Genomic DNA, 50542 nt, shown 5'->3' on the forward strand with positions numbered 1-50542 from the left:
GAGGTCTCCGTTGGGAACTGGAAGGGCTCTCCATTGGCACTGGGGGGGGGTCTCCATTGGCATTGGGGAGAGGGTCTCCATTGTGAACTGGGAGGGGTCTCCATTGGCATTGGGCAGGGGGTCTCTATTGGCATTGGGGGGGGTCTCCATTGTGAACTGGGAGGGGTCTCATTGGCATTGGGGGGGTCTCCATTCGCATTGGGGGGATCTCTAGTGGGAACTGGGAGGGGTTTCCATTGGGAACTGGAAGGGCTCTCCATTGGCACTGGGGGGGGGGTGTCTTCGTTGGCATTGAGGAGCGGTCTCTAGTGGGAACTGGGAGGGGTCTCCATTGGCACTGGGTGAGGGTCTCCATTGGCATTGAGGGGGGGTCTCCATTGGGAACTGGGAGGGGTCTCCATTGGCATTGAGGGGGGGTCTCCATTGGGAACTGGGAGGGGTCTCCATTGGCATTGTGAGGAGGGGTCTCCATTGGGAACTGGGAGGGGTCTCCATTGGCACTGGGTGAGGGTCTCCATTGGGAACTGGGAGGGGTCTCCATTGGCATTGGGGGGGTGTCTCCATTGGCACTGGGTGGGGGTCTCCCTCCATTGGCACTGGGTGAGGGTCTCCATTGGCATTGGGGGGGGTCTCCATTGGGAACTGGGAGGGGTCTCCATTGGCACTGGGGGGGTGTCTCCATTGGGAACTGGGAGGGGTCTCCATTGGCATTGGGGGGGTGTCTCCATTGGCACTGGGTGGGGGTCTCCCTCCATTGGCATTGAGGGGAGGGGTCTCCATTGGCATTGTGGGGGGTGTCTCCATTGGCACTGGGGAGGGGTCTCTATTGACACTGGGGAGGGGTCTCCATTGGTACTGGGACGGGTTTCCATTGGGAACTGGGAAGGGCTCTCCATTGGGAAATGGGTGGGGCCTCCATTGGCATTGAGGAGGGGTCTGCATTGGGAACTGGGGGGGTCTCCATTAGCACTGGTGGGGGGTCTCCATTGGGAAACTGGGAGGGGTCTCCATTGGCATTGGGAGAGGGGTCTCTATGGCATTGGGGGGGGGTCTCATTTGGCATTGGGGGGTGGTTTGTGTGTCTCCATCACCATTGTGGGGGTCTCCACCTGGTAGACCTGAGCCTCCCCCGCCCCATAACCCTCTCCCCCAACTCCTACCCCCCTCCCCCAACTCCTACCCCCCTCCCCCAACTCCTACCCCCTCCCCCCAACTCCTACCCCCCTCCCCCACCCCATAACCCCCTCCCCCAACTCCTAACCTGTCCCCTCTCCTCCCCCACCTCCTAACCCCCTCCCCCACCCCATAACCCCCTCCCCCAACTCCTAACCTGTCCCCTCTCCTCCCCCAACTCCTAACCCGTCCCCCTGCCCTCCCGCAGGTCCCGGTGCCCCCGCCAGCATGAGGGTCCCTCCGGCGGTGCTGCTGTCGCTGTCCCTGTCGCTGTCCCTGTCGCTGTCGCTGTCCCCGCCGGGCGCCGGGGCCAAGCCCACCGAGAGGAAGGAGCGGGTGCACCAGGACCCCAGCTCAGCGACAAGCTGCACGACGACGCCCGCGGCTTCGACTACGACCACGACGCCTTCCTGGGCGCCGACGAGGCCAAGACCTTCGACCAGCTCACCCCGGAGGAGAGCAAGGACAGGCTGGGGTAAGGGCGCCTGAAACTGGGGGGGAACCTGATCTGGGGGAGGGGGAACAGCCCCCAGGACCCCAAATCCTGAATCTGGGGTCTCTAAACACCCAAGACCTTCGACCAGCTCACCCCAGAGGAGAGCAAGGACAGGCTGGGGTAAGGGCGCCTGAAACTGGGGGGGAACCTGCTCTGGGGGAGGGGAAACAGCCCCCAGAACCCCAAATCCTGAATGTGGTGACTAAACATCCCCCTTGGTGTCCACACAACCCCCAAATCCCAAATCTGGGGTCTCTAAACACCCAAGACCTTCGACCAGCTCACCCCGGAGGAGAGCAAGGACAGGCTGGGGTAAGGGCGCTCCAGACTGGGGGGGAACCTGCTCTGGGGGGGAAAACAGCCCCCAGAACCCCAAATCCTAAATCTGGGGCCTCTAAACATCCCCCCACCAGTGTCCCCAGAACCCCCAGTGCCTCAAATCTACAGTCTATAAATGTCCCTCCCGGTGTCCTCACAACCCCCAGTCCCCAAATCCCAAATCTGGGTCTCTAAACATCCCCCCCAGTGTCCCCAGTCCCGCAAATCCCAAATCTGGGGCCTCTAAACACCCAAGACCTTCGACCAGCTCACCCCGGAGGAGAGCAAGGACAGGCTGGGGTAAGGGCGCCTGAAATTGGGGAGGGGAACCTGATCTGGGGGAGGGGAAACAGCCCCCAGAACCCCAAATCTGGGGTCTCTAAACACCCAAGACCTTCGACCAGCTCACCCCGGAGGAGAACAAGGACAGGCTGGGGTAAGGGCGCCTGAAACTGGGGAGGGGAACCTGATCTGGGGGGGGAAACAGCCCCCAGAACCCCAAATCCCAAATCTGGCGACTCTAAACATCCCCCCTGGTGACCCCAGAACCCCCAGTGCCCCAAATCCACAGTCTGTAAATGTCCCCCACTGGTGACCCCACAACCCCCAGTCCCCCAAATCCCAAATCTGGGGCCTCTAAATGTGCCCCCTGGGGGAAAACCAACCCCCAGAACCCCAAATCCCGAATCTGGGGCCTCTAAACACCCAAGACCTTCGACCAGCTCACCCCGGAGGAGAGCAAGGACAGGCTGGGGTAAGGGCACCCGAAACTGGGGAGGGGAACCTGCTCTGTTGGGGGGGGGGGGGGCGGGAAACAGCCCCCAGGACCCCAAATCCCAAATCTGGGGTCTCTAAACACCCAAGACCTTTGACCAGCTCAACCCCGGAGGAGAGCAGGGACAGGCTGGGGTAAGGGCGCCTGAAATTGGGGGGGAACCTGATCTGGGGGGGAAAACAGCCCCCAGGACCCCAAATCCTGAATCTGGGGTCTCTAAACACCCAAGACCTTCGACCAGCTCACCCCGGAGGAGAGCAAGGACAGGCTGGGGTAAGGGCGCCTGAAACTGGGGGGGAACCTGATCTGGGGGAGGGGAAACAGCCCCCAGGACCCCAAATCTGGGGCCTCTAAACACCCAAGACCTTCGACCAGCTCACCCCGGAGGAGAGCAAGGACAGGCTGGGGTAAGGGCACCCCGAGACTGGGGAGGGGGAACCTGCTCTGGGGGGGAAACAGCCCCCAGGACCCCAAATCCCGAATCTGGTGTCTCTAAAACATCCCCCCTGGTATCCCCACAACCCTGAAATCCCGAATCTGGGGCCTTTAAACATCCCCCTGGTGACCCCAGTCCCCCAAATCCCAAACCTGGGGCCTCTAAACGTCCCCCCCCCCCCAGTGTCCCCAGAACCCCAAATCCCAAATCTGGGGCCTCTAAACATCCCCCTGGTGACCCCAGTCCCCCAAATCCCAAACCTGGGCCTCTAAACGTCCCCCCCCCAGTGTCCCCAGAACCCCAAATCTGGTGTCTATAAACATCCCCCCCAGTGTCCCCAGAAAGCCCAGTGCCCCAAATCCACAGTCTGTAAATGTCCCCCCCGGTGTCCTCACAAACCCCAGTCCCCCAAATTCCAAACCTGGGGCCTCTAAACATCCCCCACTCGTGTCCCCACAAACCCCAGTCCCCAAATCCTGAATCTGGGCCTCTAAACACCCAAGACCTTCGACCAGCTCACCCCAGAGGAGAGCAAGGACAGGCTGGGGTAAGGGCATCCCAAATCTGGAGGGGGGAACCTGCTCTGGGGGGAGGAAAACAGCCCCCAGAACCCCAAATCCTGAATCTGGGGCCTCTAAACATACCCCTGGTGTCCCCAGAACCCCAAATCTGGGGCCTCTAAACATCCCCCTGGTGACCCCACAACCCCCATTCCCCCAAAACCCAAATCTGAGGCCTCTAAACATCCCCCTGGTGTCCCCAGAACCCCAAATCCCAAATCTGGGGCCTCTAAACGTCCCCACTGGTGTCCCCACAACCCCCAATCTCCCAAATCTGTTGCCTCTAAACGTCCCCCTGGTCATCCCAGTCCCCCAAATCTGGGGCCTCTAAATGTCCCCCTGGTGTCCCCACACACCCCTAATCCCCCAAATCCTGAATCTGGGGCCTCTAAACATCCCCCTGGTGTCCCCAGACCCCCAAATCTGGGTCTCTTAAAAATCCCCCTGGTGGCCCCAGAACCCCAAATCCCAAACCTGGGGCCTCTAAACATCCCCCTGGTGTCCCCACAACCCCAAATCTGGGGTCTCTTAACTGTCCCCCTGGTGACCCCAGAACCCCAAATCCCAAATCTGGGGGCCTCTAAATGTCCCCCCTGGTGTCCCCACAACCCCCAAATCCCAAATCTGGGGTCTCTAAACATCCCCCCTGGTGTCCCCAGAACCCCAAATCCCAAATCTGGGGCCTCCTAAACGTCCTCCTGGTGTCCCCAACCCCCCAAATCCCAAATCTGGGGCCTCTAAACATCCCCCTGGTGACCCCACAACCCAAATCCCAAATCTGGGTCCTCTAAACGTCCCCCTGGTGTCCCCACACCCCCCAACCCCCCAAATCCCGAATCTGGGGCCTCTAAACATCCCCCTGGTGTCCCCAACCCCCCAAATCCCGAATCTGGGGCCTCTAAACGCCCCCCCCCGGTGACCCCAGTCCCCCTAATGACCCAAATCCCAAATCTGGTGTCTCTAAACTTCCCCCCCCAGTGTCCCCAGTCCCACAAATCCCAAATCTGGGGCCTCTAAACATCCCCCCTGGGGGGAAAACAGCCCCCAGAACCCCAAATCCTGAATCTGGGGCCTCTAAATGTCAACACAACACCCAATCCCCCAAATCCCACAGCCTATAAACGCCCCCCCTGGTGTCCCCAGAACCCCAAATCCCAAATCTGGGGTCTCTAAACATCCCCCCAGTGTCCCCAGAGCCCCAAATCCCAAATATGGGGCCTCTAAACATCCCCCCTGGTGTCCCCACACCCCCCCGACCCCCCAATCTGGGGTCTCTAATCATCCCCCTGGTGTCCCCACAACCCCAAATCCCAAATCTGGTGCCTCCTAAACGTCCCCCTGGTGTGCCCCGAACCCCAAATCCCAAATCTGGGGTCTCTAAACATCCCCCTGGTGTCCCCACACCCCCCAACCCCCCAAATCCCAAATCTGGGGCCTCTAAACACCCCCCTGGTGTCCCCACACCCCCAACCCCCCAAATCCCAAATCTGGGGCCTCTAAACACCCCCCTGGTGTCCCCACACCCCCAACCCCCCAAATCCCAAATCTGGGGCCTCTAAACACCCCCCTGGTGTCCCCACACCCCCCAACCCCCCAAATCCCAAATCTGGGGCCTCTAAACACCCCCCTGGTGTCCCCACACCCCCAACCCCCCAAATCCCAAATCTGGGGCCTCTAAACACCCCCCTGGTGTCCCCACACCCCCCAACCCCCCAAATCCCAAATCTGGGGCCTCTAAACACCCCCCTGGTGTCCCCACACCCCCAACCCCCTAAATCCCAAATCTGGGGCCTCTAAACATCCCCCCTGGTGTCCCCACACCCCCCCCGACCCCCCAATCTGGGGTCTCTAATCATCCCCCTGGTGTCCCCACAACCCCAAATCCAAAATCTGGGGTCTCTAAACACCCCCCTGGTGTTCCCAACCCCAAATCCCAAATCTGGGGCCTCTAAACATCCCCCTGGTGTCCCCAACCCCAAATCCCGAATCTGGGGCCTCTTAACACCCCCCTGGTGTCCCCCACACCCCCCAACCCCCCAAATCCCCCCCCTTTGTGGGGGCTGGGGGGGTTATTTACCCTCCCCTTCCCCGGGCAGCAGCTGCTGGCTGCCTGGAGCCACAAACCCAGCGTCCCCCACACACCCCACCCCCAAAACAGCTTCTCCTCCATCCCTCCCCCCCCCAGCCCCCCTCACAGGTGTCAGGGGGGTGTGTGGGGGGGTGTTTTTTGGGGTGGGGGGCCCATCCCTGGCCCCACAGCGGGTCCCTTTGTACGCCGGGCAGCAGCTGCTGGGTGCAGTTGTTGGCATCAGGTTTAGGAGAGCTTAAAGCTTGGGCGAGCTGGGGTTTGGGGTGGGGGTGGGTATTTTTGGGGTGGGGGTGGGTATTTTTGGGGTAGGGGGGGTATTTTTGGGTTGGGGGTTGGGGTGGGGAGGTTCTGGAAGGTCGGGATCCCACCTGGCACCGAGCTCAGCCTTGTCATCCTGGAGCTGTTCCTCAGGGGGTTGGGCCAAAGGGCTCCACTCCCTGCTCTGAATTCCTCATTAACTCTTTGTTTGGGGGTTGATTTTAATTAAGGGGGGGGGGGGGTAGGATTTAGGGAGGGGGGGCAAATTGAGCTCCTGGATGAGAAGGAAAAGCTCAACCCCCAAAGTCAGGGATGTGACCCAGCTTCACACCCCAAACCCACCCGGCAAATCGCCACCCCCCCCCCCTCAAAACCCCCTCAAACCCCCCCCAACCCCCTTCAAACCCTTATCAGCTGCCCCCCATCCTCCCCCCTCCCTCCCTTCCCCCCTCCCCGGGCTGTTTTGGGGGGGGGTTGTCACGGCTGGGCGCTGGGAATCGCATTGTTCCGCTGAGTTTATCTGGCAGCGGAACCGGGGCCGCCTAAGAGTTTCCACTGGGATCTCTGACCGTTACCAACCTGACAGAAACCAGCCCCTCCTTGCCAAATTCATCACCCCCCTTCCCTCCCTCCCTCCCTCCCTGGGCCTGGATCGCCTGGATTAACTCCTTAAGGATACCCAGGTCCAGACACCAGCGCTGGGATGGGGTTTATTCCCTGGCTGATGGGGGTTTTCCTGCTGAAGGATCCAGGGATTTGGGGGGTTGGTTTGGTTGTTTGAGGGGAGAAAGCTCCATGGAGCTCAGCTTCTCCCAGCCCAGCTTCTCCCTGCCTCAGTTTCTCCTGGCTCCCAGCTTCTCCCTGTTGAAGGATCCAGGGATCTGGGGGGTTGGTTGGGTTATTTGAGGGGAGAAAGCTCCACAGAGCTCAGCTTCTCCCAGCCCTGGCTTCTCCCTGCCTCAGTTTCCCCCAGCTTCTCCCCCAGCCTGGCTTCTTCCCTACCCCCCTGGCCCTGGCTTCTCCTGGCCCCTGGCTTCTCCCCGTTAAAGGATCCAGGGATTTGGGGGTTGGTTATTTGAGGAGAGAAAGCTCCACGGAGCTCAGCTTCTCCCAGTCCCAGCTTCTCCAGCTGCCGGCTTCTCCCTGCCTCAGTTTCTCCCAGAACCGGCTTCTCCCCCCCCCGGCTTCCCCCCAGCCCCAGCTGCCCCAGCTTCTCCCTGCGTCCTGGCTTCTCCCTGTTAAAGGATCCAGGGATTTGGGGGGCTGGTTTGGTTCTTTGAGGGGAGAAAGCTCCACGGAGTCTGACTTCTCCCCCTCTGGGGCCCCAGGTTCTCCTGCCCTCCCCAGCCCCAGCTTCTCCCCCCGGACCCCAGCTTCTCCCCCCCGGCTTCTCCCTGAGCTTCTCCCCGGCTTCTCCCGGATCCAGGGATTTGGGGGGCTGGTTTGGTTATTTGAGGGGAGAAAGCTCCATGGAGCTCAGCTTCTCCCCCCCCCGGAGCCCCAACTTCTCCAGGCTCCGGGTTCTCCTGCCCTCCCCAGCCCCAGCTTCTCCCCCCGGCTTCTCCCCCTGGTACCCCGGCTTCTCCCCCTGGCTTCTCCCCCTGGTACCCCGGCTTCTCCCCCTGGCTTCTCCCCCTGGTACCCCGGCTTCTCTCCCCAGCTTCTCCCCCCGGTACCCCAGCTTCTCCCCCCAGTACCCCAGCTTCTCCCCCCAGTACCCCAGCTTCTTCCCCAGCTTCTCCCCCTGGTACCCCAGCTTCTCACCCCGGCTTCTCCCCCTGGTACCCCAGTTTCTCACCCCGGCTTCTGCCCCTGGTACCCCAGCTTCTCCCCCAGCTTCTCACCCCGGCTTCTCCCCCTGGTACCCCAGTTTCTCACCCCGGCTTCTGCCCCTGGTACCCCAGCTTCTCCCCCCAGCTTCTCACCCCGGCTTCTCCCCCTGGTACCCCGGCTTCTCCCCCTGGTACCCCAGCTTCTCCCCCCAGTACCCCGGCTTCTCCCCCAGCTTCTCCCCCCAGTACCCCGGCTTCTCCCCCAGTACCCCGGCTTCTCACCCCAGCTTCTCCCCCGGTACCCCAGCTTCTCCCCCTGGCTTCTCCCCCTGGTACCCCGGCTTCTTCCCCCCAGTACCCCAGCTTCTCACCCTGGCTTCTCCCCTCGGTACCCTGGCTTCTCACCCCAGCTTCTCCCCCCCCAGGACCCGGCTTCTCCCCCCAGCTTCTCCCTGGCTTCCCAGCTTCTCCCCCAGCTTCTCCCTGGCTTCTCCTCGTTAAAGGATCCAGGGATGGGGGGGGTTGGTTTGTTTGTTTGAAGGGAGAAAGCTCCATGGAGCTCAGCTTCTCCAGGCACCGGCTTCTCCCCCACCCCCGGCTTCTCCCTGCCCTCAGCTTTCCCCTCCCGAATCTTCACCTCATCCCGTTTCATTCTGTTTGGGATTTTAATTTCCCTTTTCAAACCTGCTGAATTAAGGGAATTTCCTGGCACGAGGGGGATTCCCTCACTTCCCCAGGATACAGACACAGGGAAAGCAAAGCCAAGCCCCCCCCCTCCCCTCCCTCTCAATCCCAGCTGCCACCCACCACCCCCCCCTGCTTCCCCACACCGCTCTGGTCCCGGATAAACCCGCCTGGTTTGGAGAATTCCCATTTTTGAGGAGTTTTAATTAAATCCGATCAGGTTTTTGTGGTTCCTACCCTGGGAACACCAGCCTGGGAACATCTGGGTCTGGCACCGAGCCGCTGAGCCGGCTGCAAGAGGAGCTTTAGGAGCTGCCCCAACGTCTCCCTGAGCTCTTTTTTTTTAGGGTGAAAAACCAGCTTTTCCTCTAATTAAACTTCTGACCTTTTCCCTGCCCCACCTCAAAACCTCTCCTGGAACCACCCCCCCACCCCCCCCCCTTGGGATGAGCTCTGCTTCTCCATCCCAGTTTGGGGTTGGGTTCCTCCCAGTTTGGGGTTGGGTTCCTCCCAGTGAATGCAGCCGCCTTCCCATCGCCCTTGCCTGGAAGGACAACCAGAGAATTTAGTGGGAAGTGATTTACTCTCCTTTATTTCTTTGAATTTCTTTATTTCTTCTTAATTTCTTCATTTTCATACCCCCCTCACCCCAAAATCCAGGGGTGGAGTGGAGATTTTGGGGTGGGGGGGGTGGGTGTAAATCCCACATCAGAATATTTTCCCTTATTATCCATCCAGCTTCTAATTTTTAGGAGCCACAAGAGTTTAAAAAAAAAACCAAAAAACCCAAATCCTGGGAATAAAATGTGGCTTTTTTTTGCCTTGATAAAGCCACTTTTGGGGACACCCAAACCTGAGGCGCCGGGTCGGACCGGGCTGGGCTGTTCCCTTGATGTTTCTCCTCCTGGGAATTAATAACCAGGCGGTGATTAATTAATTATCTGCCCTTTTATCACCCTGCTTCCTCTTAAAAAGAGGGAAACCCCCCCCAAAACCCACCCCTTGACCCCCAAAACTAAACATTTTGAGCTGTTACCCCCGGATTTAAGCACCTACCAGCCCTCTCCCCCCCGCCCCCCAGCCTGTGCGGCCAGCGCTCCGCTTACTCCTGGGAGTAAAGCGTTAGGAAGGGGTGAGATTGAGAGATCCCAGCTCTCCCCTTTCCCTCCCCCTCTCTCCCTCCCTGCATTCCTCCCGCCGGCTTCTCCCTCACAGCTGCCTCTAAAAATAAAGGCGGCAGCAGGAGGCACGCGGCCTGGGCTCTGCTAACCCCCCGGCTCCGGTTTCGGCCTCGCTCAATGGGTGGGATCCCGACCTCCTCGAGGGGGGTCCAGCATCCTCGGGTGGGATCTGAGCTCCTGGAGTGGGATTTGAGGTCCTCGGGGGGGATCCCGACCTCCTCGGGTGGGATCTGAGGTCCTCGGGGGGGATCCCGACCTCCTGGAGTGGGATTTGAGGTCCTCAGCGGGGATCTGAGGTACCTCGGGTGGGATCTGAGGTCCTTGAGTGGGATCCGACCTCCTCGGGTGGGATCTGAGGTCCCCGAGTGGGGTCCGATCTCCTCGGGTGGGATCTGAGGTCCTCGAGTGGGATCCGACCTCCTCGGGTGGGATCTGAGGTCCCCGAGTGGGATCCGACCTCCTCGGGTGGGATCTGAGGTCCCCGAGTGGGATCCGACCTCCTCGGGTGGAATCTGAGGTCCCCGAGTGGGGTCTGACCCCCTCAGGTGCGATCTGAGGTCCTCGAGTGGGATCTGAAGTCCTCGGGTGGGATCTGAGGTCCTCAGGTGTGATCCGACCCCCTTGGGTGGGATCTGAGGTCCTTGAGTGGGATCCGACCTCCTCTGGAGTGGGATTTGAGGTGCTTGGGTGGGATCCGACCTCCTCGGGTGGGATCGGAGGTTTTTGAGTGGGATCCGACCCCCTTGGGTGGGATCTGGACCTCCTTGGGTGGGATCTGAGGTCCTTGGGGTGGGATCCCCCTGACCTCCTCGGGCTGGGATCCCAAACTCCTTGGGTGGGATCTGAGGTCCTTGGGGTGGGATCCCAACCTCCTCAGGTGGGATCTGAACCTCCCCGTGGTGGGACCATCCTGACTTCCTCGAGGGGGATCCCCCCGACCTCCTTGGGGTGGGATCCAACAGCGCCGCCGCCTCCCCCTCCAGTGGGGGTTTGTTTCCTCCCCCCTCCCCATTTTCACAGCCAGACCGGTGTGTTTCCTCTTCCCCTCCCACATCCTCACAGCAAAACACGTTCACCCTGCAGAGGAGCACAGCCAAACAGCCCTGTGAGGGGGTGAACCAGGGTTCCTACACCTAAACCCTGCCTGAACCCCACCACTGGCCTTAGAGAGCTCAACTCACCAGCATCCCAGCAATAAAACACAACCAAACAGCCCTGTGAGGGGGTAAACCAGGGTTTCTATGGCTAAACCCTGCCTAAACCCTGCCTAAACCCCACCATTGGCCTTCGTGATCTCAAATCACTGTATCACTCAAAACCCAGCTATAAAACACAACCAAACAGCCTCATGAGTGATCAACCCGGGGTTCCTACGCCTAAACCCTGCCTAAACCCCAAAACTGGCCTTAGTGAGCTCAACTCACCATCCTCCCAGCAATAAAACACAACCAAACAGCTCCATGAGCAAGCAACACAGGGTTTCTATGGCTAAACCCCACCTAAGCCCTGCCTAAACCTCACCTAAACCCCACCACTGGCCTAAGTGAGCTCAGATCACTATATCACTCAAACCCCAGCTAAAAAACACAACCAAACAGCCTCATGAGTGATCAACCCGGGGTTTCTATGGCCAAAACCCTGCCTAAACCCCACCTAAACCCCACCATTGGCCTTAGTGAGCTCAAATCACTGTATCACTCAAATCCCAGCAATGAAACACAACCAAACAGCCCTGTGAGAGAGTAAACCAGGGTTCCTACACCTAAACCCTGCCTAAACCCCACTGCTGGCCTTAGTGAGCTCAACTCACCATCCTCCCAGCAATAAAACACAACCAAACAGCTCCATGAGCAAGCAACACAGGGTTTCTATGGCTAAACCCCACCTAAGCCCTGCCTAAACCTCACCTAAACCCCACCACTGGCCTAAGTGAGCTCAGATCACTGTATCACTCAAACCCCAGCTAAAAAACACAACCAAACAGCCTCATGAGTGATCAACCCGGGGTTTCTATGGCCAAAACCCTGCCTAAACCCCACCTAAACCCCACCATTGGCCTTAGTGAGCTCAAATCACTGTATCACTCAAACCCCAGCAATGAAACACAACCAAACAGCCCTGTGAGAGAGTAAACCAGGGTTCTGATGCCAAAACCCTGCCTAAACCCCACCATTACCCTTAGTCAGCTCAACTCACTGTATCACTCAAACCCCAGCAATAAAACACAACCAAACAGCCCCCAGAGAAAGTAAACCAGGGTTCCTACACCTAAACCCTGCCTAAACCCCACTTAAACCCCACCATTGGCCTTAGTGAGCTCAACTCACCATCCTCCCAGCAATAAAACACAACCAAACAGCCCTGTGAGAGAGTAAACCAGGGTTTCTATGCCTAAACCTTGCCTAAACCCCACCACTGGCCTTAGTGAGCTCAAATCACTGTATCACTCAAACCCCAGCAATAAAACACAACCAAACAGCCTCATGAGTGATCAACCTGGGGTTTCTATGGCCAAAACCCTGCCTAATCCCCACCACTGGCTTTAGTAAGCTCAAATCACTGTGTCGCTCAAATCACTGTATCACTCAAATCTCAGCAATGAAACACAACCAAACAGCCCTGTGAGCAAGCAACCCGGGGTTTCTATGGCTAAACCCTGCCTAAACCCCACCATTGGCCTTAGTGAGCTCAACTCACCATCCTCTCAGCAATAAACCACAACCAAACAGCCCCATGAGCAAGCAACCCGGGGTTTCTATGGCTAAACCCCACCTAAACCCTGCCTAAACCTCACCTAAACCCCACCATTGGCCTTAGTGAGCTCAACTCACCATCCTCTCAGCAATAAACCACAACCAAACAGCCCCATGAGCAAGCAACCCGGGGTTTCTATGGCTAAACCCCACCTAAACCCTGCCTAAACCTCACCTAAACCCCACCATTGGCCTTAGTGAACTCAAATCACTATATCACTCAAATCTCTGCAATGAAACTCAACCAAACAGCCCTGTGAGAGAGTAAACCAGGGTTCTGATGCCAAAACCCTGCCTAAACCTCACCTAAACCCCACCATTGGCCTTAGTGAGCTCAAATCACTGTATCACTCAAACCCCAGCAATAAAACACAACCAAACAGCCCCCAGAGAGAGTAAACCATGGTTCCTACACCTAAACCCTGCCTAAACCCCACTTAAACCCCACCATTGGCCTTAGTGAGCTCAACTCACCATCCTCCCAGCAATAAAACACAACCAAACAGCCCTGTGAGAGAGTAAACCAGGGTTTCTATGCCTAAACCTTGCCTAAACCCCACCACTGGCCTTAGTGAGCTCAAATCACTGTATCACTCAAACCCCAGCAATAAAACACAACCAAACAGCCTCATGAGTGATCAACCTGGGGTTTCTATGGCCAAAACCCTGCCTAATCCCCACCACTGGCTTTAGTAAGCTCAAATCACTGTGTCGCTCAAATCACTGTATCACTCAAATCTCAGCAATGAAACACAACCAAACAGCCCTGTGAGCAAGCAACCCGGGGTTTCTATGGCTAAACCCTGCCTAAACCCCACCATTGGCCTTAGTGAGCTCAACTCACCATCCTCTCAGCAATAAACCACAACCAAACAGCCCCATGAGCAAGCAACCCGGGGTTTCTATGGCTAAACCCCACCTAAACCCTGCCTAAACCTCACCTAAACCCCACCATTGGCCTTAGTGAGCTCAACTCACCATCCTCTCAGCAATAAACCACAACCAAACAGCCCCATGAGCAAGCAACCCGGGGTTTCTATGGCTAAACCCCACCTAAACCCTGCCTAAACCTCACCTAAACCCCACCATTGGCCTTAGTGAACTCAAATCACTATATCACTCAAATCTCTGCAATGAAACTCAACCAAACAGCCCCCTGAGAGAGTAAACCAGGGTTCTGATGCCAAAACCCTGCCTAAACCTCACCTAAACCCCACCATTGGCCTTAGTGAGCTCAAATCACTGTATCACTCAAACCCCAGCAATAAAACACAACCAAACAGCCCCCAGAGAGAGTAAACCATGGTTCCTACACCTAAACCCTGCCTAAACCCCACTTAAACCCCACCATTGGCCTTAGTGAGCTCAACTCACTATATCACTCAAACCCCAGCAATAAAACACAACCAAACAGCCTCATGAGTGATCAAACCAGGGTTTCTATGGCCAAAACCCTGCCTAATCCCCACCACTGGCTTTAGTAAGCTCAAATCACTGTGTCGCTCAAATCACTGTATCACTCAAATCTCAGCAATGAAACACAACCAAACAGCCCTGTGAGCAAGCAACCTGGGGTTTCTATGGCTAAACCCTGCCTAAACCCCACCATTGGCCTTAGTGAGCTCAACTCACCATCCTCTCAGCAATAAACCACAACCAAACAGCTCCATGAGCAAGCAACCTGGGGTTTCTGTGGCTAAACCCCACCTAAACCCTGCCTAAACCTTACCTAAACCCCACCAGTGGCCTTAGTGAGCTCAAATCACTGTATCACTCAAACCCCAGCAATAAAACACAACCAAACAGCCTCATGAGTGATCAGCCTGGGGTTTCTATGGCCAAAACCCTGCCTAAACCCCACCTAAACCCCACTGCTGGCCTTAGTGAGCTCAACTCCCCCCCACACCCCACCAACCAACCCCTGGACCTCCCCCCCTCCCCTTTCCCCTCTTAACTCCTCTTGGCTTTTCCTCTACAGCAAGATTGTAACTAAGATAGACGAAGACCAGGACGGGCTGGTAACGGTGGAAGAGCTTAAAGCCTGGATTAAATTTGCCCAAAAACGTTGGATTTACGAGGACGTAGAGCGGCAGTGGAAAGGGCACGACCTCAATGAGGACGGCCTCATTTCCTGGGAGGAGTATAAAAATGCCACCTATGGTTACATCTTAGGTAGGTTTCCACCTCAGAAACGTGGAATCTTCCAGAACTTGAGGCTTGAAACTTGCTGTTTTGTTTTTGTAGAGTGATTGTAGATAAGATAGACACGGATAAGGATGGGTTTGTGACCGAGGGGGAGCTGAAAGCCTGGATTAAGAAGGCCCAGAAGAAATACGTGTATGAGAGTGTGGAACGGCAATGGCAGGAGTTTGATATGAACCAAGATGGATTTATCTCCTGGGATGAGTACAGGAACGTGACATATGGCACTTACCTGGGTAAGGGGCAAGGTGTCCGCTCCGGGGGTGGTCTTCTCTTAAGTAGGAAAGTAGGAGGATGGTGGAGGAGAGGTGCTTGGCTCGCTTCCCTCCCTTGCCACAAGGCTTAAAAACAAGCCCTGGCTTCTCAAATCTCAGCCCAACCCTCTCAAATCGCAGCCCAACCTTCTCAAATCTCAGCCCAACCCTCTCAAATCTTACCCCAAACTCTCAAATCTCAGCCCAGACCTCTCAAATCTCAGCCCAGACCTCTCCAATCTCACCCCAGACCTCTTCAATCTCACCCCAACCTCTCCAAATCTCACCCCAACCCTCTCAAATCTCACCCCAACCCTCTCAAATCTCACCCCAACCTGTCCAATCTCACCCCAAACTCTCAAATCTCACCCCAGCCCTCTCAAATCTCACCCCAGACCTCTCAAATCTCACCCCAGCCCTCTCCAATCTTACCCCAACCTCTCCAAATCTCACCCCAAACTCTCAAATCTCACCCCAGCCCTCTCAAATCTCACCCCAGACCTCTCCAATCTCACCCCAACCTCTCCAATCTCACCCCAACCTCTCCAAATCTCAGCCCAACCCTCTCAAATCTCAGCCCAACCCTCTCAAATCTCACCCCAACCCTCTCCAATCTCACCCCAACCTCTCCAATCTCACCCAGACCTCTCCAAATCTCACCCAGACCTCTGCAGATCTCACCCCATCATCTCCAATTTCACCCCAGACTTCTTCAAATCTCCTTCAGACCTCTCAAATCTTCCACAGACCTCTCCAATCTCCCCTAAACCTCTCCAGATCTTTCCCCAGACTTCTCCAATCTCACCCCAACCCTCTCAAATTTCAGCCCAGCCTCTCCAAATCTCACCCTGACCTTCCCAATCTCACTCCATCATCTCCAAATCTCAGCCAGACCTCTCAAATCTCACTCCAGACTTCTCCACATCTCCCTCAGACACCTCAAATCTTCCACAGACCTCTCCAATCTCACCCCAACCCTCTCCAATCTCACCCCAACCCTCTCTCAAATCTCACCCCAACCTCTCAAATCTCACTCCAACCCTCTCAAATCTTACCCCAGACTCTCCAAATCTCACCCCAACCTCTCCAATCTCACCCCAACCCTCTCAAATCTCACCCCAACCTCTCCAGATCTTCCCCCAGACCTCTCCAATCTCCCCATGACCTCTCAAATCTCACCCCAACTTCTCAAATCTCACCCCAGACCTCTCCAGTCTCACCCCAACCTCTCCAGTCTCACCTCAGACCTCTTCAATCTCACCCCAGACCTCTCCAATCTCACCCCAACCTCTCCAAATCTTGCCCCACACCTCTCCAATCTTCCCTGAACCTCTCCAGATCTCACCCTGGACCTTTCAAATGTCCCCTTGACCTCTCCAAATCTCCCCCCAGACCTCTCCAAATCTCACCCCAACTTCTCCAGCCTCACCCCAGACCTCTCCAATCTCCCTTGGACCCCTCCAAACCTCACCCAGACCTCTCTAACCCCCCTGCAACTCTCTTGTCTCCCCCAAATTTACCTTCCCTGGGCACTACTGAAGACCAAGCTAAGGGGAAAACCCCCAAATACCCCTTTTTCTCCCCCAAAACACGGGGTGCAACCCCCAAAGGTGCCACCTGCACCCACCACAACAGCTTCATCAGTGCCCTTCCCATGCAGATGGGCTCAAGCATGAGCAGCAGCCAGACCACCACCACCTTCTTCCCCCCCTCCTTCAGAAGGGGCCCCCCACTTCCCACCTCCCCTGTACCCCACATCCTTCCCAACCCCCTGAGCTCCATCAGCAAAGAGTCTGTCAATCCCCTCCCAAAATCCCACTCCCTCATCCCTCCCTCCCTGTTTGTCCCAGTTAAACCTTCCCTTTCCCCTCCAGCTCCTCAATTTAGGGCTCACTCTTTAATTTAATGGGTCTGGGGGACTTGAACCCCCCCTCCAGACCCCTCCCCCAGGAGTGAGGGGAGAAGGAGCTGCTCTTGAGGGGTTAAGGAGACAGAAATCCCCCTGTTCCCCTTGCCAGTGGTTCCCCTTGCCAGTGGTTCCCACCTCCCAGAGGAGGGGACCTTCAGAAGGGGCCCCCCACTTCCCACCCCCCCTGTACCCCTCATCCTTCCCAACCCCCTGAGCTCCATCAGCAAAGAGTCTTTCAATCCCCTCCCCAAATCCAGCTCCCTCATCCCTCCCTCTCCCCCTCCAGCTCCTCAATTCAGGGCTCATTCTTTAATTTAATGGGTCTGGGGGGCTTGTACCCCCCCTCCAGCCCCCTCCCCCAGGAGTGAGGGGAGAAGGAGCAGCTCTTGAGGGGTTAAGGAGACAGAAATCCCCCTGTTCCCCTTGCCAGTGGTTCCCTCCTCCTGGAGCCTGGACATATATGGTAGGATGAGCTCCAGAGGGAAAGCACCCAAAATCCAGTTGTAATCCAGTAAATATTCCCAAAGATAGACAAAGGCTCTGCAGGACAGATGGACAGAGCCTCATCCCACCCCATCCCACTTCATCCCACCCCATCCCACCTTATCTCACCCTCGTCCCACCCCATCCCGCCTTATCCCACCGCATCCCACCCCATCCCACCTCATCCCACCCCATCCCACTTCATCCCACCTCATCCCATCCCACGTCATCCCACCTTATCTCCACCTCATCCCACCCCATCCTGCCCCATCCCGCCTCATCCTGCCTCATCCCACCTTATCCCACCCTCATCCCACCCCATCCCACCTCATCCCACCTTATCCCCCCCATCCCACCTTATCCCCCCCATCCCACCTCATCCCCTCCCATCCCATCTCATCCCACCTCATCCCACCCTTATCCCACCCCATCCCACTTCATCCCACCTCATCCCATCCCACCCCATCCCACCCCATCCCACCGCTCCTTCCCTGCTCTCCCAGGCTCAGGAGTTGGATAAATCCCCCCTCCCTCTCCTAAATCCCCCTCAGGTCTTGGGACAGGTCTAATTAACATCTCATTAAGCTCTTGATTTCTTAATCACTCATTTAATTCTTGAGATATGGGGGAGGAGAGATGATTTGGGGGGTGTGTGTGTGTGTGTGTGTTTCCAACCTGTGGGGTTTATAGTAATTAAAATATTAATTAAAATATTAATTTAACTATTAATTGACCCATTAATTGAAATATTACTTAAAATATGGATAAACACCCCCCCCCCAAAAAAAATTCCCCATGGAAAAAATACAACCCCCACACCCAGCCCTTGAACCCATCCCTGCATTTCACCCGTCCCCCTAAGCCCAGCCTAAGCCCTGCTCCCGCTGAGCCCAGCCTAACTGCTCCCACTAAGCCCAGCCTAACTGCTCCCACCTCCTTATATCCTTCTGGAATGATGGGAGGATCCCGCTGACCCCTGGAAATGCCTCTGGAGAGCTGGACCTGCAGCCTCTAAGCCCAGCCCAGCCCTTAATCCCCCCCCTCTCCCCCCTCTGTGTGTGGGAGCTGAGGCACCACCCTCCCTCCCCTGCTCTGCCCGGGCTTTAGAACCGGTTTTGTCATCAGAATGAAATGCTGGGGGGGTGTGGAGGGGGGTGTTGGTTAATTTTGGTGCCCCCTCAGCGCTGTGTTAGTCACTGGGGCTGGAGCCCAGCGGGAGGATGGGGATGGGGATGGGGATGGGGGTGGGGATCCCGCTCTCCCCTGGAGTGGTGAAAAGTCAGAGTTTCACCTTCAAAAGCCCCGATTTCCTCTCAAAAAGGGGCAGAGGGCAGGGGGGAGGCTCCGTTTCCCACCTGCCCTGTGGTCCCCTCGGCCTCACGGCTGAGCTGGCCAACTCCAGGTGGTCCCAGTTCTCCCAGTTAAAAGCTGGAGCTTGTGGCTTCACTGATGGTGGCTCCCGACCCCCCCTTCCCAAACCCCCCCTTCCCAATTCCTCCCTTCCCAAACTTCCTTCCCAATCCCACCTTTCCAATCCCCCCTTCCCAATCCCCCCTTCCCAATCCCCCCTTCCCAATCCCCCCTTTCCAATTCCCCTTTCCAATCCCCCCTTTCCAACCCCCCCTTCCCAACCCCCCCTTCCCAACCCCCCTTTCCCAACCCCCCTTTCCCCACCCCCCTTCCCCATCCCCCTTCCCAACCCCCCTTTCCCAACCCCCCCCCTCCCCAACCCCCCATTCCAACCCCCCTTCCCTAATTCCCCCTTCCCCACCCCCCCTTCCCCATCCCCCCTTCCCCACCCCCCTTCCCCAACCCCCTCCCCAACCTCCCCATTCCAAACCCCCTTCCCAATCCCCCCTTCCTCAAGCCACCCTTCCTCAAGCCTCCTTCCCAAACCCACCCTTCCCCACCCCCCTCCCCAAACCCTATCCTCCCCAAACTCCCACCCCAATCCCCCCCTCCCCAACCCCCCTTCCCCAACCCCTCCTCCCCACCCCCCCTCCCCAACCCCCCTTTCCAACCCCCCCCTCCCCAACCCCCTGCCCCAGACCCCCTTCCCTCGTGCCACCGAGCCGCTAAACCCCAGCCTGGTCCTTGCAGTGGGTTTAACCCTCATTAAACCCCCCCCACTCTCCATCCAAGCTCGTTAAGGCCTAATTACCTCTACTAAAACCCAAGCCCTCCCAGCCCAGCGCTGCTCCCCTGGCCCTGATCCCAAACCTCTTCCCTTAGAGCCACTTAATCCCCCCCCTCCCTCCTTTTGTCCTGGGTGTAAACTGAGAAGAGACCCAGCCTATTTTTAGACCGGGCTTGGCTCTGGCTTAACTTCACCCGGCTGAGGATTCAGCTCCATCCTCCCCTGTTGATTTTTGGGGGGGGGGAGTGTGGGGGGTGTGTGTTTTAATCTGGAGTGGGTTAATTTCTTCTCTGGTAGCTGAGGAAACAGCCCCAGGTTGGTCTTGTAGCTCTCAACCTGCCCCGGCGCTGGCGGGTAGCTCGTGGGCTTTGAAGCCGCCCCGGCAGCGGGGAACTGAGATCCCCTTACACATTCTCCTCCAAAAATAGCATGGGCTGAGCCAGCCAACACCCCCCCCTCTTCCCCTCAGCCCTTGTCTCCTGAGTGTTGGTATCCAGAGGGTGCTGGCAGCTCCTCCTCCTCCTCCTCTTCTTCCTCGCTGCTGGAGGAGGAGGAGCGGGAGAGACGCGGCGGCTGCCCCCTGGATGGGCAGTTTAGGCTGCCCAGGCAAAGCAGTGGGGGGTGGGTTGAGGTTGAACTGGGGTTGAGGTTGAGTTGGGGCTGGGTTGGGGTTGAGGTTGAACTGGGGTTGGTGTTGAGTTGGGGCTGGGTTGGGGTTGAGGTTGAGTTGGGGTTGGGTTGAGGTTGGGATGGGGTTGAGGTTGAGTTGGGGCCGATGTTGAACTGGGGTTGGGTTGAGGTTGAGTTGTGGAGTTGAGGTTGAGATGAGGTTGAGTTGTGGAGTTGGGGTTGAGGTTGAGTTGGGGCTGATGTTGAATTGGGATTGGGTTGAGGTTGAGTTGTGGAGTTGAGGTTGAGTTGGGACCGATGTTGAATTGGGGTTGGGTTGAAGTTGAGTTGAGGTTGAGTTGGGGTTGAGGTTGAGTTGAGGTTGAATTGGGGTTGAGTTGAGGTTGAGTTGTGGAGTTTAGGTTGAGATGAGGTTGAGTTGTGGAGTTGGGGTTGAGGTTGAGTTGTGGAGTTGGGGTTGGGTTGAGGTTGAGTTGAGGTTGAGTTGGAGTTGGATTGGGGTTGGGTTGAGGTTGAGTTGTGGAGTTGAGGTTGCGTTGAGGTTGAGTTGGGGCTGATGTTGAATTGGGGTTGGGTTGATGTTGAGTTAGGATTGGGTTGAGGTTGAATTGGGGCTGATGTTGAATTTGGGTTGGGTTGAGGTTGAGTTGTTGGGTTGGGGTTGGTTTGAGGTTGAGTTGTTGAGCTGACGTTAAGTTAGGGTTGGGTTGAGGTTGAGATGTTGAGCTGGGGTTGGGTTGAGGTTGAGTTGGGGCTGATGTTGAATTGGGGTTGGGTTGAGGTTGAGTTGTTGAGCTGGGGTTGGGTTGAGGTTGAGTTGGGGTTGGGTTGAGATGTTGGGTTGGGGTTGGTTTGAGGTTGCGGGGGGGTTGATGTTGAGCTGGGGTTGGGTTGAGGTTGAGTTGGGGCTGATGTTGAATTGGGGTTGGGTTGGGGTTGAGTTGTTGAGTGTAGGGTTGGGTTGAGGTTGAGTTGGGGTTGGGTTGAGGTTGAAGGACGGTTGATGTTGAATTGGGGTTGGGTTGGGGTTGAGTTGGAGTTGAGGGTGAGTTGGGGCTGATGTTGAACTGGGGTTGGGTTGGGGTTGAATTGTTGAGCTGATGTTAAATTGGGGTGGGGTTGAGGTAGAGTTGGGGTTGGGTTGAGGTTGAGTTGCTGAGTGTAGAGTTGGGTTGAGGTTGAGATGTTGAGCTGGGGTTGAGTTGAGGTTGAGCTGGGGTTGGGTTGAGGTTGAGTTGGGGTTGGGTTGAGGTTGAGCTGGGGCTGATGTTGAGCTGGGGTTGGGTTGAGGTTGGAGTTGGGGTTGGGTTGAGGTTGAGCTGGGGTTGGGTTGAGGTTGAAGGGGGGTTGATGTTGAATTGGGGTTGGGTTGAGGTTGAGCTGGGGTTGGGTTGAGGTTGAGTTGAGGCTGATGTTGAGCTGGGGTTGGGTTGAGGTTGGGGGGGGTTGATGTTGAGTTGGGGTTGGGTTGAGGTTGAGTTGAGGCTGATGTTGAGCTGGGGTTGGGTTGAGGTTGAAGGGGGGTTGATGTTGAATTGGGGTTGGGTTGAGGTTGAGCTGGGGTTGGGTTGAGGTTGAGTTGAGGCTGATGTTGAGCTGGGGTTGGGTTGAGGTTGAGGGGGGGTTGATGTTGAGTTGGGGTTGGGTTGAGCTCGAGTTGGGGTTGGGCTGCGGTTGGGCTGAGTCAGGGTCTCCTTTCCTGGAGCTGAGCCTGGCCCACCTCCCCCCTCCCCACGCTGACCCGGGGCGCCGCCTCTTCTCTCCCCCTCCCCAGACGACCCCGACCCCGACGACGGGTTTAATTACAAGCAGATGATGGTGCGGGACGAGCGGCGCTTCAAGATGGCCGACAAGGACGGGGACCTGGCGGCCACCAAGGAGGAGTTCACGGCCTTCCTGCACCCCGAGGAGTACGACTACATGAAGGACATCGTCGTGCAGGTGGGGCTGCCAGCCCCCCGCGCGCCTGGGGGGGCAGGGGTGGGCTGAGGGGCGCGGGAGGACCATCTCTGAGCCTGGTTTAACCTCTGAGCCTGGTTTAACCAAGCCTGGTTTAACCTCGGAGCCTGGTTTAACCTCTGAGCCTGGTTTAACCTCTGAGCCTGGTTTAACCAAGCCTGGTTTAACCTCTGAGCCTGGTTTAACCAAGCCTGGTTTAACCTCCAGGCCTGGTTTAACCAAGCCTGGTTTACCCTCCGAGCCCAGTTTAACCTCCAAGCCTGGTTTAACCTCTGATCCTGGTTTAACCTCTGAGCCTGGTTTAAGCTCCAAGCCTGGTTTAACCTCCAAGCCTGGTTAAGCTCCAATCCCAGTTTTACCAAGCCTGGTTTAACATCCAAGCCTGGTTTAATCTTTGAGCCCGGTTTAACCAAGCCTGGTTTAACCTCCGAGCCCAGTTTAACCTCCGAGCCTGGTTTAACCAAGCCTGGTTTAACCTCCGAGCCTGGTTTAACCTCCAGGCCTGGTTTAACCTCTGAGCCTGGTTTAACCTCTGAGCCTGGTTTAACCTCCAAGCCTGGTTTAACCTCCGAGCCTGGTTTAACCAAGCCTGGTTTAACCTCTGAGCCTGGTTTAAACTCCAATCCCAGTTTTGTCAAGCCTGGTTTAACCTCCGAGCCTGGTTTAATCTTTGAGCCCGGTTTAACCTCCAAGCCTGGTTTAACCTCTGAGCCTGGTTTAACCTCCGAGCCCTGTTTAACCTCCAAGCCTGGTTTAACCTCCAAGCCTGGTTTAACCTCTGAGCCTGGTTTAACCTCCGAGCCCTGTTTAACCTCCAAGCCTGGTTTAACCTCCAAGCCTGGTTTAACCTCTGAGCCTGGTTTAACCAAGCCTGGTTTAAGCTCCAATCCCAGTTTTACCAAGCCTGGTTTAACATCCGAGCCTGGTTTAATCTTTGAGCCCGGTTTAACCAAGCCTGGTTTAAGCTCCAAGCCTGGTTTAACCAAGCCTGGTTTGACCTCCAAGCCTGGTTTACCAAGCCCGGTTTGACCAAACCTGGTTTGACCAAGCCTGATTTGACCTCCGAGCCTGGTTTAACCAAGCCTGGTTTAACCTCTGAGCCTGGTTTAACCAAGCCTGGTTTAACCTCTGAGCCTGGTTTAACCAAGCCTGGTTTAACCTCCGAGCCTGGTTTAACCAAGCCTGGTTTAACCTCCGAGCCTGGTTTAAGCTCCAAGCATGGTTTAACCTCTGAGCCTGGTTTAAGCTCCAAGCCTCGTTTAACCAAGCCTGGCTTGACCTCCAAGCCTGGTTTACCAAGCCCGGTTTAACCAAACCTGGTTTAACCTTCGAGCCCAGTTTAACCTCCAAGCCTGGTTTAACCTTGGAGCCCCGTTTAACCAAGCCTGGTTTAACCTCCCAGCCCAGTTTAGCCTCCAAGCCTGGTTTATCCTAGCCTGGTTTAACCTAGCCTGGTTTAACCTCTGAGCCCGATTTAACCAAGCCTGGTTTAACCTCCCAAGCCCGGTTTAACCAAGTCTGGTTTAACCAAGCCTGGTTTGACCTCCAAGCCCGGCTTAACCAAGCCTGGCTTAACCAAGCCTGGTTTAACCTCCCATCTCCTCCCTTCAGGAAACCATGGAGGACATCGACAAGAACGGGGACGGCTTCATCGACCTGGAGGAGTACATAGGTGAGACCCCCCCTGCCACCTCCTCCTCCTCTTCCTCCTCCTCCTCCTCCTCCTCCCCCTCCTCCTCCTCCTCCCCCTCCCCCTCCTCCTCCTCCCCCTCCTCCTCCTCCCCCTCCTCCTCTTCCTCCCCCTCCCCCTCCCCGTCCTCCTCCCCCTCCCCCTCCTCCTCTTCCTCCCCCTCCTCCCCCTCCCCCTCCTCCTCTTCCTCCCCCTCCTCCTCCTCCCCCTCCTCCTCCTCCTCCTCCCCCTCCTCCCCCTCCTCCTCCTCCTCCTCCTCCTCCTCCTCCTCCTCCTCCTCCTCCTCCTCCTCCTCCTCCTCCTCCTCCTCCTCCTCCTCCTCCTCCTCCTCCTCCTCTTCCTCCTCCTCCTCCTCCTCCTCCTCCTCCTCCTCCTCCTCCTCCCCCTCCTCCTCCTCCTCCTCCTCCTCCTCCTCCTCCTCCTCCCTCCCCAGCTGCTCACCCAGCTGCCCCCGGTGCCTTCCAGGTGACATGTACAGCCACGACGGTGACGCCGACGAGCCCGAGTGGGTGAAGACGGAGAGGGAACAGTTTGTGGAATTCCGGGATAAGAACAGGGATGGGAAGATGGACAAGGAAGAGACCAAGGACTGGATCCTCCCCTCCGACTACGACCACGCCGAGGCCGAAGCGCGGCACCTCGTCTACGAGTCCGACCAGAACAAGGTGGGGATGGGGTGTGGGTGTCACCCCGACGCTTGGGATCTGCTCTGCCCAGGGGGAAAACCTTCCTTAGGCTGAGCTGGGGCTGCCCTGGGATCCCTGGCAGGGTGCAAGGCTGGGTTGGATGGGGCTGGGGGCACCCTGGGCTGGGAGGGGTGTCCTTACTTTGGGGGGGTGGGGACACTGGGGTCCCTTCACCCCACACTGCTCTGCAGAATGTCAGAGCATCACAGAGTGTTGGGAGCTGGGAGGGATCTCTGGAGATCCCATCCTGAGCTGCCCCAGCCCCCTGAGCACCTCATCTCCCCTCTGTTCAACACCCCCAGGGCTGGGGACTCAGCCCCCTCCCTGGGCAGCCTGTGCCACAGCCCCACAACTCTGCCAGGGAAGAACTTTGCCCTCCCAGCTGAGCTGACCCTGCCCTGGGGCAGCTTGAGCCCATTGCCCCTCGGCCCAGCTCCTGGCCCCTGGCTGCAGAGACCATCGCCCACCTCTCTGCACCCTCCTGGCAGGGCAGGGGAGGTGGGGAGAAGGGCTCCCCTCAGCCTCCTCTTCTCCAGGCTCAACACCCCCAGCTCCCTCAGCTGCTCCTCAGAGGATTTGCCCTCCAGCCCCTTCCCCAGCCTGGTTGCCCTTCTCTGCACTCGCTCCAGGACCCCCATGTCCTTCTGGTGCTGAGGAGCCCAGAACTGGACCCAGCACTCCAGCTGCAGCCTCCCCAGTGCCCAGCCCAGGGGCACAATCCCCTCCCCAGCCCTCCTGGCCACGCTGGCTCTGACACAAGCCAGGCTGCCCTTGGCCTTCCTGGCCCCCCGGGCACACTGCTGGCTCCTGGGCAGGCTGAGCTCACCCCACACCCCCAGCTCCTTCTCCCAGCAGCTCTCCAGCCGCTCAGCCTGGAGCTCTGTGGGGGTTGTTGTGTCCCATGGGACTGGTTGAACCTCATCCTGTTGTTCTCCAGCCTGGCCAGACCCCTCTGAGGAACCTCAACGCTCCTCCTTGGACAGGTCCAGAGGGAATTGTTTGGGGAGGGGGTAGAAGATGAGAGGTAATTTAGGAAAAGATGGGCAGTGTGGACTCGTTAGCCTGGCTAATGAGGGGTGATGAATGTCTCCTGCAGGATGGCAAGCTGACCAAGGAGGAGATCGTGGAGAAGTACGACCTGTTCGTGGGCAGCCAGGCCACAGACTTCGGGGAGGCCCTGGTGCGACACGATGAGTTTTAGGGGCTCCACAACCCCCCTTTTTCTTCAGTAATTTATTTTTTACACCTCCTGGGATCAGTTTTTTTGGGGGGAGGGGGGGAGGAGGTGGGGTGGGGGTTTGTTTTTGGGGGGTTGTCTGAGACTTCACAAGTCCAGGATGACTAAATCCCCACCCCACCCCCAACCCAAACCTGCCCCTTTCCCACCCCGATCCTCCTGTTTGGACTTGTGGTTCCACACACCCCTCACGTGTGGTGGGGAAGGGGGCTCGTTACTGGTGGGTTTCTTCTTCATCCCCTCCCAGATCCGTGCCTCAGTTTACCCCCGTTAACGAGATCCTTTAATTAGAAGGGGGGGAGGAGGGGGGTGTTGCTATTCATTCGGCTCCCCCAGGAAGCAACGTGGCCACGAGCCAGGGGGCAGAGCGATGTCGACCGTGTGTCCCCCCTTCCCTCTTCCCTTCCCTCCCCCCTTCCCCTCCTTCCTCGTTAGTCTCACTAACGAGATTGAGTTTTAATTGCTTTTAGTATCAAATAATCACCCAAAATCAAAGGGGGGGGGGGGGGAAGAAAACCCCACCCCAACCCCCCCAGAGAACACTAAAGGCCTGAAGGAAATGAGACTAGAGCCAGAGGTTGAGCTGGGCTTGGGTTAAGCCGGGTTTAGGTTAAGCCAGGCTCAGGTTAAGCCGGGTTTAGGTTAAGCCAGGCTCAGGTTAGGCCAGGTTTAGGTTAAGCCAGGCTTGGGTTAAGCCGGGTTTAGGTTAAGCCAGGCTCGGGTTAAGCCGGGTTTAGGTTAAGCCAGGCTTGGGTTAAGCCGGGTTTAGGTTAAACCAGGCTCAGGTTAGGCCGGGTTTAGGTTAAGCCAGGCTCAGGTTAAGCCCAGCTTTGTAAATCCCTTCCTTTGAGCGCTCAAAAAGTGCCTTTAACCCCCACCAAACCCCCTGAGAACCGCTGCAGAGTCGGGCCGGAGCCGCCGGTGGGAGCCGTGCCGGGAGCTGTGGTGGGAATTCGCTCTTTGGGATCTTTGTGGCGGGAGGATTTGGGTTCATTTGCTTTAAATCTGGGGGGATTTGGGGCTTTTGAAGCGTGGTCCAAGCTGAGCCCAGCGACCCAGGCTGTGCTGACCCCCCCCCCAACCCCGTCCCTCCCCGCGGCCACGTGGGTTCTCTGACGGCGTCACGCAGAGGCGGGGCTGCCGTACGGGTTGGTCATGGCTGGATAACCCACGGCTCCTATCGCAGGATAACCCATGGCTGCTGTGGTGGTTATGGTGGGATAACCCATCCCCATGGTGGTTATGGCCAGATAACCCATCCCCATATTGGTTATGGTGGGATAACCCATCCCCATGGTGGTTATGGTGGGATAACCCATCCCCATGGTGGCTAAGGCAGGATAACCCATGGCCATGGTGGTTATGGTGGGATGATAACCCATCCCCATGTTGGTTATGGCTGAATAACCCACATCTCCATTGGCTATCGCAGAATAATCCCCATCTGGGTGGGTTACCTCAGAATAACCCATGGCTGCCATATTGGTTATGGCAGGATGATAACCCATCCCCATGTAGGTTATCACACAATAACCCTCCTCTCCATTGGCTATCGCAGGATAACCCATGGCTGCCATCTTGGTTATGGCCAGATAACCCATCCCCATGGTGGTTATCACACAATAACCCACATCTCCATTGGCTATTGCACAATAACCCACAGCTGCCATGTTGGTTATGGCTGGATAACCCATCCCCATGGTGGTTATGGCAGGATAACCCACCCCCATGGTGGTTATGGCAGGATAACCCATCCCCATGTTGGTTATCACACAATGACCCTCCTCTCCATTGGCTATTGCACAATAACCCACAGCTGCCATGTTGGTTATGGCTGGATAACCCATCCCCATGGTGGTTATGGCAGGATAACCCATCCCCATGGTGGTTATGGCAGGATAACCCACCCCCATGGTGGTTATGGCAGGATAACCCATCCCCATGTTGGTTATGGCCAGATAACCCATCCCCGTGTTGGTTATCACACAATAACCCATCCCCATGGTGGTTATCACTCAATAACCCTCCTCTCCATTGGTTATCACACAATAACCCCATCCCCATGATGGTTATGGCCAGATAACCCATCCCCATGGTGGTTATGGCTGGATAACCCATCCCCATGTTGGTTATCACACAGTAACCCATCCCCATGGTGGTTATCACACAATAACCCATCCCCATGGTGGTTATGGCTGGATAACCCATCCCCGTGTTGGTTATCACACAGTAACCCATCCCCATGGTGGTTATCACACAATAACCCTCCTCTCCATTGGTTATCACACAATAACCCATCCCCACGGTGGTTATGGCCAGATAACCCATCCCCATGTTGGTTATCACACAATAACCCATCCCCATGTTGGTTATGGCCAGATAACCCATCCCCATGGTGGTTATCACACAATAACCCATCCCCATGTTGGTTATGGCCAGATAACCCATCCCCATGTTGGTTATCACACAGTAACCCATCCCCATGGTGGTTATCACACAATAACCCTCCTCTCCATTGGTTATCACACAATAACCCATCCCCACGGTGGTTATGGCCGGATAACCCGCAGCCACGACTGTTACCGCAGAACAACCCACAGCCATGTGGGTTATCACAGACCCCCCACCCCCCAATTTCCACCCCCCACCCCCCCTTTTCCCCCCTCCCCACCCTTAAATCGATCTCCACGGGCCGGGCGTCCCCGTCCCGTCCCGTATGTATCTCTCTATATACCGCTCGTTATCTCATGTACCTCGTTAACGCTTCGGGTGGGGCTGGGGGGGAGTAGGGGGGTGGGGAGGAACCCCCCCCCGCCCCATGCCCAAACCTCCCCCCCCGTGCCCCAGCGGCGGGACCCATTTCTGACACTAATTTGGGGGGTTTGGCTTCACCGTGGTCCCGTCCTCGTGTCCGTCCCGGGTTTGTACGTCCATCCCCCCACCCCCCCCCTACACCCCAAACTCTGCCTCAGTTTCCCTCCCTCCTGGCGGGGTGATGATCCCAGTTCTCCTCTGGCGGGCGGGTTCGGAGCTGGAGGCCGTGCTGGTCAATAAAGCCCGTTGACGTTCACCCCGGGAGCTCGGGAGGGGTCTGGTGGCTCAATTCCTCTTGTTTCACCCCAAAAATGGGGTGGGGATGGGGTTGGGGGGTGAGTCTGGGGGTTGGGGGCGTTTGGGGGGGGTGAGTCTGGGGGTTGGGGGGTGGTGAGGCTACATGTGTGTGTGTGTGTGTCCAGGGTGGCTCGCTCAGGGATGGGGGGTAATGGGAGTAGGAGGTGGTGGGGTGGTCTGGGGAGGGGGATGTGGGGCTGGGAGGGAGATGTGGGGCTGGGGAGGGGGATGTGGGGCTGGGGAGGAGGGATGTGGGGCTGGGGAGGGGGATGTGGGGCTGGGGAGGAGGGATGTGGAGCTGGGGAGGGGATGTGGGGCTGGGGAGGGGGATGTGGGGCTGGGGGGGAGATGTGGGGCTGGGGAGGGGGATGTGGGGCTGGGGGGGAGATGTGGGGCTGGAGAGGGGGATGTGGGGCTGGGGATATGGGGCTGGGAGGGAGATGTGGGGCTGGGGGGGGGATGTGGGGCTGGGGAGGAGGATGTGGGGCTGGGGGGGGATCTCAGTGTGGGGAGGGGGATGTGGGGCTGGGAGGGAGATGTGGGGCTGGGGGGGAGATGTGGGGCTGGGGAGGGGGATGTGGGGCTGGGGAGGGGATGTGGGGCTGGGGAGGAGGATGTGGGGCTGGGGAGGGGGATGTGGGGCTGGGGGGGAGATGTGGGGCTGGGGAGAGGGATGTGGGGCTGGGGGGGAGATGTGGGGCTGGGGAGGGGGATGTGGGGCTGGGGGGGGATCTCAGTGTGGGGAGGGGGATGTGGGTCTAGGAGGGAGATGTGGGTCCGGGGGGGGGGATCTCAGTGTGGGGAGGGGGATGTGGGTCCGGTGCATCCCAGTGCCCCCCAGTCCAGCACAGGCACCCTGGCTGCTGAGGGGGGGAACACAAGGCCGGGGGGGCTGCTCAGCACCACCCCAGCCCCACACACAGGGGCTCAGCCCCACAGAAGCCCCCCAGATGGGGCTCAGCACCACCCCAGCCGCACAGATTGGAGGCTCAGGACCACCCTGACCCCACGGATGGGGGGCTCAGCCCCACAGAAGCCCCACAGATGGGGGGGCTCAGCATCCCACCTCCCCATGGATGGCACCCAGCCTCACCTCAGCCCCACAGGTGGGGGGCTCAGCCCCACAAAAACCCCACAGATTGGAGGCTCAGGACCATCCTGACCCCATGGATGGGGCAGCTCAGCCCCACAGAAGCCCCATGGATGGGGAGCTCAGCACCCCACCTCACCATGGTTGGGGGGCTCAGCCCCACAGAAGCCCCACAGATGGGGGGCTCAGTACCCCTCTAGCCCCACAGATGGGGCTCAGCCCCACAGAAGCCCCACAGATTGGAGGCTCAGGACCATCCTGACCCCATGGATGAGGGGGCTCAGCCCCACAGAAGCCCCATGGATGGGGAGCTCAGCACCCCACCAGCCCATGGCTGGGGGGCTCAGCCCCACAGAAGCCCCACAGATGGGGGGCTCAGCACCCCTCTAGCCCCACAGATGGGGCTCAGCACCACCCCAGCCCCAAAGATTGGAGGCTTGGGACCACCCTGACCCCATGGATGAGGGGGCTCAGCCCCACAGAAGCCCCACAGATGGGGGGGGCTCAGCACCCCTCTAGCCCCACAGATGGGGGGCTCAGCACCATCCTGACACCATGGATGGGGGGCTCAGCCCCACAGATGGGGGGCTCAGCACCCCTCCTCCCCAGCAGGGGTTGAGCAGGGCCCGGCGTTGCACTCAGACCGTGGTTTATTGTCCTACATCCTAGACTGGCCAAGGGGGGGACCCCAGCCCCCCAGGGTGGCTCCAGCCCCCCAGCGGGGGCCACCGAGGGGGTGTTGGGGGGCGCTGGGGCTGGGGGGGGTGCCGGGGGGTCCTCAGCTGGGGCTGACCTGGCTGGAGGAGACGGATGAGACCTCCGTGCGCTGGGCAGAGCTGGAGATGTCCGAGTCGTCCGACATGGGCCGTCCGCACACCATCTCCAGGATGCAGGCGCGGAACTGGGGGGACAGGAGGGTGATGGGGACACGGGGGGAACATGGGGGGACATGGGGACATGGGTGATGGGGACGGGGGGGTGATGTGGACATGGGGGGACATGGGGGGATGGGGGGGACATGGGGGGTGGTGGGGACATGGGGGGGACATGGGGGGGGTGATGGGGACATGGTGGGACATGGGGACAGGGGGGTGATTGAGACATGGGGGGGACATGGGGACGGGGGGGTGATGGGGACATGGGGGGATGGGGGGGACATGGAGGCCATGGGGGGACATGGGGGGTGATGGGGACACGGGGGGACACAGGGACGGGGGGGGACATGGGGGGTGATGGGGACATGGGGGGATGGGGGGACATGGGCGGACATGGGGGGACAGAGGGGTGATGGGGATGGGGGGGACGTGGGGCAGGGGGGGACATGGGGGGACATAGGGGGACATGGGAGGTGATGGGGACATGGGGGGGACATGGGGGTGATGGGGACATGGGGGGACAGGGGGGGACATGGGGGGATATGGGAGGTGATGGGGACACGGGGGGACATGGGGACGGGGGGGACATGGTGGGGACATGGGGGGTGATGGGGACACGGGGGGGCCTCTGTCTTCTCGCCCCTCAGGTGACACTGGTCCCACCTCCTGTCCCTGGGGACACACGTGGTGGCCCCAGCGCCAGAGGTGGCTCCAGGCATGGCCAGGGGTCCCCAGACCTCCCGGGGTTCCCTGCGGGTCCCCCTGTCCCCAGGTGTCCCCAAACCTCCTGGGGTTCCCTGTGTGTCCCTCAACGCCCCGTGTGTCCCTGTCCCCAGGTGTCCCCCCGTCCCCAAGTGTCCCCTCCCCATCCCCAGGTGTCCCCCCATCCCCAAGTGTCCCCAGACCTCCCAGGTTCCCTGCGTGTCCCCCTGTCCCCAGGTGTCCCCTGTCCCCAGGTGTCCCCATCCCCAGCTGTCCCCCCATCCCCAGGTGTCCCCATCCCCAGCTGTCCCCCTGTCCCCAGGTGTCCCCTCCCCATCCCCAGGTGTCCCCCCATCCCCAGGTGTCCCCATCCCCAGCTGTCCCCCTGTCCCCAGCTGTCCCCCTGTCCCCAGGTGTCCCTGGTCCCCATCTGTCCCCAGCTGTCCCCGATCACCCCGGGGTGTCCCTGGCACCCGGGTGCCCCTCGGTGTCCTCAGTCCCCCGTCCCCTCTCCCCACGTGTCCCCGTGTCCCCACCCTTGGTGCCAGTCCCTGGCCACCCCCAACGGACCCTGGTCCCCAGGTGTCCCTCGTCCTTGGTCCCCAGGTGGCCTTGGGCACCCCTGGACGTCCCTGTCACACGGGTGTCCCCAGGATGTCCCTGTCATGGGGGTGTCCTGGTGTGTCCCCAGGATGTCCCCACGACCCGGGTGTCCCCGGGTGTCCCCGGGTGTCCCTGTCACCCAGGTGTCCCTGGATCTGTGTGTCCCCATTGTCCAGGTGTCCCAGGATGTCCTGGTGTGTCCCCATCACCCTGGTGTCCCTGGATGTCCCCATGGCCCAGGTGTCCCTATAGCCCCAGTGTCCCCAGATGTGCCCATGCCACGTGTGTCCCTGGATGTCCCCATCACTCTGGTGTTCCTGGATGTCCCAATGGCCCTGGTGTCCCCAGGTGTCCCCATGTCCTGGGTGTCCCCAGATGTCCCCATGGCCCAGGTGTCCCTGGATGTCCCCATAGCCCCAGTGACCCCATATGTCACCATGCCACGTGTGTCCCTTGGATGTCCCCATCACCCTGGCGTCCCTGGATGTCCCAGTGCCCCAGGTGTCCCCAGGTGTCCCCATGTCCTGGGTGTCCCCAGATGTCCCCATGGCCCAGGTGTCCCCATGTCCTCAATGTCCCCAGATGTCCCCATGGCCCCAGGTGTCCCCAGATGTCCTCATGTCCCCCCGCACCCAGATGTCCCAATGGCCTGGATGTGCCCAGATGTCCCCATGGCCCAGATGTCCCCATGTCCTCAATGTCCCCAGATATCCCCATGGCCCCAGACGTCCCCATGTCCCCAGTGTCCCCATGGCCCCAGATGTCCCCATGTCCTCAATGTCCCCAGATATCCCCATGGCCCCAGACGTCCCCATGGCCCCAGTGTCCCCATGGCCCCAGATGTCCCCATGTCCTCAATGTCCCCAGATATCCCCATGGCCCCAGACGTCCCCATGTCCTCAATGTCCTCAGATGTCCCCATGGCCCCAGATGTCCCCATGTCCTCAATGTCCCCAGATGTCCCCATGGCCCCAGTGTACCTGGGTGTCCCCATGGTCCCAGTGTCCCCAGATGTCCCCGTGGCCCCAGATGTCCCCATGTCCTCAATGTCCCCAGCTGTCCCCATGGCCCCAGTGTACCTGGGTGTCCCCATGGTCCCAGTGTCCCCAGATGTCCCCATGGCCCAGGTGTCCAGATAGCCCCAATGTCCCCAGGTGTCCCCATGTCCCCATCCGTCCCCATGTCCCCATCCATCCCCATGCCCCCAGTGCCCCCGGGCGGGCACCTGCTTGTTCATGAAGCAGTAGATGATGGGGTTGTAGACACAGGCGCTCTTGGAGAAGAAGGCAGGGATGGTGACCAGGCGCAGGTCCAGCCCGTGCGCGCGGTTGTTCACCATGTACATGGCCAGGGCGGCGTAGGGCACGTAGCAGAGGCAGAAGGACCCCACCATCACCACCACCATGCGCGACACCTCCCGCTCCGCCTTCTGCGTCGTGGCCGATTCCTGCTGCTGGGCGGCCACCTGCGCCCGGGGACACGGTCAGGGGGGCGTGGGGGGGACACGGGGGGGATGTGAGGGGTGTGGGGGGGATGTGGGCTGGGCTTGGACTGTGGGCAGCAATGGGGGGCTGTGGGCTGACAGATGAGTGGCACTTGTGTCATCCATCCCTCCCTCCCTCCCTCCATCCATCCCCCCTCCATCCATCCATCCATCCATCCCTCCATCCATCCATCCATCCATCCATCCATCCCTCCCTCCCTCCCTCCCTCCCTCCCTCCATCCATCCATCCATCCATCCATCCATCCATCCATCCATCCATCCATCCATCCCTCCATCCATCCATCCCTCCCTCCCTCCCTCCATCCCTCCCTCCCTCCCTCCATCCCTCCCTCCCTCCCTCCCTCCCTCCATCCATCCATCCATCCATCCCTCCCTCCCTCCATCCATCCCTCCCTCCCTCCATCCATCCATCCATCCATCCATCCATCCATCCATCCATCCCTCCATCCATCCATCCCTCCATTCATCCCTCCCTCCCTCCCTCCCTCCCTCCATCCCTCCATCCATCCATCCATCCATCCATCCATCCATCCCTCCATCCATCCATCCATCCATCCCTCCATCCATCCATCCCTCCATCCTCCCATCCCTCCCTCCATCCATCCCTCCATCCATCCCTCCATCCCTCCCTCCCTCCATCCATCCCTCCCTCCATCCCTCCCTCCCTCCCTCCCTCCCTCCATCCCTCCCTCCATCCATCCATCCCTCCCTCCCTCCCTCCCTCCCTCCCTCCCTCCCTCCCTCCATCCATCCATCCCTCCCTCCCTCCCTCCCTCCCTCCATCCCTCCCTCCATCCATCCATCCCTCCCTCCCTCCCTCCCTCCCTCCCTCCATCCATCCATCCCTCCATCCCTCCCTCCCTCCCTCCATCCATCCCTCCATCCATCCCTCCATCCATCCATCCCTCCATCCCTCCATCCATCCCCCCACCCCTCCCTCCCTTCCCCCGCCCCCCACCCCTCTCCCTGCCCCTCACTCACGGCCCGCAGGGCGCTGAGCAGCTGGGAGTAGGAGAAGATGATGAGGGAGAGGGGCACGATGAAGCAGAAGATGAAGAGGAACCAGGTGTAGTACTCGCTCTTGTACTTGGTGCCCACCGTGTACCAGTCGGGGCCGCAGGAGCACTGCAGCCCCTCGGGCACGTACCTGGGGTGGGGGGCACACACCGCTCAGTCCCCTCCCCACAGCACCCCCACGGGGCCCTGGGGGACCCTGGGGCACCCTGATGGCATCCCCACGGCACCCTGGGACACCCCATGGGATCCCAAAGCCACCCTGGGACACCCCAATGACATCCCACAGCCACCCTGGGACACCCCATGGGATCCCAAAGCCACCCTGGGGCACCCCAATGGCATCCCCACGGCACCCTGGGACACCCCTGGGACACCCCTATGGCACCCAATGGCATCCCCACGGCACCCCAGTGGCATCCCAAAGCCACCCTGGGACACCCCTGGGACACCCCTATGGCACCCAATGGCATCCCCACGGCACCCCAGTGGCATCCCAAAGCCACCCTGGGACACCCCATGACACCCTGTGGTACCCTGGGGCACCCAATGGCATCCCCATGGCACCCTAGGACACCCCATGGCATTCCAAAGCCACCCTGGGACACCCCATGACATCCCCACGGCACCCTGGGACACCCCATGGGATCCCAAAGCCACCCTGGGACACCCCAATGACATCCCACAGCCACCCTGGGACACCCCAATGGCATCCCCACGGCACCCTGGGACACCCCTATGGCACCCAATGGCATCCCCACGGCACCCCAGTGGCATCCCAAAGCCACCCTGGGACACCCCATGACACCCTGTGGTACCCTGGGGCATCCCATGGCATCCCCACAGCACCCTGGGACACCCAGTGGTATCCCAAAGCCACCCTGGGACACCCCAATGGCATCCCCATGGCACCCTGGGACACCCCATGGCATCCCAAAGCCACCCTGGGGCACCCCAATGGCATCCCCATGGCACCCTGGGACACCCCATGGGATCCCAAAGCCACCCTGGGACACCCCCAGGACACCCCAAAGCCACCCTGGGACACCCTAAAGCCCCTGGGACACCCCCAGGACACCCCTGGGACACCCCAAGGACACCCCAAAGCCACCCTGGGACACCCCAAAGCCACCCTAAAGCCCCTGGGACACCCCAAAGCCACTCTAAAATCCCTGTGACACCCCAAAGCCACCCTGGGACACCCCCAGGACACCCCAAAGCCACCCTGAGACACCCCAAAGCCACCCTAAAGCCCCTGGGACACTCCAACGCCACCCTGGGACACCCCCAGGACACCCCAAAGCCACCCTGGGACACCCCCAGGACACCCCAAAGCCACCCTGAGACACCCCAAAGCCACCCTAAAGCCCCTGGGACACTCCAACGCCACCCTGGGACACCCCCAGGACACCCCAAAGCCACCCTGGGACACCCTAAAGCCCCCCCAGGCCACCCCCGTGGGACCCCCACCTGCTCCATCCGAAGAAGGGGGGCACGGCCACCCCCACGCCGATGACCCAGGTGGCCGCCACCACCATGAGCGCGTGGCGGGCGCTGAAGCGGAAGTTACCGAAGGGCTTGCAGATGACGATGTAGCGCTCGAAGGCCAGGAAGGCCAAGGACCACCCGGTCACCAGCCCTGGGGACACCAACAGGCCTCAGCCACGGCCACGGGACACGGGACACAGGACACGGGGTCACCACAGCCCCTGCGGGCCCAACAGGCCTCAGCCACGGCCATGGGACATGGGACAGTGGGACACGGGGTCACCACAGCCCCCACGGGCCCAACAGGCCTCAGCCACGGCCATGGGGCAGCGGGGCAGCGGGACACGGGGTCACCACAGCCCCCACGGGCCCACCAGGCCTCAGCCACGGCCATGGGGCAGCGGGGCAGCGGGACACGGGGTCACCACAGCTCCCACGGGCCCAACAGGCCTCAACCACGGCCATGGGACACGGGGCAGCGGGACACGGGGTCACCACAGCCCCCACAGGCCCAACAGGCCTCAGCCACGGCCACGGGACACGGGGCAGCGGGACACGGGGTCACCACAGCCCCCGCGGGCCCAACAGGCCTCAGCCACGGCCACGGGACACGGGACAGCGGGACATGGGGTCACCACAGCCCCCACGGGCCTCAGCCACCGCCATGGGACATGGGGCAGCGGGACACGGGGTCACCACAGCTCCCACGGGCCCAACAGGCCTCAACCACGGCCATGGGACACGGGGCAGCGGGACACGGGGTCACCACAGCCCCCACGGGCCTCAGCCACCGCCATGGGACATGGGGCAGCGGGACACGGGGTCACCACAGCTCCCACGGGCCCAACAGGCCTCAACCACGGCCATGGGACACGGGGCAGCGGGACACGGGGTCACCACAGCCCCCATGGGCCTCAGCCACGGCCATGGGACAGCGGGACAGCAGGACATGGGGTCACCACAGCCCCCATGGGCCTCAGCCACGGCCATGGGACAGTGAGACACGGGGTCTCCACAGCCTCTGCAGGCCCACCAGGCCACGGCCACGGGACACGGGACAGCAGGACACAGGGTCACCACAGCTCCCGCGGGCCCACTGGGCCGTGGGGGTCACCCCAAGGTCTCACAGACCCGCCAAACCATGGTCACCCCATCTCCTGCAGCCCCACAGTCCTACAGCCCCCCAGATCATGGGGGTCACCCCAAAGTCCTACAGCCCCCCCAGAGCATGGGGGTCACCCCAAGGTCCTACAGCCCCACCAGGCCATCATGGCCACTGGGCCACGGGGCCCCCAAGGCTCCCGCAGACCCACTGGGCCATGGGGGTCACCCCAACTCCTACAGCCCCCCCACCAGAGCATGGGGGTCAGCCCAAAGTCCCACAGACCCACCCAGCCATCATGGCCACCGTGCCACGGGGTCACCACAGCCTCTGTGGGCCCAGCGGGCTGTGGGGGTCACCCCAAAGTCCTCCAGCCCCACCAGACCATGGGGGTCACCCCAAAGTCCCACAGACCCGCCAGGCCATCATGGTCACCTCAAAATCCCACAGACCCACCAGACCATCTCCTCCAGCCCCACCAGGCTGTGTGAGTCACCCCAAAGTCCCACAGACCCACTAAACCATAGGGTCACCCCGAAGTCCTCCAGCTCCACCAGGCCATCATGGTCACCCCACCTCCTGTGGCCCCACCAAACCATAGGGGTCAACACTACCCAGAGCCCCCCCCAGAGCGTGATGGTCGCCCCATCTCCTCCAACCCAACCAGACCATGGGGATCACCCCAACTCTTCCAACCCCCCAGAGCATGGGGGTGACCTCCTCCTCCAGCTCTACCAAACCACGGGGGTCACCCCATCTCCTCCATCCCCACCACGCCACAGCGATCACCCCACCATCTACAGCTCCACAAGACCATGGGGGTCACCCCATCACCTCCACCCCCCCAGAGCATGGGGGGTCACCTCATCACCTCCATCCCCCCAGATCATGGTGGGGGTCACCCCATCACCTCCATCCCCACCACCCCACAGCGATCACCCCACCACTTTCAGCTCCACAAAACCATGGGGGGTCACCCCATCACCTCCAACCCCCTCACATCATGGGGGGGTCACTCCATCACCTCCAACCCCCCTGAGCATTGGGGGGTCACCCCATCTCCTCCATCCCCCCCCAGAACATGGGGATCACCCCATCCCCACCACCCCGCAGCAATCACCCCACCACCTTCAGCTCCACAAAACCATGGGGGGGTCACCCCATCACCTCCATCCCTACCACCCCACAGCAATCACCCACCACCTTCAGCTCCACAAACCCATGGGGGTGACCCCATCACCTCCATCCCCCCCAGAGCATGGGGGGGGTCACCCCATCACCTCCAACTGCCCCGAGCATGGGGGGGGTCATCCCATCACCTCCATCCCCCACAGAGCATGGAGGGGGGGATCACCCCATCCCCACCACCCCGCAGCAATCACCCCACCACCTTCAGCTCCACAAAACCATGGGGGGGTCACCCCATCACCTCCATCCCTACCACCCCACAACGATCACCCCACCACCTTCAACTCCACAAGACCATGGGGATCACCCCATCACCTCCAACCCCCCCGAGCATGGGGGGGTCACCCCATCACCTCCAACCCCCCCAGATCATGGAAAGGGGGGGGGGTCACCCCATCACCTCCATCCCCCCCACCCCACAGCGATCACCCCATCACCTTCAGCTCCACAAAACCATGGGGGTCACTCCATCACCTCCAACCCCCTCAGATCATGGGGGGTCACCCCATCTCCTCCAACCCCCAGATCATGGAGGGGGGGGTCACCCCATCACCTCCAACCCCCCCAGAGCATGGGGGGGGGGTCACCCCATCACCTCCATCCCCACCACAGCGATCACCCCACCATCTTCAACTCCACAAGACCATGGGGGTGACCCCATCACCTCCAACCCCCCCGAGCATGGGGGGATCAACCCCATCTCCTCCAACCCCCCTGAGCATGGGGGGTCACCCTATCTCCTCCAACCCCCCTAGATCATGGAGGGGGGGGTCACCCCATCACCTCCATCCCCCCCCACCCACACGATCACCCCAGCACCTTCAACTCCATAAAACCACGGGGGTCACCCCATTCTCTCCATCCCCCCCCAGATCATGGAGAGGGGGAGTCACCCCATCACCTCCAATCCCCCAGATCATTGGGGTCACCCCATCACTTCCATACCCACCACAGCGATCACCCCACCACCTTCAGCTCCACAAAACCATGGGGGTCACCCCATCACCTCCAACCCCCCCAGATCAATGAGGGTCACCCCATCTCCTCCAACCCCCAGATCATGGAAAGGGGGAGTCACCCCATCACCTCCAACCCCCCCAGATCATGGGGGGATCACCCCATCACCTCCATCCCCACCACAGTGATCACCCCACCACCTTCAGCTCCACAAAACCATGGGGGTCACCCAATCACCTCCAACCCCCCAGATCATGGAGAGGGGGAGTCACCCCATCACCTCCAATCCCCCCAGATCATGGAGGGGGGGTCACTCCATCACCCCCATCCCCACCCCACAGCAATCACCCACCACCTTCAGCTCCACAAACCCATGGGGGGGTCACCCCATCTCCTCCATCCCCCCAGATCATGGAGGGGGGGTCACCCCATCTCCTCCAACCCCCCCAGATCATGGGGGGGGGGGGGGTCACCCCATCACCTCCATCCCCACCCCTCAGCAATCACCCCACCTCCTCCACCCTCCCCAACTCCCCACCACCCCACCTCATGTTCCCCCTACCCCACCACCCCACCACCCCACGTCCCCCCACACCCCACCTCCCCAACCCCCCAGATCATGTGTGTCACCCCATCTCCTCCATCCCCCCCAGAGCATGAGGGTCACCCCATCACCTCCAATCCCCCCAGATCATGGGGGGTCACCCCATCTCCTCCAACCCCCAGATCATGGAAAGGGGGGGGGGGGTCACCCCATCACCTCCATCCCCCCCAGATCACGGGGGATCACCCCACCACCCCCATCCCCACCCACCCCACAGCGATCACCCCACCTCCTCCACCCTCCCCAACTCCCCACCACCCCACCTCATCTTCCCCCTACCCCACCACCCCACCACCCCACGTCCCCCCACACCCCCCCACACCCCACCTCCCCAACCCCCCCAGATCATGGGGGGTCACCCCATCTCCTCCATCCCCCCCAGAGCATGAGGGTCACCCCATCTCCTCCATCCCCCCCAGAGCATGAGGGTCACCCCATCACCTCCAACCCCCCCAGATCATGGGGGGTCACCCCATCTCCTCCAACCCCCAGATCATGGAAAGGGGGGGGGGTCACCCCATCACCTCCAACCCCCCCAGATCATGGGGGGTCACCCCATCTCCTCCATCCCCCCCAGAGCATGAGGGTCACCCCATCTCCTCCATCCCCCCCAGAGCATGAGGGTCACCCCATCACCTCCAACCCCCCCAGATCATGGGGGGTCACCCCATCTCCTCCAACCTCCAGATCATGGAAAGGGGGGGGGTCACCCCATCACCTCCATCCCCCCCAGATCATGGGGGGTCACCCCATCACCTCCAACCCCCCCAGATCATGGGGGGGGTCACCCATCACCTCCATCCCCACCACAGCGATCACCCCACCACCTTCAGCTCCACAAACCCATGGGGGGGTCACCCCATCTCCTCCAACCCCCCCAGATCATGGGGGATCACCCCATCACCTCCATCCCCACCCCACCGCGATCACCCCACCTCCTCCACCCTCCCCAACTCCCCACCACCCCACCTCATCTTCCCACTACCCCACCACCCCACGTCCCCCCACACCCCCCCACACCCCACCTCCCCAACCCCCCCAGATCATGGGGGGTCACCCCATCACCTCCAACCCCCAGATCATGGAAAGGGGGGGGGTCACCCCATCACCTCCATCCCCCCCAGAGCATGAGGGTCACCCCATCACCTCCAACCCCCCCAGATCATGGGGGGTCACCCCATCACCTCCAACCCCCCCAGATCATGGGGGATCACCCCATCACCTCCATCCCCACCCCTCAGCAATCACCCCACCTCCTCCACCCTCCCCAACTCCCCACCACCCCACCTCATCTTCCCCCTACCCCACCCCCCCACCACCCCACGTCCCCCTACACCCCCCCACACCCCCCTACACCCCCCCACACCCCCTCCACCCCCTCCCCTACCTCCGGTAGCCCCCGCAAAGCCCTCCAAGGCACACATGTGCTTCCCGAAGACGAAGTAGCCCTGCGAGCTGGAGACGAAGACGGTGAAGACGCTGAAGACGCAGCAGAGGAAGCCGCTGAGGGAGATGTTCACCAGGATGTAGTTGAGGGGCTGCCTCAGCTTCTTGTACTTCACCGTCACCACCAGGACCACGGCGTTCAGGGGGGTCCCCACCAGGAAGACGAAGCCCATGAAGACCGTCTGCAGGTAGAAGGCCCAGCGCGGGGCGATGTGGTACTGGGGCCCGTCCCAGGGCCCCACGGACGAGTGGTTTTTGAAGAGGTAGAATTCCTCTTCTCCCGACATCCCGCTGGGGAGGGAGAGCTTGAGGTTCTTGGAGGGGGGGTGGTAATTTTTGGGGGGGGGTTGGGGTTGAAGCCCCTCTGATATACCCTGCCCCAGCCCCAAAGCGGCTTAAGGGCTGAAGGGGGGATCAGGGCTTCATCCCAGGGCAAACTTGGGGATTAAGGGGGGGCTAAGCTGGGTTTAGAGGGTAATCCCCCCTCCTAGAGCCGATTGATGGGATTTGGGGGGGGGGTATGGGGGGTTGGGGGGGGCTGGTGTCAGTGTTGCCCCCCCCCCAAGCCTGGGTTTGGGGGGGTCGTTGTGTTGGGGACCCTGAGTGTGGGATTGGGGATGGTGGGATGAGGTAGGTGGGTTGGTCCTGGGGGGGTCTATGGGGGGTCTGGGGGGGGTCTGGTGTCATTTCCACCCCCCCCCCCCAGCCTGGTTTGGGGGGTCGTTGTGTTGGGGACCCTGAGTGTGGTGGGATTGGGGATGGTGGGATGAGGTAGGTGGGTTGGTCCTGGGGGGGTCTATGGGGGGTCTGGGGGGGGTCTGGTGTCATTTCCACCACCCCCCACAGCCTGGTTTTGGGGGGTCTTTGTGTTGGGGAGCCTGAGTGTGGGATTGGGGCTGGTGGGATGAGGTAGGTGGGTTGGTGCTGGGGGGGTCTATAGGGGTCCATGGGGGGCCTGGGGGGGGGGTCTGGTGTCATTTCCACACCCCCCCAGCCTGGTTTGGGGGGGGTCTTTTTGTTGGGGACCCTGAGTGTGGGATTGGGGCTGGTGGGATGAGGTAGGTGGGTTGGTGCTGGGGGGGTCTGGAGGGGGTCTGAGGTGGTCTGGGGGGGTCTGAGGGGGTCTGGTGTCATTGTTGCCCCCCCCAAGCCTGGTTTTGGGGGGGGGTCGTTGTGTTGGGGACCCTGAGTGTGGGATTGGGGATGGTGGGATGAGGTAGGTGGGTTGGTGCTGGGGGGGTCTGGAGGGGGTGAGGTGGTCTGGGGGGGTCTGAGGGGGTCTGGTGTCATTGTTGCCCCCCCCAAGCCTGGTTTTGGGGGGGGTCTTTGTGTTGGGGACCCTGAGTGTGGGATTGGGGATGGTGGGATGAGGTAGGTGGGTTGGTCCTGGGGGGGTCTATAGGGGTCCATAGGGGGTCTGGGGGGGGTCTGGTGTCAGTGTTGCCCCCCCCCCAAGCCTGGTTTTGGGGGGGGGTCTTTGTGTTGGGGACCCTGAGTGTGGGATTGGGGCTGGTGGGATGAGGTAGATGGGGCGGGTCCTGGGGGTGTTGGGGGGGGTCTATGGGGGGTCTGAGGGGGGGGTCTGGGATGGTCTGGGAGGGTCTGAGGGGTCTGGTGTCATTGTTGCCCCCCCCAGCCTGGTTTGGGGGGTCTTTGTGTTGGGGACCCCGAGTGTGGGATTGGGGATGGTGGGATGAGGTAGGTGGGTTGGTGCTGGGGGGGTCTATGGGGGGTCTGGAGGGGGTCTGAGGTTGTCTGGGGGGGGTTTGGGGGGGTCTGGTGTCAGTGTTGCCCCCCCCCAAGCCTGGTTTTGGGGGGTGGTCTTTGTGTTGGGGACCTTGAGTGTGGGATTGGGGATGGTGGGATGAGGTAGGTGGGTTGGTCCTGGGGGGGTCTATAGGGGTCCATGGGGGGGTTGGGGGGAGGTTGGTGTCAGTGTTGCCCCCCCCAAGCCTGGTTTTGTGGGGGGGTCTTTGTGTTGGGGACCCTGAGTGTGGGCTTGGGGATGGTGGGATGAGGTAGGTGGGTTGGTGCTGGGGGGGTCTATGGGGGGGTCTGAGGGGGTCTGGTGTCATTTCCACCGCCCCCCCCAGCCTGGTTTGGGGGGGGTCTTTTTGTTGGGGACCCCGAGTGTTGGGCTGGTGGGATGAGGTAGGTGGGTTGGTCCTGGGGGGGTCTATAGGGGTCCATGGGGGGTCTGGGGGGGGTCTGGTGTCAGTGTTGTCCCCCCCCCCAAGCCTGGTTTTGGGGGGGGGGTCTTTGTGTTGGGGACCCTGAGTGTGGGATTGGGGATGGTGGGATGAGGTAGGTGGGTTGGTCCTGGGGGGGTCTGGAGGGGGTTTTACGGGATCTGGAGGTGATCTGGGGGGGGTCTGAGGGGGGCTGGTGTCAGTGTTGCCCCCCCCAGCCTGGTTTTGGGGGGGTCGTTGTGTTGGGGACCCCGAGTGTGGGATTGGGGATGGTGGGATGAGGTAGGTGGGTTGGTGCTGGGGGGGTCTGGGGGGGGTCTGAGGGGGGCTGGTGTCAGTGTTGCCCCCCCCAGCCTGGTTTTGGGGGGGTCTTTGTGTTGGGGACCCCGAGTGTGGGATTGGGGCTGGTGGGATGAGGTAGGTGGGGGGTCCTGGGTTGGTCCTGGGGAGGTCTGGGGGGGTTTGGAGGGGGATGGAGGGGGTCTGAGGTGGTCTGGGGGGGGTCTGAGGGGGTCTGGTGTCATTTTTCCCCCCCAGCCTGGTTTTGGGGGGGGTCTTTGTGTTGGGGACCCCGAGTGTGGGATTGGGGCTGGTGGGATGAGGTAGGTGGGGGGGTCCTGGGGGTGTCTGGGGGGGATGTTGGGGTGTCTGGGGGGGGATTTGGGGAGGGGGGGGAGAGTAGGAGGGAGTTTTGGGGTCTCCGTGGGGAACTTGGGGTGTCCGGGGGGGAAGTTTAGTGTATCCAGGGGGGTTGGGGGTCCAGGGGGGTGTTGGGGTGTCTGGGGAGGACTTGGGGTGTCTGGGGGGGGTATTTTGGGGTGTCTGGTGGGGGCTGGGGGTGGATTTTGGGGGGTTGGGGGATTTGGGGTGTCCAGGGGGGTTGGGGTGTTTGAGGGGGACTTGGGGTGCCTGGGGAGGATGTTTTGGGGTGTCCAAGGGGGGTGTTGGGGTGTCTGGGTGGGGGGGGGGGGTTGGGGTCTCCAGAGGGAACTTGGGGTGTCTGGGGGGGGGGTTGGGGTGTCTGGGGAGGGGGTTCATTTGGGGGGGGGTGTCACTTTATAGGGGGCATTTTGGGGGGGGGGTGGACTTTTTGGGGTGTCCCACTGCCGAGGGGGGGGTCTGTACAGGGGGGTTCCCCTGGGACACCCCCCCCTCCCGAGGGGGGGCAGGAAGGATGAGCAGAAGCCGCTTACGGGGGGATTAAGGGCACTTGGAGCCCCCCCCCCCCCCCCCCCCCCCCCCCCCCCCAGTCTGGGGGTGTCTATAAAGGGGGGGGGGAGGAGGGACCCCGGTACCCACCGGAGGGGGGTGCTTATGGGTGGGGGGTACCTGGGGAAGGGGGTGCTGGGATGGACTGGGATGCACTGGGATGCACTGGGATGCACTGGGATGCACTGGGATGGACTGGGCTGGACCAGGCTGGACTGGGATGCACTGGGCTGTACTGGGATGGACTGGGCTGTGCTGTGTTGGGATGTACTGGGCTGCACCGGGATGTACTGGGATATGCTGGGATGCACTGGGCTGTACTGGGCCATACTGGGATGTACCGGGATGTACTGGGCTGTAGTGGGATGTATTGGGCCATACTGGGATCTACTGGAATGCACTAGTCTGTACTGAGATGTATTGGACCATACTGGGATGTACTGGGATGCACTGGGCTGCACTGAGCCATACTGGGCTGTACTGGGTTATACTGGGCTGCGCTGAGCCATACTGGGCTGTACTGGGTTATACTGGGCTGCACTGAGCCATACTGGGCCATACTGGGCCGTACTGGGATGCACTGGAATGTACTGGGATATATTGGGCTGCTCTGAGCTGTACTGGGCCGTACTGGGCTATACTGGGATATACTGGGATGTACTGGGCTGCACTGAGCCGTACTGGGCTATACTGGGCTATACTGGGATGTACTGGGCCGTACTGGGCCATACTGGGCGCAGCAGGGTGGGGCCCGATCCCACCAGCCTGTACTGGTGCCCGAGTGGCCCGGACTGGTTTGTACTGGGCGGGGCCACCTCCCCTTTCCCCGCCCCCCCGCCGTCAGTAGGCTCCAGAGTGAACAGCCCGGCGGGGGCAGCACGTGGGTTGCCGGGGCAACCGGCGACGCTGCCGGGAGCGGGGCCGGGGCGCCATGGACCTGGGCAGTGAGTGGGGGCACAGGGACCCCCGGGGGGGCACCCAATGGGGACAGGGACCCCCGGGAGGGGCAGGGACCCCCGGGAGGGGGTCATGGGGTGGGCATGGGAGGAGAGACCCCCGGGGGGGGCAGGGAGGGGGGGCAGGGACCCCCGCGGGGCACCCAGTGGGGACAAGGACCCCCGGGGGGGGCAGGGAGGGGACAGGGACCCCCGGGGGGGGGACAGGGAGGGGGGCAGGGTCCCCCGGGGGGGGCAGGGAGGGGGGCAGGGACCCCCGGGGGGCACCCAATGGGGACAGGGACCCCTGGGAGGGGACAGGGACCCCCGGGGGGGGGGCGGGGGGGGACAGGGACCCCCGGGGGGGACAGGCGGGGAGGAGAGACCCCGGGGGGGGCAGGGAGGGGACAGGGACCCCCGGGGGGGCACCCAATGGGGACAGGGACCCCCGGGGGGGGCAGTCCATGGGGTTAGGGGACCCCCGGGGGGGGCACCCCAGGAAGGGGAACCCCCCAGGGTTAAGGACCCCCAGGGCCCCCCCCCCCCGCCATGGAGAGAGGGATCCCCCAGAAATAGGGACCCCCCAGGGATGACCCCAAGGGGACAGGGACCCCCCCCCCCCACATGGAATAGGGACCCTCAGAGATGATCCCAAGGGGAGAGGGGACCCCCCCCCATGCGCACAGGGACCCCCCAGAGATGGCTCCTCCCACCCAAGGGGACAGAGACCCCCCCCATGGAATAGGGACCCCCAAGGAACAGGGACCCCCAGAGATTGCCCCCGCCCCCATGGGCACAGGGACCCCCCCCCCCCCGAAATCGGGACCCCCAGGGATGACCCCCAAGGGGACAGGGACCCCCGGGGACAGGGACCCCCCAGGGATGACCCCAAGGGGAGAGGGACCCCCCAAGGAACAGGGACCCCCAGAGATGATCCCCTACGGGGACTGGGCCCCCCCCAGAAATAGGGACCCCCAGGGATGACCCCCCCACGGGCACAGGGACCCCCAGGAACAGGGACCCCCCCAGGGATGACACCAAGGGGACAGAGACCCCCCGTGGGCACAGGGACCCCCACAGATGGGTGCCCCAGGGATTGGTCCCCCCCCATGGGGACAGGGACCCCCCCCCACCAGGTCCAGGGATCCCAGGGAGGCCCCCCAGAGATGACCCCCCCATGGGGACAGGGACCCCCCCCAGAAATAGGGACCCCCAGGGATGACCCCCCATGGGCACAGGGACCCCCAGAGATGGGTGCCCCAGGGATGGGCCCCCCAACATGGGGACAGGGACCCCCCAGGAACAGGGACCCCCCAGGGATGACCCCAAGGGGACAGGGACCCCCCCCGCCCGAAATAGGGACCCCCAGGGATGCCCCCCATGGGCACAGGGACCCCCCAGGAACAGGGACCCCCAGGGATGACCCCAAGGGGACAGGGACACCCCCCCCCGCCATGGAATAGGGACCCCCAGAGATGACTCCCCCCCCGCCAAGGGGACAGGGACCCCCCCAAGGAACAGGGACCCCCAGACATTGCCCCCCCCCCCCGCCCCCGTGGGCACAGGGACCCCCCCCGAAATCGGGACCCCCAGGGATGCCCCCCATGGGACAAGGACCCCCAGGGATGCCCTCCATAGGGACAGCCCCCCCCCCCCCCCGAAATAGGGACCCCCAGGGATGCCCCCCATGGGACAAGGACCCCCAGGGATGCCCCCCATAGGGACAGGGCCCCCCCCCCCCGAAATAGGCACCCCCAGGGATGCACCCCCATGGGACAAGGACCCCCAGGGATGCCCCCCATAGGGACAGGCCCCCCCCCCCCCCGAAATAGGGACCCCCAGGGATGCCCCCCATGGGCACAGGGACCCCCAGAAAGGGCCCCCCCATGGGGACAGACCCCCACCCAGAAATAGAGACCCCCAGGGATGCCCCCCATGGGCACAAGGGACCCCCCCAGGAATAGGGACCCCCAGGGATGCCCCCCATGGGCACAGGGACCCCCCCAGAAATAGGGACCCCCAGGGATGCCCCCCATGGGGACAGCCCCCCCCCCAGGAACAGGGACCCCCGGGATGCCCCCCACGGGGACAGCCCCCCCCCAGAAATAGGGACCCCCAGGGATGCTCCCCATGGGGATAGCCCCCCCCCCGAAATAGGGCCCCCTAGGGATGCCCCCCATGGGCACAAGGGACCCCCAGGACCAGGACCCCCCCAGGAAGGAACCCCCCCGGGGACCCCTCCCCCCGGGCAGCCCCCAGCCCCCCCTTGCCCCCCAGGCCAGCTGCGGGCGCTGCGGGCGGAGCTGGAGGCGCTGCAGGAGGGGGCCCGCGCCCCCCCCCCACCCCAGGGCGCCCAGGTCACGCGGCTCCGAGGTGGCTGGGGGGGGGGCGTGGGGTGGGGGGGGCCGTGGGGGTCATGGGGTGGGGGGCATGGGGTGGGTATGGGGGGGGTAAATGGGGTGGGGAGGGGGGGTATGGGGGGGTTAAATGGGGTGGTGGGGGGGGTTGGGTATGGGGGGGTGGGGGTCATGGGGGGGTCGTGGAGGGATGGGCATGGGGTGAGTGGGGTGGGGGGCATGGGGTGGGTATGGGGGGGTAAATGGGGTGGGGGGGTTGGGTACGGGGGGGCTTGGGGGGGTGGGGGTCATGGGGGGGTCGTGGGGGGTGGGCATGGGGTGGGGGTCATGGGGTGGGGGTCATGGGGTGGGTATGGGGGGGTAAATGGGGTGGGGAGGGGGGGTATGGGGGGGTTAAATGGGGTGGTGGGGGGGGTTGGGTATGGGGGGGTGGGGGTCATGGGGGGGTCGTGGAGGGATGGGCATGGGGTGAGTGGGGTGGGGGGCATGGGGTGGGTATGGGGGGGTAAATGGGGTGGGGGGAGTGGGTATGGGGGGGTTAGGGGGGGTGGGGGTCATGGGGGGGTCGTGGGGGGGTGGGCATGGGGGGGGCATGGTGAAGGGCATGGGGTGGGGGTCATGGGGTGGGGGTCATGGGTGGGTATGGGGGGGTAAATGGGGGGGGTTGGGTATGGGGGGCTGGGGGGTGGGGCGCATGGGGGGGTCGTGGGGGGGTAGGCATGGGGTAAGTGGGGTGGGGGGGGTAAATGGGGTGGGGGTTATGGGGGGTGGACATGGGGGGGGGCCATGGGGAACGGCATGGGGTGGGGGTCATGGGGTGAGTGGGGTGGGGGGGTAAATGGGGTGGGGGTTATGGGGGGGGCCATGGGGAGGGGCATGGGGTGGAGGGGCATGGGGGGGGCATGGGGGGGGTGGGCATGGGGGGGTCATAGGGTGGGGGTTATGGGGTGGGTATGGGGGGGTTAAATGGGGTCCTGGGGGGGGTTGGGTATGGGGGGGGGGCATGGGGGGGTCATGGGGTGGGGCATGGGGTGGGGGTCTGTGGGGTGGGGGCCGCGGGGTGGTGGGTGACACGGCAGCACGGGGGGTGCAGTGGGGGGGCTGGGTGTGGGGCTGGTGATCTATGGGGCTGAGCATGGGGCTGGGCTGTGGGTCTGGCTGTGTGTCTGACGGGTGTCTGTCTGTCTGTCCGTGTGTCTGTCCGTCTGACGGGTGTGTGTCCGTGTGTCCGTGTGCCTGATGGGTGTGTGTCTGTGTGTCTGTCCGTCTGACGGGTGTGTGTCTGTGTGTCCGTGTGTCCGTCCGTCTGTCCGTGTGTCTGTCCGTGTGTCTGTCTGTCTGTCCATCTGTCCGTGTGTCCGTGTGTCCATGTGTCTGTCCGTGTGTCTGTGTATCCGTCTGTGTGTCTGTCCGTGTGTCCGTCCATCTGTCTGACCGTCCGTGTGTCTGTCTGTCTGTCCGTGTGTCCATTTGTCTGTCCGTCTGTCCGTCCGTGTGTCCGCCCATCTGTCCGTCCGTGTGTCTGTGTGTCCGTCTCTCTGTCCGTCTGTCTGTCTCTCTGTCTGTCTGTGTGTCCATGTGTCCGTGTGTCCGTCTCTCTGTCTGTGTGTCCGTCTGTCTGTCTGTCTGTCCGTCCGTGTGTCCGTCTGTCTGTCCATCTCTCTGTCTGTCCGTCCGTCTGTCCATGTGTCTGTGTGTCCGTCCATGTGTCCGTGTGTCCGTCTGTCTGTCCGTCTCTCTGTCTGTCCGTCCGTCTGTCCATGTGTCCGTGTGTCCGTCTGTCTGTGTGTCCGTGTGTCCGTGTGTCCGTCCATGTGTCCGTGTGTCCGTGTGTCCGTCTATCCGTCCGTCTGTCCGTGTCCCAGCGGACGTGTCTGCTCTGCGGGTGCAGCAGGAGTCGCTGAGCCGGGAGCTGCGGGAGCTGCAGCAGCGGTACGACCCCTGACCCCTGACCCCTGACCCTGACCCTGACCCCTGACTGACACCCTGACCCCTGACACAACCTGACCCCTGACCCCAACCCCTGACCCTCTGACCCTGACCCCAACCCTGACCCTGACCCCAACCCTGACCCCTGACCCCAACCCCTGACCCTGACCTCTGAGCCCAACCCTGACCCCTGACCACTGGCCCTGACCCCTGACCCCGACCCCTGACCCGTGGCCTCTGACCCCTGACTGACACCCTGACCCCTGACCCTGACCCCTGACCCCTGACCCACACCCTGACCCTGACCCCTGACCCTGACCCCTGACTGACACCCTGACCCCTGACCCCAACCCTGACCCCCTGACCCCTGACCCCTGACACAATCTGACCCCTGACCCCAACCCCTGACCAGACCACTGGCCCCGACCCCTGACCCCGACCCCTGACCTGTGGCCTCTGACCCCTGACTGACATGCTGACCTCTGACCCCTGACCCAACCTGACCTGACATTGACCCCTGACCCCAACTCCTGACCCCTGAGCCCTGACCCCAACC

At 61.3% G+C, this 50542-nt stretch overlaps 2 protein-coding genes across 2 annotated transcripts; one reads left to right on the forward strand and one right to left on the reverse strand.

Moving 5' to 3' along the window:
* Window positions 1–1381: 1381 nt before the first annotated feature.
* Window positions 1382–25657, forward strand: LOC311204456 (calumenin-like; the record flags this gene model as incomplete). Its single annotated transcript, XM_084280879.1, is given in 7 exon segments — window positions 1382–1519; window positions 1522–1648; window positions 14474–14667; window positions 21885–22051; window positions 23681–23741; window positions 24225–24424; window positions 25542–25657. Coding segments are annotated over 7 exon segments (992 nt in total), but the record flags the coding sequence as incomplete, so codon positions are not given.
* Window positions 25658–30661: 5004 nt separating this feature from the next.
* On the reverse strand, window positions 30662–41654 carry OPN1SW (opsin 1, short wave sensitive; the record flags this gene model as incomplete). Its single annotated transcript, XM_084280880.1, has 5 exons — window positions 30662–30784; window positions 33289–33528; window positions 34550–34715; window positions 36053–36221; window positions 41309–41654. 5 exons carry the CDS (start codon window positions 41652–41654, stop codon window positions 30662–30664), a joined length of 1044 nt encoding a protein of 347 aa, XP_084137006.1.
* Window positions 41655–50542: the final 8888 nt, after the last annotated feature.

Source organism: Gallinula chloropus, assembly GCF_964237585.1.
Source record: "Gallinula chloropus genome assembly, contig: HAP1_SCAFFOLD_437, whole genome shotgun sequence".
NCBI classification, from domain to species: Eukaryota; Metazoa; Chordata; class Aves; order Gruiformes; family Rallidae; genus Gallinula; species Gallinula chloropus.